This window comes from Choloepus didactylus, chromosome 1 (assembly GCF_015220235.1).
Source record: "Choloepus didactylus isolate mChoDid1 chromosome 1, mChoDid1.pri, whole genome shotgun sequence".
Classification (NCBI taxonomy): domain Eukaryota; kingdom Metazoa; phylum Chordata; class Mammalia; order Pilosa; family Megalonychidae; genus Choloepus; species Choloepus didactylus.
Genome location: NC_051307.1, coordinates 149,021,198 through 149,081,790, shown reverse-complemented (window position 1 = coordinate 149,081,790; position 60,593 = coordinate 149,021,198). Strand labels below are relative to the sequence as shown.

General features: G+C 35.0%; 1 protein-coding gene and 1 non-coding gene across 5 annotated transcripts; both read right to left on the bottom strand.

The window, feature by feature from the left end:
- Positions 1-15,883: 15,883 nt before the first annotated feature.
- On the bottom strand, positions 15,884-15,990 carry LOC119510908. Its single transcript, XR_005212065.1, has one exon. It is a non-coding gene; the product is annotated as a U6 spliceosomal RNA (small nuclear RNA).
- A 7,047-nt stretch (positions 15,991-23,037) lies between these two features.
- On the bottom strand, positions 23,038-56,846 carry PLSCR5 (phospholipid scramblase family member 5). 4 transcript variants are annotated; one of them, XR_005217887.1, is made up of 9 exons: positions 56,663-56,846; positions 48,748-48,929; positions 44,321-44,363; positions 43,173-43,393; positions 41,918-42,079; positions 39,873-40,034; positions 36,874-36,953; positions 36,749-36,783; positions 23,038-23,256 (listed from the first exon to the last, which is right to left on the bottom strand). XR_005217887.1 is itself a non-coding variant. In XM_037843086.1 (8 exons), the coding sequence occupies exons 1-7, from the start codon at positions 56,673-56,675 to the stop codon at positions 36,915-36,917; spliced, it is 822 nt and encodes a 273-aa protein (XP_037699014.1). In that variant the 5' UTR covers positions 56,676-56,846; the 3' UTR covers positions 36,219-36,783; positions 36,874-36,914. The 4 variants fall into 4 exon arrangements, 2 of the variants coding, with proteins under 2 accessions (XP_037699014.1, XP_037699005.1); XR_005217886.1 differs by lacking the exon at positions 23,038-23,256 and adding an exon at positions 29,697-30,953; XM_037843086.1 differs by lacking the exon at positions 23,038-23,256 and having other exon boundaries at positions 36,219-36,783.
- Between the last annotated feature and the right edge of the window lie 3,747 nt (positions 56,847-60,593).

The following is a 60,593-nucleotide window of genomic DNA, read 5'->3' as shown; positions in this document are numbered from 1 at the left end:
CTCCATTAAATTGTTAACAGACTAATAATTTACTAAGACATGGGTTGAGAGAGGGAAAAAAGAAGGGGATTGGAGAGCAGAATGGACTGAGAAATTGAGAAAATAAAATGGAAGAAGGAGGGAGGAGTACCAAGCCACCTGGGTTTGAATCCTTTCTCTTCTACTTACTAGCTTTGTGATGTTGGGAAAATTACCTGACATTTCTGTGCCTCTTTTAAAAAGTTGTAAACTGAAGACAGTATTAGTATTTACCTCACAGGATTTTTATGAGGATTGTGATGTTTTGGAACTGTATGTACTCTAGAAAAACTTGTTCTTAAAGTAGATCCATTCCTGTGGGTGTGAACTTGTAAGTAGAAACTCTTTCGATGAGGCTACTTCAGTTAAGGTGTGAAACACTTCAATCAGAATGGGTCCTAATCCTTTACTGTTAATCCTATTAATCCAAGAGGCCAGAATTTTCTAGTTATCTTTTTATTTATAATTGCATTGTGATCCAAGAATATACCCTGTTTGGTTTCAATAACTTGATTTTTTTTTTTTTTTTTTTTTTTTTTGAGACTTGCTTTATAGCTCTTTGGGTCACAGCTTATTTTTTAAAGCAGTTTTATTGAATATATTCACATTCCATACAATCCATCTAAAGTGTAAAAACAGTGGCTTTTAGTACAATCACAGACTAGTGCATTCTGCACCACAATCAATTTGAGAACATTTTCATCACTCTACAAAGAAAAATCCCATACCATTTAGCAGTCACCTCTCAATCCCTCCATCCTACCCCAACCCTACATAATCACTAATTTAATTTGCTCTATATAAATTTAATTATATTTACATTTTATATAAATGGAATAATACAATATGTAATAATTTGTGTCTGGTTTCTTTCACTCAGCATAATGATTTTTTTTAAAACTACTCATTTTTTTTTTTAATTAGAGAAGTTATAGGTTTACAGAAAAGTCACCTAAAAAAATAAAACACTCCCATATACTCCTTTGCATTAGTGTGGTACCTTTGTTACAACTGATGAAAAAATATTAAAATATTACTGTTAAATATAGTTCATAGTTTATATTAGCTGTATTTTCCCCCATATACAACTCTATTACTATCACCTTGTAATAGTGTCATTCATTTGTTATAATTCATGAAAGAACATTCTTGTGTTTGTACTGTTAACCACAGTCCATGGTCCACAAGAGGGATGACTGTGTTATACAGTCTCATGTTTTATCCCCTAACTTTCCTTCTTGTAACATACATAACCCAAAACTTTGACTTTCAATCACATTCACAAGCATAATTTAGCACTCATAAACTTAAAATAATGTGCTACCCCACTACACATTTCCAAGCATTTACAATGAATCTAATAGAAATTCTGCACAGATTAAGCATCAGTTCCTCCATTCTATATTTTAGATACTAACTCAATGAGTTTGCTTATTATAATTAGTTCATATCAGTGAAATCATCCAGTATTTCTTCTTTTGTATCTCGTTTACATCACTTAACATAATGTACTCAGCATTCATCCATGCTGTTGCATGCATCAGGACTTTATTCTTTCTTACAGTTGAATAATATTCAATCATATTTATATACCACATTTTTTTGATCCATTCACTGGTTGATGGGCATTTGGGTCACTTCCATTTTTTTGGCAATTCTGAATAATGCTGCTATGAACATTGGTGTGCAAATGACTGTTCCAGTCTCTGCTTTCAGTTCTTCTGGGTATATACCTAGTAGCAGGATTGCCAGATCATGTAGCAATTCTATACTTAGTTTCCTGAGAAACTGCCAATCTGTCTTCCATTCTACATTCTTACCAGCAGAGAATGAGTGTTCCTGCTACTCCACATCCTTTCCAAAACTTGAAGTTTTCTTTCTTTTTTTTTAATAATCACCATTCTTGCATGTGTGAAATATCTCACTGTGGTTTTGATATGCAGTTCCCCAATAGCTAATGATGTTGAGCAATTTCATGTGCTTTTTAGCCACTTGTATTTACTATTGGAAAAATGCCAACTATTGGGTTTTTTTTTTTATTGTTATGTTTTAGGATGTCTTTATAAATTCTGAATATTAAACCCTTATTGTATACGTGTTTTCCAAATATTTTCTCCCATTGAATAAATTGTATTTTCACTTTAGTGGGGAAATTCTTTGAGGCACAAAAGTATTTAATTTTGAGGTGGTCCCATTTATCTAGTTTTTCTTTCATTGCTTGGGCTTTGGGTGTAAAGCCTAAAAATCCTTTACCTACCATAAGATCTTGAAGATACTTCCACACATTTATTTCTAGGAGTTTTATAGTCTCGGTTCTTATATTTAGGTCTTTGATCTATTTTGAGTTAATTTTTTAATCAGGTGTAAGATAGGGGTCCACTTTGATTCTTTTGCATGTGGGAAAACCCACAACTGACAATGTACTCAGTGATGAAAGATTGAAAACTTTCCCTATAAAGATCTGGGAAAAAACAAGATTGCCTACTTTCATCACTGTTATTCAACATTGTACTGGAACTTCTAGCTAGAGCAGTTGGGCAAGAAAAAGAAATAGAAGGCATTCAAATGTTTGTGCTTTGGGTGTAAAGTCTAAGAAACAATTGCCTAGCCCAAGATCCTGAGGATGCCTGCCTATGTTTTCTCCTAATTTTATACTCCTGGTTATTATATTTAAGCAATCAATCCATTTTGTGATAATTTTTGTACATGATGTAAGATAGAGGTTGTTCTAGTTTGCTAATGCTGCCAGAATACAAAACACCAGGGACGGATTGGCTTTTATAAAAGGGGGTTTATTTGGATACACAGAGTGGTAAGGCTATAAAGTGTCCAAGGTAACAAATCAGCAATCGGGTACCTTCACTGGAGGATGGCTAATGGTGTCTGGAAAACCTCTGTTAGCTGAGAAGGCATGTGGCTGGCGTCTGCTCCAAAGTTCTAGTTTCAAAATGGCTTTCTCCCAGGACGTTCCTCTCTAGGCTGCAGATCCTCAAAAATGTCACTTTTAGTTGCACTTGGGATATTTGTCCTCTCTCAACTTCTCTGGAGCAAGAGTCTGCTTTCAACGGCTGTCTTCAAACTATCTCTCATCTGCAGCTCCTGTGCTTTCTTCAAACTGTCCCTCTTGGCTGTAGCTCCTCTTCAAAAGATCACTCACAGCTGTACTGAGTTTCCTCTGCCTGTCAGCTCATTTATATGGCTCCACTGATTAAGGCCCACCCTGAATGGGTGGGGCCACGTCTCCATGGAAATATCTCATCAGTTATCACCCACAGTTGGGTGGGGTGCATTTCCATGCAAACAACCTAATCCAAGCATTCCAACTTAATCCCCACTAATATGTCTGCCCCACAAGATTGCCTCAAAGAATATGGCTTTTTCTGGGGGACATAATACGTACAAACCAGCACAGAGGTCCTCTTTCATTCTTTTGCATATGGATATCCAATTCTCCAGCACCATTTGATAAATAGACTTTTCTTCCCAATTGAGCAGACTTGTCAAGTGGTCTGTCTCCCTCCCTCCTTTGTTTACTAGGGATGTAAAAATAAAAAGTCAAGTATATATCCAGAAGATTTGAAAGTAGGGACTAGAACAGATATTTGCACACTGATGTTCATAGCAGGATTATTCAAAATCACCAAAAGATGGAGACAACCCAAGTGTCCAAGTTGACAAATGCATAAACAAAATGTGGTATGTACATACAATGGAATATTATTCAGCTGTAAAAACAAATGAAGTCCTAATGTACGTAACAATATGGATGAGCACTGAGGACATTGTGTTGAGTGAAATAAGCCAGACACAAAAGGACAAACATTGTATGATCTCAGTAATATGATCTAATTATATTAAACAAATTCATAGAGTTAGGATCTAGATTATAGTTTACCAGGGATAATCTGGGTTTTGAGAATGGGGAATTGATGCTCTTTTGTACAGGATTTCTATTTGGGTTGATTGTAAAGGTTTGGAAATGAATAGTTGTGATGGTAGCACAATATTGGGAGTGTAATTAACAACGCTGAATTATATAGGTGACTGTGGTTAAAAGGGGAAACTTTAGAGTCATGTATGTTACTAGAAGAAAAATTAAAAGATAAAACAGAAGAATGTATACCACAGTAAACCTTATTATAGACAATGAACTATATATAGTTAATAGTGCAAGAATAAGAATGTGCTTTAATGGATTATAATATTATAACAAATGTATGATACTAATGCAAGGTGTCAGTAATAGTGTAGCATATTGGAAAAATATGCCTAATGTATAGTTAAATACATACAATAATAAATACAAATAAACATATTAACATAGTTAATAGTACCATTTTAATAATTTTTCATCAATTATAACAGTGATTACTACTGTTAAAAAAAGTACAATCACAATTGTAACAAATGTTTCATACCATTGCAAGGTGTTATTGGTGGGGTGGTGAATGGGAATCCTGTTTTGCATGCATGATTGTTTTGTAAACCCAACTTTTCTAATAAAAAGAAGAAAAATTACAAAATGAGGACCCAGAAGTCACAAAAGCCAGAATACTACAGATTTGGGGGAGAGAGTAGAGGACAACCACCAGGTGATGGGTTCCGAGATATAACTCCAGGAACCCCAAGGATTGCCAGCAGCCAGCTCCAGAACATTCAGACTCTGGGACAAAGCAAGTCTTGCCAATGTCTTGATTTTGGATTTCCTAGAGCCTTAAAACTATGAGTCAATAAATTCTCATTGTTAAAGTCAAAACAAACAATAGCGAAAGAAAAAAAAGAAGTGTGGTGTTTTTGGAAATCAAGTGGGAGTGACTTTCAATGAGGAAGTGCCCAACAGTGTTGCAGTTGCAGGGGTGGGTGGTAAAATAAGTTTTGGCTGTGGTGTCCAAGTACTGCTGTTTAGGTCACAGAATTTTGTCCTTTTGTTTGTGCCTAGTAAGAAGGAAAGAGTGCTCATACATACCTTCAGGTTAAATACAATACCTAAAGTACTATGCCTTCTGTGTCCCTAGTACCAGAAAGGAAGAGATATGGTTAGTCAGAAGATAGCCCACAATCTCATGCCATAATTTGAAGCATTGTGGGTGGGTATTAGAGAAGAAAGAAATAGGACCTCATTGTGGCTTGCAGGTCCCTCTAAGATACTAGCTGTCATTGTTTCCTCAGGCATAAGAGGGAGAGAGTATGTGCTCCAGTTTGTAGGGTTGAAATGGGCAAGCTGCTATATGAGTTTACCCCAGGAGGAGGCAAAGGACTCAATCTTTTTATGAAGTTAACTAATTACAGTTTTGGTGTTTTCTGTCACTATCTGTTTTAGTCTCCTAGCCACTAAAACAAATAACATACAATGGTTTGGCTTAACTATAGGAATTTATTGGCTTATAGTTCTGAAGCTAGGAAAAGTCCAAAATTGGGCATTGGATAAGCAATGCTTTCTCTCCAAAGACTGGTGCTCTGAGTCTGGTTGCTGGTGATACTTGGTCTTTGACTTTTCTGTCACATGGCAGTGCACATGATGGTGCTTTCTCATTTCTCTTGTGGGTTCCGTACACTGCCAGATTTTGGCAGCTCCCCATGACTTTCCTCTCCATCTCACCTTCACTTTGCTTATAAAGGACACCTGTAATCCAGATTAAACCACAGCTTGATTTACTTGGGCCACATCTTAACTGAAGTAACATCTTGAAGAGATTCTATTTACGATGAGTCTATACCCACCAGAGTGTTGACCAAGACCAAGAACGTGTCCAAATTGGGATACACAGTTCAATCCACATCACCATCTGATGAACATAGCTGCTTCAGTTCTTCATTTCTCACAAGTCAAAGCATTTTCACTTATTCAAAATCCAAATCAACACAACATCATACCAAAATGCTTACATTTGTGGTCTAAAGCTTTCTATTTCTTATAGCTAACAGTCAAATGACCACATAAAGAAATAATCATTAAAAGATTTTACAAGAAAAAGCAGAAAAGCACAAAATGAATCTTTCTCAAATTTCTCTGACGTCATCAAAGATTTAATAATTTCCATCATGTCTAATAATTAAAAGGCTGATAATGATCTTAGGAAGCACAATTTCCCTGGAAAGATGTGGGTGGAAATTTTATTTCAGTGGTTTCCAGAATAAAAGGGAAGGCAATAAAACACAATGAATTTAGGATAAAAATTTACTACAAGTAATGCCAATCAAGCTTACTTTTGAAAGTAATTATAAGCAAATATCAAGATAAATAACCATGAGGATGAGCAAAAACCAAGAGTGATCGCTTCATCACATACCCATTGGATGAAACATTTGTTAATTGGTCAAAAAACTTTTTTTGGCAATAACACAAGCAAAAATAAGAGAAGGAACATGTTAAGAAAATTCTAAAAACAATTTGAAACCCTGTGATCTGAAGAACTTAATATTCAGATTATAATGGGTCATGCTTCTGAATTATAAACATTTGGTTATTCAGTCAGATGCTGAGGCTTGAGTATCATTCTCCTTCATGAATGCCAAATTTAAACAGAACAAAATTAAAAAAAAAACCCACAAACATAAAATGCCCTACAAAGTTGCAATAATGCCTTCAGCTCTTCAATAAGTCATTATAATCACATCACATGTAAATCCAATCTGAATTCAACATAGGTAATACATAAATAAGGTCAATAAATATAAATCTTAATTACTTAATTACACTGTATCTTGGTTGCCTTTGCCTGGTCTCTTCACTGATCACTCCACTTCATTTTTGTATGACCGACCCTCAAGTCACCGGAACCCACACTGGAAATGAACAGCGACATTTGGCAACTGTATAGCATGGTTTTGTTAGATATTGACTATGCGCTCACCAGTTCAAAAAAGGGTAGTTCAGCATTTTATCTACATTTTATAAAGAACATTTTAATCTTGAACTTCTCAGTAATTAGATGATATTAAGGTTATGTCTTCTAAGAGAAAGAAATTTCTTGGCAATGATATTAAATGCAGGGGTGCAAGTTTAGATGATAAACTGAATTCATTTACAAAGTACTATCATTTAAATTCATACCAGAGCAAGAATTGTATTTATTTATTTGGTCATTTATTCATCTGTAAATAGGTAATAGTGAAGAAGAAATTTTTATAGCCAAGTGTGCTAAATTCAGTTATTTCAAGTAATGTAATTTGTACTTCTTATTATCCTGGCAAATATTCCAAATCATTTCTTCAGTGAGTGCTGAATTTCTAATTCATTCCTTCAGACCTGAAGGGTTAATGCAAATTGGAGCATTAACATGTTAGGTTTAATTTGGGTTGTGTAGATGAGCAAACCAGACTATTCAGGAACAGATATTTAAAGATTTTCTTAAAGCTTATAACCTTAAGAAAATAGGAAAAATGGAAAAAAATCCATCATTTTTCTGCTTTCTTCTGAATTATTTCATTGGGATAAATTTGCAGAAGAATTTTGTGTCTAAAGTGCTTGAACATTGTAATGCTCTTTACATATCTTGCCAAAACACTTTCCAAAAAGAATTGTGCCAAATTAGGCTTCCACCTGAATGTTTGTTTATACTGCAACCGCATTTATTTATGCTTCTGTTTCTAGAATGAAATACTTGGAAAATAGGACATATTTTATTCATGAAAACTGATATGTCCAAATAATTTATGTAGATACTCCACACTTAAGGAGGTGGAGCATAATTCTCCATTTGTTGAGTGTGGGCAGAGCACAGTGATTTCCTTCCAGAGTACAATAAGCAAAGAGGGGATTACTTAGTGTAGGAACCTGATGGACGCTCCTTCAGCCAGATGATCAAGGTCAACATCAACAGTCATAAATCATGTTGATCATATGTACACTTGAAATGTGATGAAAATGGCACTTTACCTCCGATCTTCCTTCTAGTCTAATCATGAGAAAAGTGTCAAATTCTAATAGAGGGGCAGCCTACAATGTTACCTGACAAGTACTCAAGCCATCAAGGTCATCAAAACAAAGAAAATCTGAAAAATGTCACAGCCAAGAGGAGCCTAAGGAGGCATGACTAACAAATGTAATGTGGTATCCTGGCTGGGACTCTGGAACAGGAAAGAACAATAGGTAAGACTTAAAGAAACCTGAATAAACTATGGACCTTTGGTAACAATAATGTATGTAAAAATGTAAAACAAAACAATGATGTATGATAATAATAAACCAATATTGGTTAATTAATTGTAACAAATGTACCACTCTACTGTAAGATATTAATAGGAGAAACTGTATATGGGGAGTTAGGGAGTAAATAGGAACTCTGAACAAACTGCTTAATCCTGTAAAACTAAGCTGTTTTAAAAAATATGTGCAGACTGAGTTAAATGAGTAAAATTTTAATAATACAAGAGTTTTGATAAATGTAGTCTATTGCCATATATCTATCAATATCTATATATATAATTTTACAAATAATGAACTTAATTTTAAATTCTTCCTTACAAAAGTATAAACACATACATATGAACATTATTTTTTCAAAGGAAGTATTTGGTATGCCAAATATTAAGATAACGCAATGATAAAGACAAATAATTTGAAATGGAAAGTCACAAATAAGATACTATTTGATGTGCCTGTCATTTTACATATGAACATTACTTAAAATAGTCTAAAGGAAATTAAGGTAGCAATTTCCCAATAGTTTGTGTTCTTGTTTTTAGTGTATTAACTATCTTCAAAAATTTTGTAGTGATACGATGAAAAACAAAGAGATTGTTGGTTTATTACAATTTAGTGAAGGTTCATGTTCAGTGCTCAGAAACATTAATGATCATAAGGAACCAATGGAACAGTGATATAAGAGAAGAAATGTCAAATTGTAAGATCCAAGTGTAGTTATAGGGAGATGTTATAGACCTAGGGCTTTTGTGACACTCCTATATTCAGATATTTCTAGAACTTTTGTGTTCAAAGAGACATTAAGCACTTGAGGTCAATTTAATTTTGAAGATGAGGATGCCAAGATACTAAAAGAATAATTTGGCCAAAGTAATATATAGAGTTAGTGGCATATGGATACAGGGTAAACTGATTCTACAAGATTAGAATTTAGTGTTGTTTTTTAATGTCTGTTGCTTAATTAAAAAATGATTCTATATAGGAACTTTGTAAAATATGTAAATAATAAAAAGTACATAGAAATTTCTAGTAGCCCTGTCACATATTAATAGTCACTATAACTAATGTGTTTATTTCCTATCTCCTCTACGTGTGCATGTATGTATTTGTATTTTCAGTAAAATTAGGCTCAGACTGTTGATACAATTTTGTATACTGTCTTCAATTAGTATGCAGCAATTACTTATTTGAGAAACTTATTTTCAAGCATTGCATAATATTTTATCTAATAATTATACCATAATTTATTTAAACACCACAATTATGTTATTATACATAATAATGTTAGTCTCAAACATCAAAACATGTATGCCTCCACAACTGTTTTTTTTTTTTTTTTTTGAGGGGTAGAGTCCAAAATATGAAATTATTAGGTCAATCAATGCTATTTGTCCTTACCACCAAGCATTTGTACATGATGGGACTAGTCTACATAAAGAATGAATATTCTGGTATTTAATTTATGCATTATTGTTTTTAGACAAATGTGGGAGGAAATATTCAGCAAATAAGCTTTCTGTATTTTAGCAATTAGTTTGGCAGTAACACTAGTTTCAGGTAAAATATTACATTGCATAACCAGGTTTGATATTTAGCTATTAGGTGCCTGTATAGCCATTCAAATTATACTGATTGGTTCAACAATCAGTGTTCTGATGCTGCCATAATAAATTATTTCAAATTTAGTAGTTTATAACAACACAAAGTGGCTATATTACTATTCTGTGGGTCAGAAGTCTGGGTTTTCTCAACTGGGTCTCTGCTCTTGGTTCTACAAAGCTGGAATCAAGATGTTGGCCAACTGTCCTCTTACTGGGAGGCTCTCGAAGAATCTGCTTCCAGCATTCAGGATATATGAAGAACCCAGTTCCTTGCTGGCTATCAGCTAGGGGCTACCCTTAGCTCCATGGACCCCTGCAAGTCAGAGCAACTTTTTGACAAATACTTTTCATGCTCAGAATCTCTCAGCCCTCCCCCTCTGCCACATCTCTCTGATTGCCTTTTCTGCCTTTTTCTGCTGTTTAAGGGCTCATGTGGCCTCATTGGATCTACCTAGGTAATTCAAGATAACATCTTTATCATAAATTCAGCTGATTAGTAACCTTAATTACATCCACAGAGTCCCTTCCCAGCAGTACCTAGAATAATGCTTGATTAAATAATCAGGGGCCAGGAAACTTCGGGGAAATCTTTAGAATTCTGTCCACACAGCATCTATTACGATTTCTCTGTTTGCATGCCACATCAGTATAACTTTTAATTATCATCCCAGAATATAATCTAATGCTGCTGACAACCTTTAGGGAACTCAATTTGGCATCACATGTCAAGTGCTGTACAATAGTCAAAAGTTTGACCCAGCATATTGTGTTTTGAGTATTCTGCTGTGAGTAGATTATTCTTTAAGAAATCATGTTGTGCATAGACAACTATGAATAAAAGCTTTATTCTCCCAGCATTATTTATAAAAATAAAAATTAGAAATAACTTGAATGAGTGTCAGTCATAAAATAGACAGTGGTTTACATATGCTTACTCTAATGTTACTAAACCATTATATATTGTAGTTAAGAAGCGCATACAACACCATGGAAAAAAAGGTTTTTTATGTTAAATGATGAAAACAACAAAATCTATCAAGTGATCCTAGGTCAACAGCAGAGACAAGACAACAGGCAATGAATTTTGTTGATTAAGTTCAGACATTGGGGCTAGATGCTTGGGTTTGGATCCTGCCTTAGCCATGTGATACTGGACCAGCTGTATAAGCCCTCCAAGACCTAGCTGCTGCTTCTGTAAATGGAGATAAAATAGTACCTACTGCTTAGAGTTGGTATGAAGAACATATGAACTGGAATATTTTACTTATCCATGCAAACTTTTCCTGTCTAATCAGATTTAACTCTTGTTTTTACCCTCTGTATAGTCATGACTAATTCTTTAAAGTCTTTGTTGCTGTTCTAAAATTAAAGCAGTTCAGCTTATCTTGCTATTTTATTTGTCAAAATGTATCCTCATGGGTTGATGTCGTGTACTATTAAATGTAAGAATAAGGGGGCAAAAATGGATCCAAAATGAAAAAAGAAATCTGTTCCAGGATAGAAACCTGGGGCCCTGTGACAGTCTGTGGTACTTTGTTACAGCAGCACTGGCAAACTAAGACAAAATCTTTTGTAATTGACTATTCAAGTTAGTTATTGTGCTGGTTTATAGGACAATAATTAATATTTCTTGATAACTTATTGAACATTTTATTGTATTTCAGTTGTTTGTTATTTTCTAAAAATAAAATATCTGCAAACACTGACAAATTTCATCTTTTCTCACCAATATTCATTAGTTTATTCATTTTTCTTGTCTTTTTTATTGGTTAGAACTTCCAAAACATTGTTAAATAGTATCAGCAATTAGAGGTACAACTATATTTTATTCTTAATTTTAAGAGGCATGTGTGATTCCAGTGTTGTACAATTACGTATGATGTTTCCTGTAGATTTTTATAGTATTCTAAAGTAATACTTCTTTAGAAACATTATCTAGCAGAGAGGATCTTGGATATAATTCTCTGAAATAGTAAAATGGGAGCTGATTATTATTTACATTAATAATGGAAAATTCAAATTATTTCCAAATATAGGCCCACTTTTATTTCTTCAGAGGAAATAAAGCTTGGCTTCAGCAGATGCTACTGTGTACTAAGGAATCTGAGGAGGGCACAATTGGACTTTTCTTGTTCCTGTAAAACTCTTGTTGCATGGTTGGAAAGATAAACTGTTTTCCTCTTCTAGGTAATACTTTCTCCATCCACATAAATACAATAGCAAAATATATTTTAACCCAAACATACCAAGTTGTCAGTTATTACCAATTCTATTTAGAAAGAAGAGTTTTCTCTTTATGATAAGGAATTCATCCCTATAGAAGGAAGAGTTTTCTCTTTATGATAAGGAATTCATCCCTATTTTCATCAAACATCAGAAGGCAAGTAAGAGTTTTTATTTCTAATGGAAGAATACAGAAACTTAAGATTTTAATTGTCTCCCCAAACTGATTTACTCTTTTTCTTTAAATAGCTTCTGTTGGAAATGGTCAGATAATTTGGAAACTGATAGTGGAAGAAAATAATATGACTTCCCTTGTCTTTTGGTGTCATATGTAAGAAAGGAGGATTAGTTCTGTGTTGCCTCTTTTATGTATAAGCCATAATATTTGTGCATTTACTTAGCCTGGTCCTAAAAGTTTCCTGTGAGGTCATGGCAGTGTTTCAGATACAATGACACAAGAATTCTACAGTCTCTATGTAGGTTGGATCATATACTCCAATAAAAACCATAACTCAACCCTAACAAATGTACGTTGTGCTCACAGTCATCCCTAAATCTGGATTGAAATGAAATTTGAAGTCTTCAGACCCTATCATAGCATAGCTATGTGTGCATTCTTAAAGCTGTGAATTTTCTTTCTAATTTGCTTTCACTGTTTCATTTTCACACTTGGTTTCCAACTTAAATTATTCCCTGTATTGGTTAGGGTTCTCTAGGGAAACAGAACCAACAGGAGATGTCTGTTAATATGAGATTTTATAAAAGTGTCTCACACAACTGTGGGTATGCATGAGTCCAAATTCTGTAGGGCAGGCAGCAACCTGGCAACTCTGGTGGTGTTCAATGAACTCCCAGGAGAGGCTGGCTAGCCAAAGAAGAAGTAAGGTTCTCTCTCTTCTCCCTTAAAATTCTTCAACTGATTGGACTAAATCCAGCTGATTGAATTCTCTCATTGCAGAAGGCACACCCTTCATTGATGTAATCAACCACAGATGCAGCCAATTGACTGATGATTTAGTAAACTAGCCTTTTGGTTTATTAACCAGCCACAAATGTCCTTGCAGTAACAGTTAGGTCAGTGCTTGCTCTACTAGACACCTGGGCACCATCACCTGGCCAAGCTGACACATGAACCTAACCATCACATTCCCCAACTCATCAACACTATCAGTTGTTTGTGAATGAAAGGACAAAAATTAGTAATGGCTTGCCTTTTCCATGACATTGATGCCTCAGTCTTCCCATGTGCAAATAACCAGTTAACTTTAGACAGTAGACTTCAGGGTACGCTTTAGTGTAACTACTGAGCCTACTTATTTCATGAAAATTTTTTCTGGCTCAAATTCTTAGTGTTATATGGAGTCCTACATTCTCTTAATATTTCCTTTTAATATACAATAAGTACTTTAATTTGGAAAATGAACATATTTTCTGCACAGTTATTTACAAACCAAATAGATACATGTAAAATGACATACAAAAGCATATAGCTAGTCGTAAACATACGTGTATGGATTTTTGAGGTGGAAATAAACATGATTAGGCTATTCTAGCTACTTTATTCTATGAACAATCATAATATTCCAGGAAGATTAGAGACATCATGATTTCAGTGACATAGTGACTACACACTGCCTTTGTTTAGCCTCTAGGAATGAGGTATATTTAGGCAAAGATGTAAATTTGTTGGCTTGTCAATGCCTGACATTTTTTCCTATGGCCTTCTCCCAGATTAGTGCATTTATTGTTATATATGTATAAAGAACCTAATTTTAGTGTTCTGTACATATGGTCATAAATACCATTATGTGTACATATTCACCAAAATGAAGACATTACTGACAGTAAATGCCTGAGTAATCTAGCTCAGCAGCATGGGAGGGGAACAAAGAATGCTCCTGACCATCTTGCAGACATGTGTGGAGAGCTCTGTCAACACTGGTGCCCTCCAGGGCACTTAGTCATTTCTGTTTACAGCCATTTCCAGCAGATCAGCATTTCCTGACTCAGGGCCTGGGAGGTCTTGTAGTCTGACTTCTTCCCAAGACCAGAATCCTCTCCATAACTTCCTGACTGAGAGGCAGCTGAGTTGAAACTTGAAATTTTCCACTGTTTTGAGGAGCAAGAAAATACTAATTATCATGAAACTCCTTCTTATACACAGTGAAAAATCAGTCTATGTGCATCACTGGCTCTTGTTCAACACTTTAGAGGAAAAATAATGGTATCAACTGCTAACTTATTTAGGACTTACTATATGCCAGGACCTGCTCTGAGTGTTTAACATGCAGTGACTCATGTAATCCTCATAACCCTGTGAGTAATATACAATCATTATCATCTCAGTTTTTCAGGTGAGAAGTCTGAGGCAATTCAGAATAAGCTGACCCTCACTGCCATATTTCAGCACCCACACTTTCCCTTCTTGGGGCTACATACCACCAGTCATTCTTCATGGAGTGTAGTTTCAAGACTCTATTCCAGATGTCCTCTAGTTTTCCAATATTTTTCTTAATGTTTAGAATCTATTACTATATCATTGATAACACCCAGGATGGGGGATTTTTGACACATATAGTGCCATACTTACCATTCTTGCTATAGACATTATATTTTTGCTAAGGCATCTTAATAAAACTCTGACTTTTTAAGTAGTTATTGCTGAACCTGTAGTTAACTAAGATTCCTGTGTGTTTGTTTTTTGACATGAACTGTTGATACACCCTCCATTTTCAATTTTCAAAGATGATTTTAAAACCTGCCTGATTCACTGGCTCCACAACAAGACAATATTTTTGTTGAAATTAACTATATGCAAGACACAGTGTTCTTGGCATCTGGGGGATAAATACAAAAATGGTTCAGATCCAGAACATGCCTAGAAGGAGCTCACAGGTGAGTAAAGAAGATGAATCATAAACAAAGATAAATATATGGTAGAACATGCCCATTTCTTTAATAAGGTGACCATTATATTTTGTAAACAAGAAGAGAGAATGGAGAAAGTAATACAGACTGAAAAAAGTTAGAGAAGAATTTTTAGGCAGAAAAAAAATTTTAAGCAGGCAGAATATTTATTAAGTATGCATGCAGAGAAGGAACATGCCAGCAGTCTTGCAAAAAAGAGGTGAGGGGCAAGAGGCCCCAACACTGTGGTGCAATCTGCTTTTACAGATTTTTTCCATTTTGTAATTTTTATCAACCATTTTACTACTCTCCCCTTTTTCCTCCTTCATTGATGCTTGGTCATAGATGACTCACTGAGGTGGGGTGAGTTGCCCCCCAGGTGCTATTTACTGCTGTCCTCCTTGGAGATATCTTTCTCCTTGCCTGACCACTTCTTGGAATTTCCCTTTGCTCATCAGCCAGCCACTGCCCTAATTCTAGTCCTGCCTCAGTTTCCCCCTCAGAGATTTCTATCTCCCTTAAACCTAAGGGAATTTGGGTCTGTTGTCCCTCTTCTGTAGCTGTTCCAAGCTGTCAGTGGGTTGCAGGCCCTGCTTGAGGGAGCTTAGAAGTTTCTGGTTATGCTATTGAGGGTGGCTGGTTGAGCTTGGGGCCTCTGGAGAGGAGAATTTTGTTGTGAAAGGCTTCTAATGTGGAAGAAACAGAGTGAGAAATGGTGTACATGGTCTGAACAGAAGCAGGAGCAAGATGGAGCTCAGGGTATTCTTTATAGTTTTTAGGAACACTGTTGGTTGGGGCTTGGCATACTGTGGCCGTTTGTGACAGCTGGCTGAAATTTGCTTAAGAGTAATTTCTAGAATGACCTCTCAACTCTATTTGAAATTTCTTAGCCACTGAAATTTAATTTCCATTTTTTGTTAACTAATCTTACAAGGCAGGGGCCTGGCTCATTATTGGGAGTCATGTCTCATGTTACTAGGGAGACTTAAAAAATATGGAATGCTTCAAGAATTTGCATGTCATCCTTGCACAGGGGCCATGCTAATTTTCTCTGCATCGTTCCAATTTTAGTATATGTGCTGCCAAAGCGAGGACAACAATTTTGGCCTTAAAAGATGAAGAGAGTTTGGACAGGCTGAAAAGAAGAAAAATGTAGTAGGGGAAGGGAAAAGCATAAATAAATCCAAGGACATGGGAGTTCCTGGAGCATAATTGAATTTAAAGAAAGCACATAAGTCTAAGATAAATTAGAACACAAATATTGTCTTTTTCTTTGCTTCAGGATTAAATTTCAAAAGTTTTGTTTTAATTTTTTAAAAGTGAGGTGTCACTGTCTTCCTCCCTTGTGAAATTATTATAGTGCAGTTTTTTGTTTGTTTGTTTGTTTTTAATGTTCATGACTATAGGAAGGGCAGCAATCAAAGTCTGGAAGCTGTATGGTGGTTCTTGGTGACTCTTTCGCCCTCTTCACTGTCCTATTTGCTGTTTGAATAGTGGAAATAGTCTATGCTGCAAAGGGTTTACATTTGGCATTCTCTGAAAGCGACAATCAGGTATTAAACAGTGAGAGATACACCTATATAATTACTTTTTGCATTCATAAGTGCATATGGTGGAGCCTATTTTATTGGCATAAAGAGGACTATTATATGCCTGTCAAGAATAGAAATGCTGGACTCGGGCAAGATGGCGGCATAGAGAGGAGTGGAAGCTAAGTAGTCCCCCTGGAACAACTACAAAAAAACAGAAACAACTAGTAAATAATCCAGAATAACTGCGGGGGGACAAACGAGACCATACACTCATCATACACCAACCTGAATTGGGAGGAATGCCTGAGAACACAGCATAAAATCTGTAAGTAAAACCGGCAGATCCAAGTCGCGAGACTCCATCCCCCATAGCCCGAGCTGCAAAGCCTCGTGGTGCCAGAGAGAAGCTCTCTCCCAGCAAGCGAATACAGCTCAGCTGAGCTCCAACTGGGGTTTTAAGTAGCGAGTGTGAACTGCTCACTACAGGTACGCATCCCCAAAAAACAGACAGAGGCTTTGGGTGACCACTGACCTGGGAGAGCCGGAGGGTTGCCTCAGACTGGGTCTGAAGGGGACTATCTGTTTCTTTTTTGGCTCAGTGGAGAAAGCCCCAGTCATTTTCAGTTTCCAGGGCCATGACTCTGGGAAGGGTGGAGACACCACAAGCAGAGAGCAGGACCACTGAAATGCTAATGACCTCCACCTGGGGGGTCTGTCTTCTCTAGGAGGAAAGGGGTGGGGCCCTTTCCATTCAGAACCAGACCCCAGAGCCTGAGGGAACATACCTCCTCACACCAGTCAAGAATTATAGGCTACCAGGCATCACCTGCTGGGCAGAAAAGCACAGTGACCCAAGGCATCAAAGGGTGGAGCAATTTTCTAAGACACACCCTCAGGGGAACCAGATACTGAATATTTCTTCCCTCTGGGACCAGAGCCTGTTCTGGTCTGGGAAAACCTGATTTGGATAACCAAGGAAACCATGCCTAGACAACAGAAAATTACAATCTACACTAAGAAAAACAAAGTTATGGCCCAGTCAAGGGAACAAATGTACACTTCAACTGAGATACAGGAATTTAAACAACTAATGCTAAATCAATTCAGAAAGTTTAGAGAAGATATTGCAAAAGAGACAGAGGCTGTAAAGGAAGCACTGGACATGTATACGGCAGAAATCAAAAGTTCAAAAAAACAACTAGTAGAATCTATGGAAATGAAAGGCACAACACAAGAGATAAAAGACACAATGGAAACATACAACAGCAGATCTCAAGAGGCAGAAGAAAACACTCAGGAACTGGAGAACAAAACACCTGAAAGCCTACACGCAAAGGAGCAGATGGAGAAAAGAATGAAAAAATATGAGCAATGTCTCCGGGAACTCAAGGATGAAACAAAGTACAATAATGTATGTATCATTGGTGTCCCAGAAGGAAAAGAGAAGGGAAAGGGGACAGAAGCAATAATAGAGGAAATAATTAATGAAAATTTCCCATCTCTTATGAAAGACATAAGATCGCAGATCCAAGAAGCTCAACGTACTCCAAACAGAAGAGATATGAATAGGCCTATGCCAAGACACTTAATAATCAGATTATCAAATGTCAAAGACAAAGAGAGAATCCTGAAAGCAGCAAAAGAAAAGCGATCCATTACATACAAAGGAAGCTTAATAAGACTATGTGCGGATCTCTCAGCAGAAACCATGGATGCCAGAAGGAAGTGGTGTGATATATTTAAGATACTGAAAGAGAAAAACTGCCAACCAAGAATCCTGTATCCAGCAAAGCTGTCCTTCAAATTTGAAGGAGAGCTCAAAATATTTTCTGACAAACAGACAATGAGAGACTTTGTGCATAAGACACCTGCCCTACAGGAAATACTAAAGGGAGCACTACAGGGTGATAGAAGACAGGAGTGCGTGGTTTGGAACACAATTTTGGGAGATGGTAGCACAACAATGTAAGTACACTGAACAAAGGTAATTATGAATACGGTTGAGAGAGGAAGGTGGGGAGCATGTGAGACACCACAAGAAAGGAGGAAAGATAAAGACTGGGACTGTGTAACTTGGTGAAATCTAGAGTATTCAACAATTGTGATAAAATGTACAAATATGTTCTTTTACGAGGGAGAACAAGCAAATGTCAACCTTGCAAGGTGTTAAAAATGCGGAGGCATTGGGGGATGGATGTAATCAGCATAAACTAGAGACTGTAACTAATAGAATCATTGTATTATGCTTCCTTTAATGTAACAAAGGTGATATACCAAGGTGAATGCAGATAAGAGGGGGGGATAGGGGAGGCATGTTAGACACTTGACATTGGTGGTATTGTCTGATTCTTTATTCTACTTTGATTTAAGGTTATTTTTCCTTTTGCTGCTTCCTAGCTGTCATTTTTTTTTCCTCTTTCTTTTGCCTCTCTACCTTCTTTGACTCTCCCTCCTGCCTTGTGGAAGAAATGTAGATGCCCTTATATAGATAGTGGTGAAGGTGGTGAACACATAAATGTATGACCATGCAGAAAACCATCGATTATTTACTTGGGATGGAATGTATGGTGAGTGAACAAAACCATATTAAAAAAAAATGGGTTGATGACAAAACCTCGAGGGCAATATACTGAGTGAAATAAGCCAGACACATTAGGACAATTATTGCAGGGTCTCACTGATAGGAACTAATTATAATATGTAAACTCATAGACATGAAATATAAGGTACCAAGATATAGGATGAGGCTTAAGAATGGGGAGTGGTTGCTTAGTATGAGCAGAATGTTCAATTAGGATGAACTTAAATGTTTGGAAATGAACAGGGGTGTTGGTAGCAAGATGTGAGAATAACTAACAGCACTGAATGGTGTGTGAGTGAGGTGGAAAGGGGAAGCTCAGAGTCATATATGTCACCAGAAGGAAAGTTGGATGTCAAAAGATGGGAATGTATAAAACTGAATCGTATGGTGGGCAATGTCCATGATCAACTGTACAAATACTAGAAATCGCTTCCATGAACCAGAACAAATGTATGACAATACAATTAGAAGTTAATAATAGAGGGGCATATAGGGAAGAACTATATACCTATTACAAACTATATATTACAGTTAGTAGCATTTCAACATTTTTTCATAAACAGTAACAAATGTACTGTATCAATACTATGAGTCAACAATTGAGGGGGGTTGGTTAGGGATGGGGAGGATTAGAGTTTCCTTTTCTTTTTTTCTTTTTTCATCTTTCACTTTATTTCTTGTCTGGAGTAATGAAAAGTTTCTAAAAATTGAACAAAAATTAAGTGTGATGGATGCACAGCTGTATGAGGGTACCCAGGGGCAAGTGATTGTACACTTTGGATCTTTGGATAATTGTATGGTATCTGAACAATCTGAATAAAAATGAGAACAAAAAAAAAAAAAAGAATAGAAATGCTTTACTTCTCCAAATGGAGTCGTAAGACTTTGTAGTAGTGTTTAGTTTGAAAATCAATCACCATATCTCTTTCTATAATATGGATTACACAATTTCTAATCCAATTGCCTTTGGTTTTGGCATTCATTTTTGAAAAATGTATATTATTTTACTATAAAGCAATTATAATGTAAAGCAATAATATAAAGCAAGATATAAAGCAATAAAATACAATGTTTTCACACATTTGACTCATTTAATAGTTGCATAATTTATACATAATGATTATTAAAGGACTGAAGGTAAGAAGGAAAGAACAAACTATTGTTTTATGGACTGTAAATGCTTTATAGTGTTATTTTTTTAGAATTTTGCATTATTTCAGAAATAGTGCTATTAAAATCTAAGAAGAGAATTAGCCATTTGCCAATTATTTATGTTGATTATTTGTGTGGATTACACATTTTAATTGTCCTAGTTTATAATGTTATGAAAAAAAACTGCAAATGAAAGATGTCTTTGGTTTTACTTTTTTTATATACAAATCTGACTCTTAATTCTTCTGACAAAGTGTGCAGCAGAATTATTAACCATATGTAAACCAAACAGTTATTCAAGTATATACTTTGTTTATGTATACTATACGTTGCTTTGCTCACTTTTTCACCTTTTTGTTAATGGTATTCTTATTGCTGATATTTGCCTTCATTTAAGAATTGAATGATTTAATATTTAGAACCTGATAACTATGCTATCTATTAATACTTCTAATAAAATATTCCTGGAAAGGAAGCTAAAACTCTTAGTGCAAATAGAAATTTTAGATTTCCTTTGGATAATAAAAATAAATCATAAGGATCCAAGACACATAGGAATATGTTTTCTTTCCATAAGTTCTTCCTTTTATTCCTTTTTCATAGTCTCTTGTTCTTTAATGGATGTATTGTTTTTTTCAGATTCTTCAATATTTATTAGAGCTTTGTTTTTGAAGTTTTTTGTTTCCTGGTTTACATTTGTTTCCTTTTTGGTCACTTGTTTTTTTGTTGTTGTTTGTTTGTTTTAACTTATCATGACTTATCCATTTCTTCTCATATCTGCTGGTTGTTTCTTCACTTATATTTAAAAACAGAAGACAGGCAACTGGTATCATTTCTTCCCTGCTGCTGTATTCCCATTTTTCTACTAGGTCTCTCCACCATTAGGGCTTAAACTGGAAGCTCACGTGTGAGCAATGCTCCTTCATAGTTAAGGTGAACGGATGCGAAAATCTGTCTTTGGATGCTAAATTTGGAGAACTTTACTCTGTAGCTTTTTTGGAAGCCATTCCAGCAACTTGAGAAACGTTAATTCTCCCAATGCAGTTAATTAAAAAAATTTAAGAGTTCTATTTATAATGCCTGATAGTATAATGCTGGGCTGTTTATGCTCATTTTATATAGGGAAAGGGAGGTGGGTGAGGGGCACTTGACTAGCATAATTTTTCAGCAGATTCACTTTCAATTAACTCTCTGCTTTTAGACAGTCTTCATTTTCTGACTTTACCTATCATTGTTGTCTATAAGCCAGTAAATTCCTTGGGATAAGGGCTTTTTTCCATTGCAGATTTTACATACGTGTATGGGTCTGCCTTTTCTGGTTGTTTTATTTATCAGCATCTTTATTTGCTGTAATTTTACTGGGGACTCAGGAGAGGAGGAGACAAGTTCTTATTTCCAGTGTGCTGTTTTGAACTGGAAGAGACATGTTCAGACACTTGTTTTAAAAAGATAAATCTAGAGATAATGTGGAGAAGGGAATGCAGGGAGAAGAAGGCTGGTTTTGGGAGATGAGTGAGCAGGTTCAGAAATACAGTAGTTATAGTAGAAATAGGAAGAAGAGAGAGAAGTAAGAGGTCATAAGAAGATAGAATTTATAGCATTTAGTGGCTAATTAAATATGAGGGATGGATTAAAGCAGAGGCAATTATCAAGAATAGCATCCCAGGTTTCTGGCTTGTGTAATTATTAATGAATTCACCAAAAAGAAATGCAGTAAGAAGAGAGGTTGGGAGCAGGAGTTCATTTCTTAATGAAATGTTTATTTCTTAATATTGGAGTGAAGATAATTGTCAGGTACCTGTCAGGAGAAAGAGCTAACTTGAAGTTTTGATTTGAAAATTGAAGCCATGAGTGCATGAGTTAACCCACTGAAACTATGTAGAATTAAAAAAAAAGAGAGAGAGGGTCAAAAGTAGAAGGAAGCCTTAGAATATAAAGGCTTAACAGTGGGAAAGAGGAAAAAAAGTCTACAAGGGAGAGAGTAGAACTGCTTAGAGAGCCAAGAAAAATAATAGTGGTTTTTTAGTTTGCTAAAGATGACAAAATGCAATATACCAGAACTGGGTTGGCTTTTACAATGGGGATTTATTAACTCACAAGCTCACAATTCTTAGACCTTGAAAATGTCCAAATGAAGACATTAACAGGTGATGCTTGCTCTCTGAAGACCAGCTGCCAATGATCCTCATCTCCTCTGTCACATGGCCAGGCACATGGTGATGTCTGCAGGTCTCTCCCTCCTGGGTTTCCTGGCTTTCAGCTTCTGACTGCTCTGTCTGTGGCTTTCTCTCTGAGCTTCCATGTTTTTCCCTCTTTTAGCTACTGTCTCTCTTAGCTTCTCTGACTTTTTTCTCTTTGTCTTCTCTCTGCCTTTTATCCTCTTATAGAGGATTCCAATAAGAGGATTAAGACCCACCCTGAATGAGGTGGGTCAGGTTTCAATTAAATTCAGATTTTATTCACCAAAAGATTGTTCTTGTAATGGGTCCACACCCACAGGAATGGATTAAATTCAAGAACATCATCATTTCTGGGTTATCCACAGCTTCAAACTACCACAAGTGTGATGCCATAGAAATTAGGAGATGAGAAAATTCTAAAATTTTGACTAAATACTTAATGACGCTAAATGCTAGTCAGTTAAAAGATATATGATTAATTTTTATTCCTTGGATTTAAGTTTTCAGATAGTATTATACCTTGAAGAGGGCAGTTTAAAGAGATTTTGTTGAGGGTTCTAATTTAGTGCATTTGAGTATGATAGAAAACAAGGAAGCAGATAAAACGAGGGGAGAATTTTTTTAATGTAGCAAATGTAACGAGTTAATATAAATAGATAGCTAATATCAGCAAACATGAGGATCTAGGGTGTAAAATGAAAGAGGTAGCAGCAGAAGGATTTAATTCAGCAGGTTGTACTTTAGTTTGCTGCAGAGACTTGTTGAATGGATCATAAGCAAAATCAATATAATAAAACTAATCCACCAAAATGGGTTGATACACTCGTAAGTCTGATGAGTAGCAGTTCTTCTAGAATCATAATCATGGACATTTGATTAACATGAGTTGAAATGTTAAGCCTCGTGTATTATTTTTCTGGAGTGATAGAAAAAGACAAAGAAAAAGTAAGGAATTATATGTAGGATATAGTTCCAACTTTTCAATGAATTGTCTTATATTGCTTACATGTAAATCCAGACATCATGGCTCCTTAGTAATTTCAGAAAATATGATGTACCAACTAAGGTCAGCAAATCAAATTTTAATTATTGAGAACCTAATTATAAAATTGGAGAATGATTCATAAGACAGCTGTATCCTGAGTTTTACATATTGCATTTATTTAAAATTATGTCTTTTGATCATGCTAAGAGTAGAAATTGTTTCTACTTGTGTGTTTCTAATTGGAGATGGTGAACTAAATATATTATCATTTCTGTAAGGTAATTTTAATTCAGATAAGCATTAGGAATGTCACATATCTATTTAGCGATACATTTATTTAAAATGCAATGATAGGCTTGGATCCTTGGAAAATATCCTAGTAATATAAATATTATATTATTAGATACCAATTGATTTCAGAATATAAATTTTGCTCTATTTATTATCTTGACAAAAAGATATTTTTCTCACCTTGGGTACTAATGCCCTATTGACATCATTCCTAGTCAGACTTCTACTGAATTATGTGAGTAGAATATTATTGGGCTGAAATTTAACCTTTGTTGGTTGTCATAATAAACCTCAGCAAACCTGGTATATCTTTTGCTGAAAGGTTGGCTATTATGACAAATCAATCAATGAAACCAAATGGAAATAGATATGTGTCATATATGAACTCGTTTAGAAAATAATAAAAGAAAATGTTAGAATTAGTCATAATGAAAAAGAGAGGGGGCTTGTTAATTTATCTTTAAATTTTTTTCCTGTGAAAAAAATTATTCCTTAGAAAAATCTGAATAATTTGTTTTTAAAAATAGCTACACTTAAAATATTATTTGTATTGTATAAAATGGACTTGTACCAATATTTATAAAGTATAGAAATAAATAGAGTACTAATCAATTCCCATTATTGCTGTCCTTACTCTGAAATAACCACTATTACAATTTTGGTATCTATTTCCTAGATTTTTATATTTAAGAACACCCTTTCTTGATTATTTTTGTTTTTACAAAAGTGAATCATACTTCTGCAAAGTCACTTGTTCTTACTCTATCTACTATATTATAGATATTTTCCACTCTCTCTTTCTACTCTCTCTCAAAAATATATTAATCTATCTCATTTTAAGGAAAGAGAATTCCATTCTATGTATGAACCATCAGTTATTAACCAGTTCACCATCAGTAAGCATTTAGGATGTCTCCATTCATGTTATTATTGAATATTAAAACAATGTAGCAATAAGCACCCTGGTACATATATATCTTTGAAGACTTTGGAAATTATTTAATACATCTATGGGATAAATTCCAAGAAAACAAAATTGCTTTTCCAACTAATACATACATTTAAAATTTTACACTTGATGCCAAAATCTTCTCTTATTAATTATACTGATTCACACTCTCACAAAGAGTGTATAAACAGGGCTGCTTTCTTGACCCTTTGATAGCAATTGATAATTCAAAAACTTGGATCTTTTCTAGTCTGATTCATTCCTTTAACTGACAATTTTAACATAATTTCATTTTTACTGGCCATTAATATTTGTTTTTAGTGATTTTTATGTTTTGTGTTATGCTTATTTTTTTAAAAGTCTTTCCTTATTATGAGGAAAGTACTTTAGTACTTTTTACTAAAAAAGTACTTTGACTTTTTCATGTTGCAATCTTTTTCTTTTCCTTTTTCTAAATTCATGTTGCATTTTGCACAACAGAAAATTTTAATCTTCTTTAATTTTATGGCTTTAATTTTATATCTAGATTCATGTTTGTATGTGGTCTAAAATAATACTTTGATTTTTCTAAATGGTTTTATCAGTTAGCAATATTTTCAGCTTCATGTTTCAGTCCACCTAAATACTTGTAGATTAAGCAATAAAATCATTAATGATCCTACTTAAGAATCTGGGAATAAGTCAAGGACAGAAACATAAGCTTCATTATGGTATTCAAGACCCATGCCATTCTATTTTTTGGGTTCTCTTCCTTAGAGTATTAGCTTGTTGACTAATCATAAGATTGTTGTTATATGTCTAGACACCATATCATGTTCCAAGGAGGAAGACTCAGGCAGAAAAATAAAGCCTGCCACATCTGCCCCTTTTAACAGAAAAGCAAGTGCTTTACTGGAAGTCCTCTTGACTTGTTTCATTGACAAGATTTGTGTTTCAAGGGCATCTTTAGATACAAGGAAGCTGAGAAAGTAATTAGTTTTAGAGTAGACCTAGGTCTATAGAAGGAAGACCTAAATACTGACTGCCATCCTTTTAAATATATATCTAGAAAACACTGATATGGCTTTTAGATGATTGCATAGCTGCACAGCCACTATAGGAAATAGGAAATTTAACCTTTACATTTTCTTTCCTGTCTCTCTCAAACACATGCCACACACACATTGTCTCCATAGCTGAAACTGGCAAGAAAGAGGTGAGTTGGAAGTGAACTAGTCAGCCAAGATTGGCTTCATATTGGCTAATTTGATATCCTTAGTAGAATTTATTGAATGATTATTCAATAAATAAACATCCTAACCTCTTGCTTTGAAAAACCTCCTTTATTGTATATTAACTTCCCATACAGAGTAAACATCAGTCTATGCCTGGACATACTCCAGAGATTTTGTTTTTCATTTTAATTCTTACCTGAGGATGCAACTGTTCAAATATCTCTAGTTCTACTCTGAGAAAAAGTCCTGAAAACCAATAATATTCCTGTGGTTCTGTGACTTGGTTGATAAGGAATTATGCAGACACATATATATACTCCCATTTATGAATGCAAGCCTCTTTCTCCCAACTGTTTGGTAGACCAGAACTCTCCCTAGCCAGAACAGATAGGGTAACCCAACTCAATAGAGCATCCAACTAACATAATCCAGAAACCTATTCAGGGAAGAATTTTGCCACAGGGAATGAATAAATGCTGCTGGGTTTTGATCATGATCATATGGTTTCCTTAGACTTCTACCTAGGAGCTTAAAATTTCTCTCAAATCTTTATAATTCCACTGTTGGATCAGAAGATTTAGCACATGCTTGTGAAGGAGTGAATTACAAATTTAAAATACCTTAGAGCAGACCTATGTCCTTCTGTCATTATTTTAAACACATATCTAAAAAATTGTAAGGCTTTGTGTGATTTGTATACCTGTGCTTCTGCTACAGAAAATAGGAAATTTAACCTTTTCCATTTCTCTCTGTCTTTCTGTTTCTTTCTCTGCATCTGTCTCATACTTGCACACACACGTCGCCTGTAATGAGTTTTGATTTTACATAAAGTGAGTCACAGTTCTGTATACTTTTGCAGAATAACTTTTTTTCTCTAGCTACAATATTACAGATTTTTTTTATCCTATCTACCTCTCTATTCTACCTATCATCTATCTGATTAGTACTCTCATTTAAAGAAAAGAGAATTCCATTCTATCTGTGAATCCTCATTTATTAAACAGTTCACCACTGTTGAGCATTTTACATATTTATTTATAGTCTTTTTTATATATATTCTGGTATGGTAAAAATATCTGTGGGCATAAAGTAAAAGAAAATGATTTAATTTTTCTACTTCTCAGTTTCTAAGTCTTCAAAACATGGAACCTATACTCCAATGTTCTCTGCAAATTTTCTTTGAGTCCCTACTCAGATCATATGTCTGGAAGTACTTTGAGAAACTCTAAAGAATTCTACAAATATACACTGGTACCACTATTTTATTGTTATCTCACATTTAGTATATTTGAAACAGGGATTAAAGAAAATAGACTGGGGATCTCCTTCGGGATGCCAAAGGGTCATGATTGTACTACAAAGGGTTCAGGCCAAAGGGGAGTATGTGTAGGTGACATAGAACCAGATTACTGAAGCTTTTGAGTAGTTGAATATTTGGGATTTGGACTTTAAAATAAAATTTGTACTACTTTGTCAGGATAAGATAGGAAGTTGTTTATGACACTGGCTGCACATTAGAATTACCTGTGTAAATTTTTTAAAAACAAATACACTGGCCAGAAGAAACTGCTAGGGATTTTGACTTAATCGATCTGGAATGAGGCTTGGATACTGGTATTAAAAAAAAAAAAAAAATCCCCAATATGATTTAAACCTGCAGCCTGGGTTGTAAATAGCTCATACAGAATAAAGTTGATTTCTCTTTATTTTGTATTGCTTTTTTCCTGCTTCTATCTCCACCCCATTTCTAGATAGAATATTTATTGTGGTTTTTGTGTTCCTGTGACTTCATTATCTTAAAAACAGATTTAGAAATAGTGAGGCATTTGCATCCATAGTCAGACCTACTCACCGTTGCTTGCTGACCTTGAATCACCAAACCAGGAAGAGCAGGGCTTCATTATTTTTCTTGCATCTGCCTATAAATTTCATGTGAAGATGATTAAGAGGCAACATGCAAATGATCAAAATGAAGAGATTTCCTGCAGAATTTTAAGTAATCTCAGATTGTGTGTAATGATTGTTTAGCTCTTAAGTGGGGAACAGATCATCACATTGGGAATCTACTTTCAATTATGGACTTCCTCCTTACGGTTGCCTTTATTGAAATATTTGATAAATCAATGCTACTTAGTTTCCTTGGAAAAAACTAGGAATGTATGCATTCACTAAATTGCATGAAACTGTATTCAGTACTGTTCATCAGAAATAGTATTTACTAAACTCTTGTGGCGTGCTTTACGCATCAATCAACTTGGTCTCTTTCTCATTTGATAAGAAAAATAACACTAGCGTTCACCCTCTCACACCCAAATCAGTCTGTTTTGTTTCCCAAATTATAGAAAAGACAAAGTCAAAACTCAATCGAAATTTGTATTTTCATGATTCTGCTGGTGTAGCTAAACCGAGAGCTGTAATAATTAATGTGAACTGTTGCTGCCACCTGCAGCATGAAAGACTTATTAAAAAGTATGTATTACATACACGCATATAACTGGATATGAAACAGTATGCTTGTTTTTAAAAAGGAAGAACTTTTTATTTCTCTATTTGCCTTTCTATGTATTTTCCGTTGCTAGCCTTCAACATACTTAATAAAAGAATGTATTTGAAAACATTCAGTGTACTTGAGAATATGGTATATGTGCCAAAATGAATACTGAGATTATATTAATTAATTATTTGCTTACGCTAAATGAAAGTTGAAAAACAATCATGTGAGAGACAAATATTTACAATTTAGTGAAAACAGGAAATATTTATAAATCTATATTTTCAAAGTTTGATTTTTAATTACTCCAATATCACTTAAACCTTTTCCCAAAAAGATTTTTTTCAAGTTTGCACACTGACTGTATAATCTTTTATATGTATAGGAGAGTGTCCACAGAGATATCTATAAAAATACCAACACAGACATACTGTCAGTGGCTGAAAGATTTTCAGTTGTTGTTTATACATTGCTACTCTCATAGCATATACTATTGGTGAGAATGAAAGAGCTTAGAGGACCTCTCTCCTAGATTACCAAGTTCTTTCTCAGTCTATGTATTTTAAAAGTTCTTCTGCTATCTCTTATTTACTGACATTCTCACCATAGGAAGTAAACAAGATGCTAGCAGCTTTGTAAATCTGGCAAGTTATTTCTCTTTTTTGAGCATCAATTTCTTCATCTGTGTATCTGGGCTTATAATAATGATTTTGCTGGCTGTATTGAAATTAGATGAAGAAATGTATGTTAGAAGTCTAGCGTAGTGCCCAACACATGCCCTTTAATGCTAGGTTTTATGTATTCAAGAAAAGTGCAACATATTTTAGCTTTGTTTCAGGCAAAATCCTAAAGTTTCATAATATTTGAAATATCAACTTGATGTGTAAAATCATATATTTATTATTAAAAAAGAAATGCCTTGAAAACACATTTTCAGTTATTTTGGTAATAATACCTGGCAGATATTTATAAAATATCAACTCAGAAAAATCTACTAGGGCTTTCTTCTTTTATTTTCCAAGTTTTCAATTACTTTATATTTTCTTTTTAAAATAAATAATTATTTTTAATTATTTAATTTAAATTATTTTAATTTGTGATTTCTAAATTTTTATACCCGAGCATTTATGGTAAGCCATGAAATGTATCATTAAGTACAATACTGACCTTTTTTTGTCATTCTTTAAATTTATTTATAAATCAGCTGTTTGGACCACAGAACATTGTCTCATAGAAACAGTGCTGCAACAGTCATTGGAGACTGGAAACAGATCACAAATATTTGTTAAACTCACCAAAATACTGTTTTTTTTCTTTATCTCTTCTCTTTTTACTTTTCAGTTCTCATAAGAAACTGTTTTTATTTACTATCATCAACCAGAAGACACAAAATAAAACAACATTAAAATAGAAATAGAAAATCAACATGATGAAAAAGAAAAACACATTGATTGAAGGGTCACTATGGTAAATCAAGTTCTATACTTTTTTAAAAGGTTATTGTTCTGTTATTCTTGAGATAGGTGGTGGTATTGTTGAACTAGTAAGTGTTTAACATCTGTGCACTTTGGATCATCTTAAGCCAGCTGGCTCCTTTATGGCAAAAATCTCATAGTGTAAGAAAATCCATTTGCATTTAGAGAATTTTTATTCAAAAGACTTTTCCTTCTAAGATAATTCACATATTTCAAAGCATAAATATAAGGAGAGATTAAAAAACAAAATTAAATTTTTTAAATTTATTTCTGAGTATGAGAATGTCAAAATATCATAAACAATATTTTCCTCTTCCCGTAATTAACAATTAGAGAGATTATGACGTAGAACAAAAAACACAAGAATAAGAGGAAATTGTGGTCTTGAAAGTTTATTTCCTTTTCTGTTTTTTCTCTTCCTGATAATAAAAAATTATTATATGTGTATATAAACTTCTATTTAAGGCTCAAATGCATCAGAATTTCATTGAAGTGCTATCTACATTGTTTAGGCTGTAACCTGAGTCTTCAAATCATGTACCAAAATGTCTGTTTTGTAGAGGAGTATGGGTGCTTTATGTAATCAGTTTTAGTCTTCTTTGTTCAGGATATTATGGAGTGGGAAGGATACCTCCCCTCTAAAGTTTCTATCCACCCACCATAAATGGCGTTGAAGTCTTACTCTTTCATGCCTTCATGTACATTCTTTTATCATGGCATCTGTAATTCTGAATTGCACGTGTTTTGGTGTTGCCATACTTTCAGATTCCTGCAACAGACACTGGCACTAGACAGAAACTGAGGAGTTATTCTTGAGTTCTTAATACACCTTAATGTCCATGTCCAATCAAGTGCCAGATTTTAATTCCCCTTCCTTGCCATGACTTACAAAACGCTGTATGGTCTAGTCACTAGCCACCTTCCTCTTGCAACTTATACCCTTCTCCCTCTTGCTCACTATAATCCTGTCACACAGACTTCCTGTGTTCCCTAAATTTGCCCAGCCTGCTCTTTACTCAGAGACTTTGCACTTGTTTTTCCATCTTCTTAGAATTCTCAGTAAATGTTCTTTGACTTGCTTCCTTATTTGGTGGTGGTGGTGGTGGTGGGGTCTCTGCTCAAATGTAAAAACACCTCCAATTTCTTTCTGTTTCTTTATCCTGAATTATTTTTCTTCATAGTGTTGAGAATATAAAGTTCCCACCCTCCTAGGAAAGAGATGATTGTTATCACCATGCAATGAGTTATAATCAGAAGTAGTATTAAACATGTTTAATCATTTAATGACAGTTTCACAGCAGTACACACGCTTCTAAAGTGTATCAACCAGTGGCATCCCCTCCATCTCACTTCTGAGAGTCAGCTAATCAGAGCTTCACTCCAGTGAACAAATTTCTGAAAGTCAGCCAGTCAGCAACAGTCTTATTCTGGTAAACATGTTTCCATGGCATGTAAATCAACACACCAGCTTCTAACAGCCATACTTCCCAAAGCCCTATAAGCCTATAAGATAAGCTTTCTTCTTTGCTTTGAAACTGTTTTTCACAAGCACATTTCTCCCCTTATTTAAGCAAACAGCAAATACAGCTTCGTGTTTTAGATAGAGTGTTAGACTCTTCACTGTTGTTTATCATCACATATGATTACATTTTTTGTTATCTGTTGGTTTATTATCTGCCTCTATTCGAATGCAAGCTCCACAAAGGCAGGTACCCTGTTCCTTTTGTTTACTGCTGTACCTTAATGATGACATCAGTGCCTCTGGACCTAGTATGCACTCAAAAAATATTTGCTGAACGAATCTTTAAAGTAGAGGCAATGTGCTATTTGACATAATATCCTCAGGCCAAATCTTATACATAGTTCCGTAAAATATAACTTGAATGAATGAATGAACTCATTCATTCATTCATTGTTTTTGCATGTTTTAAAATATTTCTTAGGGACATTCTTGAAATAAACCAGAGATCAGTCATCTCTCTGTTCAGAAATATATTAGATGAAAAGATGCCACCTGCCCATTTGACATCTCCTTTTGGAAGAATTAAAGACAATATGAATTCAACATGCCTAAAACTGAATCCATGCTCTTTTCCTCAAAACTAGGTCCTCTTCTTATGTTCCCTCTGTAAGAAGATGTCAGAAGCCAAAAATTGCTTTTCTCCCTCAAATCCCCATTTTCAACCCAACATATACCTTCAACCTACATATACCTTGAACCTGCTCATTTCTCTCCCTTTGTAGGACTTCCATGTTAATCCAAGCCACCATCACCTGTCACCTAACCTACTACAGTAACCTACTAACTGGCCCATGAGCATCCTCTCTGGCCCTCTCACCAATCTAAACTTTACTCTGCATCATCAACTCTCACCTTAGAAACTTTCACCAGATGCTTTTGCTAATAGGACAGATTCTGAAATCTTTAACATGGCCTACAGGATCTTTTTATCCTCTTCTTGCACCACATTCCACTTCACCGTCTGAACTCAGTCACACTGCCCTTCTCGTTTTAGATATTGAGTGTTAGACTATTCATTGGTGTTTATCATCACATATGATTATATTTTTGTATTCTGCCTCTATTAGTTCCAACAGGAACTTGAAATTGTCTTGTCCTGCTCTTCCCCCATCACAGTGCCTTTGTGAATGTTAGAACCTCAGCCTAAAATATTCTTTTTTCTCCTCTTTATTTATCTCTTTTCTATTCTTCACATATTAAACCCACCATCGTTCCCTCATTCCCTGACCAGGTTAAACACCCCTTCCTTAGCCTCTTGTCCATCTCCTTTAAACACTTCCCATGTTTGAAATCTAACCTTTGTTTGTATCTTTATTAGATTAATTGCAATGTCTTCAACAAATTTTTGTTTTGCTTCATAGGAGAAGGGAATGTATCTATTTCTGGCATATAAGAGGGAGTCAGTAATTATTTATTAAATGAATGAATTAAACTATGAATGGGAGGCATTTGAACCTTGTCAAATCTTTCCTGATACATCTTGGAGGACACAGAGATGGAGTCTGCCCTCCAACTGCCTAATGGAGCCCAGGAAAGGCAGTTAACCAGGAAAGTGATGCAGGCAAGACCTGCGTCATTCCAGAGCCTTAGAATTTCACTGAAAATCAAAGGTCTTGTTAGTCTCTCAGGGACTTATGTTTGGTGAAAAAGAGAAAAGCAGAGCATAGAAGAGATAGAAAGAATAATTTCACTTTAATAAGATGGGCAGATAGGATGGGTCCTAGTTTGTTGTGGTATGGGTATGCCCCTTCAGGAACAAAGCATGGTAGCAGGTTTTTATAAAAATGAGGTCAAACCAAAAGGGGGAAGCAAAATGAGACGAAATAGTTTCAGTGGCTGAGAGATTCCAAATGGAGTCGAGAGGTCACTCTGGTGGACATTCTTATGCACTATATAGATAACACCTCTTAGGCTTTAATGTATTGGAATAGCTAGAAGTAAATACTGAAACTACCAAACTCCAACCCAGCAGTCTGGACTCCTGAAGACAATTATATAATAATGTAGATTTCAAGGGGTGACAGCGTGATTGTGAAGACCTTGTGGATCACACCCCCTTTATCTAGTGTATGGATGAGTGGAGGAATGGGGATAAAAACTAAAGGACAAATGGGGTGGGATGGGGGGATGATTTGGGTGTTCTTTTTTCACTTTTATTTTTTATTCTTGTTCTGGTTCTTTCTGATGTAAGGAAAATGTTCAGAGATAGATTGTGGTGATGAACACATAACTATGTTATCATACTGTGGACAGTGGATTGTATATCATGGATGATTGTATGGTGTGTGAATGTATTTCAATAAAACTGAATTTAATTAAAAAAAATGAGGTCAAATTAAAATTTTTTTATCTTTAGTGGTTCTCCAGTATATGTAGACATGAACTAGCTCTTTCCACTATTTTTAGGATTTGCTTAAATATCTTTAAAAAATTAGAAGCTATTTTTCATATAAAAATACAGTATTTACAAGTGGCTTTTTCTTTTTCCTATTCCTGCCCTATTATGAAAGTCAACTGATACTGTTGTGAAAACCTATTATAAAAACTTTTCATTTTAGAAATCCAAAGTAAAGGACAAGAAGAAGATCATCTTTAGGAAGCAAATTTGGGGCATGGGACAGGAGTATAGGGTAAGGAGGGGGAAAAACAAATTCTCAGACATAACCTTTAATACACTGCCTGATATATTGCTTTGTTTCCATTTCATTTTGTTACCCCAACAGGAATTCATGTAAAGTGTGGTGCCTGGCATGTAATAAGTCCTCGGAAAATGTTAGCTATTGTTCTCTATATTATTAGTTAATTAGGCATCAGCTTTAAAAATACAATTTCCTTCAGTTGGTTATAAATGACCATAAATCATACACACCTTCATTGAAAAAGTTTAAGGGAAAAGAGAAGAATTTCTAAGTTCCCCTGAACCATCACCATAACTCTGCAAGGTAGCAGGTGGGAAGAAACCACTGTTCAGAAAGGCTAAGTGCTAAGTTTAAGGCTGCACAGCTAGCAAACAGTAGAGCTAAATTCAGAGTGACGGCTTTCACACAGCAGGACTCCCTCTTCCCCTCATGAACACCTTGCCTCCAACATGTGGGTAATACCAGCTACACTGGAGGAATGGAAGGTATGACTGGAAGAAAGTTGAGTGTTGTTTTGAAGCTTGGTGATTTTTGATGGATGGGGTATAGACTGCTCTGCCCCATGAGAAGACCTCTTATGGTTGACTGAGGCAATATATATTTTCTGCATGCCAAGGGAAGGGATTGTCAGAAAAGGTGTAAAGTAAGGACAAAGAATGCTAAAGGAAACTTAACCAGAAAATGGTGGTGGACACTTTTCCTTTCCATCATACAAGAAACTGTTATGGACCCCAGAAGAGCCATGATCTTGTAATCCAATCTTATTACTTTTGATTGAGTGCTTCCATTGAAATGTGAATCACCCAACAGTGGATGAGAACTTTGATTAAATTATTTCCATGAAGATGTTACCCTGCCCATCCAGGGTAGATCCTAATTAGATTGCTGGAGTCCTTTCCTCTGGAGGAGGAATTCAGAGAAGCTGAGAAGGACATTTTGGAGAGAAGTTAAGATATGTAATCCAGAGTTTGCTCCCAGGAGAAACTAAGAGCCGACAGACACAGACACAGACACAGACACTTGGGGACACTGGAAGATGCAGACAGTAGGATGTTTGGAGATGCTAAGCTTGGAGATGAAGCCCAGAGTTTGCCCCACAGAAGCTAGGTGAGGAACCACAGATGCTTAAAGAGAAAGCCACTGGAATCAGAAGCTGAAGCAATGCAACCCAGAAGCAAAAGACCAGCAGACACCAGCCACATGACCTCCCAGCTGACAGAGGTTTTCTGGGTGCCATTGGCCTTACTTTAGTGAAGGCATCCTCTTGTTGATGCCTTAGTTTGGACAATTTTATGGCCTTAGTACTGTAACTTTGTAACCTAATAAATCCCCTTTTGTAAAGGCCAATCCATTTCTGGTATTTTGCATAATAGCAGCGTTAGCAAACCGGAACAACCACCTTGCCTCCAACATGTGGATAATACCAGCTACCCTGGAGGAATAGCAGGTATGACTGGAAGAAGGTTGAGTGTTGTTTTGAAGCTTGGTTATTTTTGATGGATGGGTTCTACACTGCTCTGCCCCACAAGAAGAACTCTTATGGTTAACTGAGGCAATATATATTTCCTGCATGCCAAGAAAATGGATTATCAGAAAAGGTATAAAGTGAGGACAAAGAATGCTAAATGAAACTGAACCAGAAAATGGTGAAGAGACACTTTTCCTTTCAATCTTACAACATAAAGCCCCTACTATCCCCAGAATCTGGAACTAAATTGATATTTGTAGGCTATTTTGGGAACTTAACTACCATATATGTTATTTCTAGATTCTTCCTTTCAAACAGCCAATTTAGTGACAGCTGCTTGGAACCCACTCCCTCTTCTAAGTGGGAAACTGCCTGGAGTTTCTCTAACACCTTTATATGTGGAGCGATATTTAGGTAGTATTTTTATAATTTCTAAAGTAGAGCCTGAAAGTCTACATGGCACCTTGCTTAAAACAAATCCATTCCTCCTTTCTGGAAAGGGGAGAAAACTTATCATTATTCATTGAGAAAGAAATTTTCCTTTCATGTGGGCTTTGGAAATACTTGGATAACTAGGGCATATTAACCTGGAGGACTCCAAAAATATTAATATGGGAGGTATTCATTAATTAAATTTACTGTACTCCCTGACTTCTGCATTTGTCTCATGGATTAAGTTTTGTTTGTTCTTGTTTTTTTTTTCCCCCAATGTCTAGAGTTTCTCCATTGTTCAGTCTTAGATCCTTTTATTGACTGAACTTTCACTGCAACTAAATATAATTCCTGATATATGCCTCTGCATTTACTAAAGTAGAAGTCTGTTTATATGCTTATTTAAGTCTCTGGCATGGGTAGGTATTTAAACCATACTTTTATTTGTAAATATTAGCTTCTCTGTGGAATGTATATGAGCCTCTTGCCCCTAGAATGAATTGCTTTTGTCTATCTTTGTCCTCATCTTTACACATAATATTTACCAAACACTTAACTTTTCCAATGTAAACATATCTCACTACGATAAGAAAACTGAAAAACAAAGTCAAAAGAGAAAACTTTTGAAAACGTATCTTTAAAATCCAGTCCTTTTGATTAGTAATTACCCTTACTACCAGACAAACTTCAAAGTGTTCTCTAAACATTGAATTTTCATCAGTGATGCTGAAAGCCTCAGTTCTCATCTTTCATGCTTACCCATGCAAGAACTTCAAAAGGATACAAAGAAAGAATGATAATCTCTCAAAGCAACTTTGTGCTCAAGCCAATAATTGTGTGTTTAGCTATCATGAATTCACAACTAGATAATTACCTCATCAGATTATGTTTTAATAAATATCACAATTAAAATTTTGTTACAAAAAAAAACAAATACTTAACCCATTCAGAAATGAAATCCTGAGCCCAAGGGATTTCTAGAAGAAAATGAAAAAGAATTATTAGATAACATCAAATATAGACATCTTCAAAGGGAAAGAGATCATTTAAACTTGCCTTTTACTTACTGAAATAAGTTCCGCATATTTTATTTTCGTCATCTTGCTTGTTATAATCCAGCCAGTGAATGTTCAAAGAACATAAAATCCTACAAATAAGTAAACTGTGAATATGAGTGAATTTACAAAAAGGCAACAATTAAGATAAAAAGCCTGAATGCAAGCTTTGATTATGTAAAGCAATTATATTTCTCAGTGGTGTCCCAGCAACATGTGATTTATCAGTAGGAAAAAAATCAAAAAGTTCTAAGCTTCATGATAATTATACATCTAATTTTCAGAATACAAGTAATTTGGGAACCTCATCTGAATCAGTATGATATCACCAGTCAAATTTTGGGTGATCAAGACTGCAGAATTAGATAGTAGAGCATTCTGGGTCAGTGCCAGGAGTTGTAATAAGCACCAGCCTTTCACAGGAATTAGATATATCATCATGGACTATGTGGTCAGTAATTAGGTAGTCATCTGAGGAAGTACTGAAAACTGTATCAGAGGGAACTCGCTGTAGGGAGGGGTATGTATGAAGTAGTAGCGTAGAACCAGAGGAGACCAAAAATTAGATTGCACTTGTGAATTTTCTTCTTTGGATAAGGGAGTATCTTCACACCAGCAGTTTTTCTCTCGCCACAAGCTAATGAAATGGAGACAGTTTTTAAAAATTAAAGACATAATTCTTCTTATCAAATTACATAAGGAGATAAGTAACTTTTCTTGGGTACTACATGTGAGAAATTGTTTTAAAACCCATATTTGGAAAAGAATGCAAGTCCCTCATAATATTATGGTAAGAAGAAAACAGAAAAAAAAATGATGGGAGTTGTTAGATATTCTGGGTGAATATATTTCTCCCTCAGACACTGGAGTTAAAAATTAGCTGCTGGTGTTATCTTTATCAGTATTTCTCAAATTTATAGTACATGGAGGAGTCACCTGGAGATCTTCTTAAAAATGCACTATAATGTACTAGGTCTGGAGTGGGGTCTAACAGCCTGTATTTCCAAAAAGCTCCCAGTTGTGCACATGATATATTTTGGGTCATACATTAAGTAGCAAGGACCAAGATTCACCTTTATTAATTCTACAACCCATCAATCTCTCAAATATGGGCCAATAACAGAGAAAAAGTAATTTTTCAAGAGGAAGATATGTTTAGGGGGAATTAAGGGTTGAATTGTATCCCACCAAAATACATATTCAAGTCCTAACACTTGGTCCCATGAAAGTGACTTTATTTGAAAATAGGGTATTTGAGGATGAGATTAGTTATGAGGAGGTCAAAATGGATTAACATGTCCCCTAAGCCAGTATGACTGGTGTCCTTAAAGGAAGATGGACTGTGGACCCAGACACACACACAGATACAGAAGACAGAGGACCAGAGATTGCAGGGAAGATACACTGACAAGCCCAGAAAGGCCAAGGATTGTCAGCAAACACCAGCAGCTAGGAGAAGCAAGAAGGATTCTGCCCTACAGGTTTCAGATGGAGCATGGCCCTGCTGACACCTTGATTTTTCCAGCCTCCAGAACTATGAGACGATGAATTTCTGTTGTTTTAAGCCATTCAGTTGTGGTTACAACGGTCCTAGAAAACTAAAACAAAGGGTTTCTGAAAATTATTAATAAAAAATAATGATGTTTAAGAAACAGAAAATTGTAGTTCTATTGTTGGCAGTACATTTTTGTTATCATGTCACATAAAAGAGGTGCATATGGCAGAGTGAAGTTTATCCGTATTTTAGTATAAATATCAAGTGTGGGACTTAATTAGAAAGGCTTAATTAAGGTCTTGAAAGAAGGTTATGTGTGTAGTGTGTCTGTGTATGTGTGTGTTTGGAAGGGTTGGTATTTCAAGCATAAAATAAACACAAATTGGAAGGGTAAGCAGGAAGTGGCCAATTAAAAGCATTGTCAAGCGGGTAAGAGAGAATACAGAACATAAGAAATATTAGATGACCGGAAAGGTTGACTGGAATTGATAAGATTTGTATAAGAAAATGGGGGTTGAGAATGTGACTACTTAGTGAGTATAAAATTCAGCCCTCTACATGTGCTCATTCTACTTTGTACCAATGTTAGGGAACCAGTAAGCTAAATTAATTCCTTGAAAACTTGTGGAGAAATAATCCTTCTTTTGCTTTGCTGTATTAAATTCTAAGTGTCCTGCTAGTGAATTATTTTTAGTTAATGCTTCCGTAAGTGTCTTCAGAAGAGTAGAAAGGGACAGTTTTACTCCACTACAAGTGCACATTAATAAAACTGTAAGATTTAGAATATTAAAACACTGAAGAACAACAAAATACAAGAGGAAGAATTCAGCTTTCTCTGAGAAATTTCATGAGTTTTTGTGAGTGCTTTGAAAATGGTAGAAAATAAGGGAGATATTGAAGGGAAAGTTAGCAACAGGAGATGGACAATCATTTTGGCACAGGCATTCTATGACTTCTGTTCTCTCATCCTCAATCTCCACACCAAAGAAGAAAATGTTTTCAATGAAATTGTATGTTGGAAAGGAAGGACGCAGACATAATAACTTTGTAATAATGGAAACTGGTACGTTAGCTCATTCATGCCATTTCATGCATTGTGTACATGTTGGGAGGGCATGAAAACTGCCCTGTTTACATTCTGAATATCCCCTAGCTTAATGTTAAACAGTGAATCAGTTCTGAAGTTTACTTGGGACAAATAATGAGATATTTATGTTTACATGATTTTATTTTTCAGTTAGAAAGGCAAATAAGCCTAAAATCTAAACTGAAGTCGAAAAGAGAATGGTTGCTCAGTTTCTGAGGACGTATAAGTGGAGGACACAATGGAGAGGTCTAATAGAAATGCAGGCCCCTAAATTGTGATTTCTGAAGAACGTTGGTCCCAAACTAGCCATCCATACATAAAAGTTACTCTTTGGGGATTAAAAGCCATATAAAACGAGACTGGGTATATAGTAATTGACAAGTGAGAAGGAGAAAAATAATCACCCACACCCTCAACGAACATACGTACAAAGAGGAAACAAGCACCAATCATTGCTGCTTTGACTGTCGCATCTAGATCAGCAGGAACGTGAATTCCAAAGTTGTCAGCATTTGTGAAGACGTCGTTCACAAATCCTGACCAGTACTTTGAAATCTTCCCAATTGTAAGCTTTTCATTAATGGTTTTCACCTTTGAAAAAAAATAAGAGGTACTGAATTTGAATATGAAAAGAGACAGTTTTATATTTCTTAGAATATTTATTTCACAAGAGATACAAATTATTTTATCACAATCCCTGAGTGATAATTTGGTGTTATTCATTCCTTTATATAAGCATAGATTTGTAGATTTGACTTCCTAATTTACTTTTCAGCAATTTAGCTCTTCAACAGCTTTGTAATCCATCTTAATTTTTTCTTTTTCTTTTTTTTTTTTTTTTTTTGTGAGCAAGTGGGGGAGAATATAATAGCAATAAATAATTAAGACCAGGCTACCACAAGATGGCAGCAAATACATAGACTCAATTACACTGTCCAAACATGAAGCTAATTCCTTTACTTGAGGTCTCTATTTTAAACCTGAATTTCCAATTAAAAAAATAAATAAAAGAATAAGAAAGAAGATATATTTGAGAAAGATTTTAATAGCAACTAAATTAATTTCTAGGTACAATTTGTAAACTTTTTATTTCTAAGATTTTATAATCACTGATAATTAAATAGTATCAGCCATTGCATTTTCAAAAAATTCTCAAATATTTACTAGGACATTCCTTTCTAACTAACCCTGAATACTAATTTTATGGTTAAAAAAAAACAAAACACAACAACCTCTATGGGACCACTGTACTGCACAGAACTTCAATCAGTCCTTCTCAGCCTGGAGTCTAAAATTCAACTTTATCAACCATTTACTTGCTTGCTCTCTTTCCCATTCTGATGCTGAAGGTGATTCAAAATAAACCTTCACTTTCTATATGGTGGTAGGGAATAGAGAAAGCTATTTGGGGCATTTTTATACCATGAATACCAAAATTCTGAAGTTTAAGTTCTCCTCAATCATAGAGCACATTTTTATAATTTACTCTTAAGAATACAACGTCAAATCCTTTTGTAATGGGGTGGAGTTAGGACAGCTCACTGTTCAAAATATGCATTGTATTCTATGTGAATAGTGTACCCTGAAGTCCCACAAACTGAATGTCCTAGGTGGGATATGTATTACTGAATGAATAAAAAATCAATATACACTTTAAAAGTAAAATAGACTATTTCCTCTGCCTAAGAGATATTTTAAGAGAAGCTGTTAAAATAGTCCCTACTGCAACAGATTGTATTTGCAAATGCCTATCAATTTTTAACATTCAAATTACAAATATGTTTATATGAGAAGAAACAATTTTACAAAGCTAATTTAGCAAGGTTCATGAATATGGCTTTTAAATCAGTGCCATTTTAAGGTAGGGTGCTTCTGAAATGAGAGCTGAACTGGGATATGCTACCACTAGAGAAAGAAAGATGAAAGTTAGGAGCTTCTAAACTATATATGCATATATTTGTGTGCTGTAAGTCCACATAAATATAAAGCACCAAAAACTGGATGCTCTGCAATTTTTCAAAATCTAGAAAATGATGCTCATCTTAAAAAGACAAAACTATATGCACCTATACAACTTGGTATTTAAAGACTTGGCCACATTTAAAATAAGGAGACATTTACTACCTTATGTGGGAACAAATTGTAGCTTGGTTCATAAAACACACAAAACTGTATTTAGCCAAACATGTTTTTAGGAAAATATTTTATAACCATCAATATGGTCCATGCAAGACATCTCTAACAAGGAAGTAAATTTTTGTAGCATGATTTCTTTTAATTCTTTGAATTGGTATGTCTGCAATTATAAGTTCTTATTATTGGCATGTACATTATGGGTCTATTACATTATTTCAAAAATATGTTATTTTAAAATTTATTTCAGAGACATTTCATGATTTGAATATTTTACAATAACATTATGTTGCAAAATATCAGAACTCAAGTAACAACTTCCTTCATTTTATCAGTCCTACCTCAAAGTCCACATCACCAAAACAGCCACATGTTGCACAAGGACCAACAATTTTCAAAATATCTTCTTTGTTTGCATTTTGGATTGCAAATTTAGGCAGGAATGGATCCCACTTCTGTGCAACATAACCAACTATAGTGCCAGGAGGGGCTTGGATTTCTAACTGTAAGAGGAGATAATAATAAGATTTTCTAAACTTACAATATTTTAATTTTACTATAATGTTAATTTGCCTCTAAATAGTATGCTATAACAAAATCATTTTTGTGTTCTGTAAGTCTGTAAGTCATTCTAAATATCCCCTTCTAAGAAAATGAAACATTTTTTTTTTCATAATTTGTAGAACCAAAGGAATTCACTGTACAGATATATGTTTGGCGCTATGCCAAGTGAACGTCTTTTATCTTATGTCCCCCAAGAGTACATGCACCTTAACAGTCTCCTGTGCCGGGGACTCTGGCTTCTTTGCGTTTTTGCTCCAAGTGTAACAGTAGGTTAATCACCGAAGCAGCCTCAGTTGTCGTACTTCATGTCTAACCTCACACACATCTATTTAAAGCCTTATCTACTAATTGCTAAATGTTCATGAATTCTTTTTCCTTCATATTGTCAAATTCCAGTTTCTCTGCCTTTAATAAAAAAACAAATGCTTCTTGCAGAATTATAATTACTAAACACCATTCCAATGGCTGTTTGTCTTCTTCCCAAGAGTTAAAAACTAACAGTTGCTTTTTCAGGTTTTTTTTTGTTTTGTTTTGTTTTTTGTGTGTGTTTTTTTTTGTTTTTTTTTTTTTAGTATTTGATCATCATTTGTCTAATTTATTTTCCATCATATTGTATTTCAACATATGCATGTAAACCAAATAAAATCCATTGTAAGATAAGTTGGGCATAGATGCAAATGATGAAAACATTTTCAAAGCAAACCAGCTGCCGCCACCTGATCTCATTTTGTCTTTTCTTCTTACTAAGTTCATACTCTTCTGAGTATTTCTGCTCCTAAGAGCTGTCTTCACCGATTAACATCATGGAAGCTACTGTGATTGTTTTTCTTTATTATGTTGGAAAGGAAAACATCTCAGTGAATCACCAAATCCTCAAGCTGCTCAGATCTTTAAGGAGTATCACACTAGTTCAAAACTACTGAAAGGTTAACTGAGACTTGGCTCCAAATGAATGCCATTTACAGAAATAACTCCTAATATTGTCAAATGTGTGTGTGTGGAGGGGGAGACATCCTGGAGTCAATGACTAACCTCTTGTAGGTAGCAAGGGCACCAGCATGTGTTACACCTCAAGGGCCTGTTTACTGTCATCACCTCTCGACCTGAGTTATCCGCGATCCTCAGGGTGCAAGATCGCAGTGTGGAACAGAAAGTACGATTGAAGCAGATGCTTTCCTCCACTGCAAAGTAAATTCTTTGTCCCAAGCTGTTTTTAATCTCGTATTTGTTGGAGGTCTCAGTGCCAAGTATCACTAATGGAGCAAAACAATTTCATCAAAATATTGCTGTTGCAGAGTATTAACATCTTTTAATAACTAAAGGTTGTGTTATCAAAAGAAATAAGTGACTGATTAATTATTAAGTATATGGTATCTTCTTCACACAAATTTACTTGTGTGCTCTAAACTTTGGGGACTTAGCCAGTGAAATCAGGTAAATGCTGAGACCAAATCTATGCAATTAATTAATTAATTTTGATTCCATATATATGATGGACTCAGAGACTTTTCTATTAAAAAAGCAAAATTGTAAAGAATCTATTAGGCCAAGTAATAATTCTATCATGGAACTTAATGGGACAACTTACAGTTACAGCAATGATGTTGTCTAAAAACCTATAATAACTATAGCTGCATGGTGATTTGCCATCTATTTATTTCAATTTTGACATATATTAGGAATAATATAGAATATTAAGGACAAGAAGTACTCAAGTAACTTGCAATTGTTAGTAATCCTTTTGTAAATTTGTTTATTGTTAGTTTGCCTGTTTGGTGAATCACTGATTAAACAAAAAAAAAACAGTGGAATTCTGTTTTGATGGATTCACTGCCTAACTTCAACTTTGATTTCCATTTCTGAGGTTAAGAAAATATAAATTATTAGCATTCATGGGACTGATAAAATACCTTAAATCCTTTTAAGATTACTTATATTGTTATAATTTTAATGGCAATATCACCAAAGACTTAGAGAGTTTTATGCTTTTAGGTTTCTCTAATGTAGACTAAAAATTTTATTTTCAACTTTTATTTCAAAAAAATATACCTAGTACTCTTTTGATTTAACTCTGTATACATATTTAACTTTATTCTTTATAAAATATTTAGATGTAAAAACACTTCTGAAAACTAAGATATTATTTTCAACAGTTTTAATAAGTGCAAAATAGTACTTACTTCCAAGAAGTTCCACCTGCTGGTGTATAATTATCAGGTCTAACTGTTAAAGGATGACATAAAGTGAATAAATATTATTATATCAAACATTTTGAAAATTTAGGAGATTCTCCTACTAACCTATTTTCTAGACTACATTATAGTAAGTGATTTTCTTGTTCTCTATTATGGAGAAGGGTGAAATAGAATGCAAAGGGTAGTAAAATGTTTTTTATTCAAGCAAAAATACACACGAATATTGAAAATTCTAAGGCAGAATTGCTAAAAATATGAATAGGAACTATGGTTAACTCTTGAGTGTCTGTGCTAATGGGAAGTAAGAGTAGCTCTTGGAAATACTACTTTGAGAGTTTTAAACAAGCTCTGCATACTAATGCTTAAGAGGTTTTAAAACTCTCAATTATTATTTTTTTAAGGTACTGATGATCTGACTGCCTGGTCTCTCCTCTCAACCCCTGCCTGACTCTACTTTACTCTTGGTCATGCTACAACATATTCCTCACATGCGATGTCTTTGGTAAAGCTTAACTAGGTTATTCTATAATATTTCTCATTCACACCTTCCTTTGAGCTAAAAACCTCAGAAATCCTGCTTGTGCCAATGAAGTACCAATTTAAGCAGAATAAATTATGCTACTAAATATACAACATAATAAATTTTGCTGTATATAATTAGAAATGAAGTTACAGAGATAAAGTACCCATCAGTAGTTGAGAAATGATATTAAAAAGAATTTACGACAAATACGTGTTCAAAGGAAATATAAAAAATGTGTACTTAGAATGTACTTTATTTGCATATATTTTAAATTTGATATTCAGTACTTGAAGAACCATAAGGCAAGATTGTGAATACTGCATACAGTGCTGACATTATATTTTCTAACACACCATTTTTCTACTTTGCCATAAAATTTTCTTGCATTCACTCTTTTTCCCGTCATATTAGTAAGCTCACTGGTAACTGGTAAACTGAAGAATTTATTACCAATATTTGGTCTAGATTAGGCACTACAAACCCGAAAATTTTTCCTTCATTCTCCCTGTTGTCCTTTTGAGGCAGTGGTAACCAATACATTTCTTTGACTTAAATCTCATTTTTGGTGAAAGAGTGCATGTGGCCTCTTTTTTAAGATTAGCAAAAAAATAGTTTTCAAAAAATAATTTATGATTTGAAATTATTCTAAAACCCATTTAACAATTATGAAAAAAGCTTTTTTTTTCTTTCAGTTAGAATTCGTTTTTTGTAGTGTACTGAAAATAGATCTCTCCTTTTTCGAGGGAAATGGGGGATTGTGAGAGGAGAATGGGTAATTCTCAAAAAGTATATACATGCTTGTGTAGCAGTGGATCTATGTAGGGGTCATTTAGGCATGGAGAAGGTTTGAGTTTAGGAACTTTGAATATAATGTCATTGATCAAGTTTGGGCCTTGAAATTTAGGAACCATAAATTTAGATCCACTCCACAATGAGAAGGGAAGCTGTAACTGTCTGATAGCCAATAACAGTAGCTCACTGAATTGACTACCTTGTGGTAAACACTGTTCTAGGTCTTTTGACATAGTATCTAATTTAGTCCTCACAATAACTCTCAAAGATAGATATCATTATGCTCATTTTATATGTGTGCTCATTTTATATATGAGAAACATTGCCAGAGAGAGTAAGTGATTTGCCCAAGATCGCAGAGTTTATAAATGGTTGGGCTAGGATTTGAACCCAGATATGTTGCCACTAATGCTGCTGATGAACTTTCTACTCTGTTACTCTGTCTGCATTACTCATTTTAGGTATTTGGGTAAACAATTTGTAAAGGACACTAGGGAACTTGAGTGCCTTTCCTCCTGATATCCTCTACTCTTATCTCACCCCATCTTCTGTAATAACATTTGTACTTATCTCTGTCTGTGGGTGTACCTCTTGGATTTGAGGACCTTGGTTTGTCGTTTTTATAGTTTCCTTTAAGTAGCCCTGGTCTACTCCCTAACTGTGGTTCAAATGAGCCCTTTCCAATGGTTCGCTATTGGTTGATGGATTAGAAACTGTTGGAAACTTAAAACAGATTGAATCCTATGTTCAGGTGTTAGGGCAAGTAAAGTGCTCCTTGAGTCTGAAAGCTATAGATGTAAAACTATAATCACAACCTTGGATATATAGTCTAAGAATTAATTTTTGTGTATATCTTATCAGATTTACAGGTACCAGTAATTCCATTTAATATATATTTCAAAATAAATTGGATATATTACATTTAAAGGGAAATACTATAGAATTTAACTTGTGCTGCTCTTACCTATAGATGGGGGTAGAATTTATAATAATTATTTTTTGACACTATGGGGTAAAATGTTTATGTTGACTATTATGAACATGTTAACCCAATCTGAACAGAGAAACTTAATTTTATGCTTAGATTTAACTTACATAAGAAAAAAGAAAATATGGTTAATTGCACTAAACTTACTGGTTAATGCATAATAATATCACCACATATAGTCTCTTCACACATCATGCCATATGGTTTCAAAATACATAACTAAGAAATTGTATTCCTATAGTCCTATGAATTTTTATTGTGTTAAAAATTTCTGTAATAGTTTTGGGAATTGCTTCACATTATTTATGGAAAAAAAGATGTTCAATAATCATTGGATAGAATTGATTAAAGCAAATATACAATTTCACATTTTTTATTTAGAAGATTTTTTACATCTTTTCCTGATCATTTGTTGAAAATGTGATTTTTCCAAGTGTTCATAATTTAATTCTGTGGCTTTTAGATGAAAGTTAACATATGAAAATTCATTTTGTTTTGTGTTTCTTAGAAAATAATGGAATAAAACTTTAAAAAATGTTCATTTATTCTAATATATGCACACTGCTTGAAAGCAAATGCAATGTGTTCTTTTAAAATGGAGTGAATAAATTAGTTTTCCTCTAGAAGTAAAATATTCACCAATTTGTGACATACGTCTGATTTCTGAAAAAAGATTTCCAAATGTATATTTTTGGAAAATTCATTCCATTTTAAAACAGAAGCCAATGGGCTCATATCTCTATTCATTGAATGTGAAAAAAAAATGTATTCATGTCAAGCATCTGGCTCCGTGTGTGTCATCATTCATGGATGGAAGAAGAATATGTGATGACCATATGTGATCATCAAACCCTAGCCCTCTGGCACTGGTATATCACTTTTATACTTGGCAAAACCTTGTCTGACAACATTCCCAAACAGCTTGCAGCAGTTAATCAACTCTAGTCAGCTATTACAGCTGATCCTTTCTGCAGATGGAAGATGGTAGGTTAGCTTTTCCAGCTCTTTTACATATCTCCCTGTGCTCTCCAGTCTCTAAAGTACATTTGTCTGCCAGTGGGTTTCTGGATAAGGCAGCTGCAATTATAAACATTTTCCCAGGAACATATGCTGCATGCAGCTTAAACCCTATCAGGCATAACAGAAATCTCTTGTACCTTAAGGGAATTAACACAGAGATTTGATTTTGATAAAGGAGATAGACTTTATAGTTTGAAAGAATGCCAAACAAGCTGAAAATTGCAGCAGATGTGCTGACATCTCAATATTAGTGTAAATGTATTTCTAATCTTTTATTGGATAAAATACAAAAGCAACAATAATATATGTGCCGTATAATTCAGATGATGATATTTGTTGATTGATTTAATATAAGGCTCAAATCACTGCTTTCCCTCCAATGACTAGAGTACCTAATAAGAATAAGAGCTTCCAAGTAAATTGGCCTGGAAATGCAGCAGTATCAGAAGACAGTAATGTTAACTTGAAACTCAACATAAAATTTAGAGATTTAGTTGAAGACTGAACTACTAGCTTCTCGTGGAAATTTCTGCTGTGTACCTTGATCTTTTTGTCCTCTGAACACCTGCACACATTACAATTGTGGATTTATCTGACATTAATATATAGCCTTGAAAAGTGCATCAACATATTTTTGTCCTGCGAATTAAGTTGTAGACTATTCAGGGTAAGAGGGGCTAGGTTTTATACTTCTCATATACCTTGAATATGTCCTCAATAAATATTCTTAAATTAAATAGTTGTTGGTGACTAGACATATTAAACAATTCCTTGAGGATAAATTTGCTGACACTTTGAGCAATGAGCAGAAGGAGGACAAATGTGCTAAACAGCTCAATGAAAAGTATTTAGTCTTGTCACTATATCAAATAAATAAGGAAAAGAGTTATAGCATAAAAAGAAACATGAATTTCTTCCCAAATAATAGAAATAAAATTAATATTTTATAATTTCTTGATTTATGATAATTTTCTTATTTCAGTACGTTATTGGTTGAAGTTCTTTGAGATCTACCTTGAAAAACAAGAAAACAAAGTTTGTATTCATTTTAAGGGGAGCATATTTGTAGAAGTAGAAAGATAAAAATACCTGGCTTAAATACTCCAGACCAGGAGGGAGACTCACTGTTGGCACGAAAGTGCCTGGTGGAGAGAGACCTGGCTGCCATACTTGGTTCCCTGGATTGGAAGTTGACGTATGAAGGCTTTGATCTGGTTCTAGAGCACCGGGAAGAAAGCCAGGCAGACTTCTACCTCTCTGATTCTGTGCATCTGCAAGAGAATGGCAATTTCAAGTTTTATTTCCCTTGAGGTCATTTGATTTAGTCTTTTGTCTAATATTTGTTACTTCTTGATTCAGAGGATAGATGATCTGCTGCTGCCTCTCATTTTATTGGCCTTTCCTTTGTTTACACAACTCACTGCCATCACCCTTTGACTTCCAAGGCAGAGGAAGAAGAATGTGGAAGTCTGTGAATAATTTGCCCAACATAAATGAGATTAGAAAGCTTGTGTTTTTCAAGTATGTAAAACATCTGTTCAAAAAAATGAATTATAAACCACAAAGTGAAAATAAATGGTAAAGGAACTAGATAGTCTTGCCCATAAGGGAATAATCTTGGATTCCAGGGTCTAATCTAAATTATGACTTTCATCCAAGGAATGTTCTCCCTTCTGCAAATATTTTGTGAGTGCCCCACAATAGCAAAGATATTTTGTCTTATCTCATCCATCACACTGTTACGGTTAGGTTTAATTCAATGATTCTCATTCTTTAGCTTGCATCAGAATCACCTGGAGGGCTTGTGAAAACATAGACTGCCGGATCCTGCTCTAGAGTTTCTGATTCCTGTAATTGGATTGTGGAGGTGTTTAGAATTTTCATGTCTAACAAGTTCCCAGGTGAAGCTGATACTGTTGATCTGAGGACACACTCTGAGAACCAATGGGTTAATTCCATATACTACAAAAATATTCTTAACTTAAGAAGTTGTAAGTTTCTTAAAGGCTGTATAATATCTAGTTTAGCTCTGATGTCAAATTGATGTTAGCTGGTGTTTTGTATAAAAATGTTCAATAATGTTTTGGCAATATGAATTCCTTTGTAATTCACCCAATATTACAAAAGATAAAATAGAGTTCTTTAATGTTTGACTTTGATTTTTGGAGAAATCACCAGTTTTCTATAACATTATAAAAATTTTGCTATTCAATCAACTCTCAGTAATTTAGACTGCTCTAAAGGGCAGAACTAAGACATAAGACATGTGTTCGATTCCAGAACACTGCAAATAAAGCAAATATTGCAAAAAAGTGAGTCACATGAAATTTGATTTTCCAGTACACATAAAAGTTATGTTTATACTAAACTACAGTCTATTAAGTGTGCAATAGCATTATGTCTAAAAACAATTTCATACCTTAATCAAAAAATACTTTATTGCTAAAAACTGCTAACCATCACCTAAGCCTAAAAAAAGACATAATCTTTTTGCTGATGGAGGGTCTTGCCTTGATGTTGACAGCTACTGACTGATTGGTGCAGTGGTTGCTGAAGGTGGGTGGCTGTGGCGACTTCTTAAGATAAGACAATGAAGTTTGCCATGTAGATTGACTCTTCCTTTCACAAAAGATTTCTCTGTAGCATACAGCGCTATTTGGTAGCATTTACCCATAATAGAACTTCTTTCAAAATTGGAGTCAATCTTCTGAAACCCTGCTGCTGCTTTGCCAATTAAGTTCATGCAGTATTCTGAATCCTTCATTGTTATTTCAACAACGTTCACAGCATCTTCACTAGGAGTAGATTCTATTTCAAGAAACCACTTTCTTTTCTCATCCATAAGAAGTTACTCTTCATCTTTTCAAGTTTTATCATGAGATTGCAGCAATTCAGTCATGTCCTCTGGCTCCATTTCTAATTATAGCTCTCTTGCTATTTCCACCATATCTGCAATTACTTCCACCACTAAAATCTTGAACCCCTCAGTATCATCCATAGGGGTTGGAAACAACTTCTTCCAAACTCCTGTTAATGTTGATATTTTGATCTCCTCCCATGAATCATGAATGTGCTTAATGACATCTAGAATGGTGAATCTTTTCCAGAAGGTTTAAAATGGACTTTGCCCAGATTCATCAGAGGAATCACTATTTATGGAGGCTATAGCCCTTATGAAATGTATTTCTAAAGAAAATAAGACTTGAAAGACAAAATAACCCCTGGAACCATGGGCTGCAGAATTGATGTTGCATTAGCAGGCATAAAAACAACATTGATCTTATTGTACATGTCCATCAGAGCTCTTGGGTGACCAGGTGAATGGTCAATGAGCGGTAATATTTTGAAAGGAATCTTTTTTCTGAGCCATAAAGTATTAAAATATTCATTAAGCCCTGTTATAAACAGACGTACTGACATCCATGCTTTGTTGTTCATTTATAAAGCATAGGTAAAGTAGATTTAGCATAATTCTTAAGGGCTCTAGGTTTTTCAGAATGATAAGTGAACTTTGGCTTCAAATTAAAGTCACCAGCTGCAGTAACCCATAACAAGAGAGTCAGCCTGTACTTTGAAGCTTTGAAGTCAAGCACTGACTTCTCTAGCTATGAAAATCCTAGATGGCATCTTCTTCCAATAGAAGGTTATTTCTTCTACATTGAAAATCTATTGTTTATGTAGCCACCTTCATCAATTACCTTTGCTAGATCTTCTGGATAACTTGCTTCAGCTTCTACATCAGTCTTTCTTTTTCACCTTGTGCTTTTATGTTAGGGAGAGAGCTGCTTTCCTTAAACCTCATGAACCAACCTCTGCCAGCTTCTAACTATTCTTCTGCAGCTTTCTCACTTCCCTCAGTCTTCACAGAATTGAAGAGAGTTAAGGCTTTGTTCTGGACTAGGCTTTGGCTTAAGGAAATATTGTGGCTGCTTTGGGCTTCTATCCAGACCACTAGAACTTGCTCCATATCAGTAATAAGCATGTTTTGCTTTTTATCATTTATGTGTTCACTGGAGTAGCACTTTTAATTTCCTCAAGAACTTTTCCTTTGCATTCGCAGCTCCTCTACTTGTTTTGCACAAGTGGCCCAGCTTTTAGCCTATCTCAGCTTTTGACATGCCATCCTCACTAAGCTTAATTATTTCTAGCTTTTGATTTAAAGTGAGAGAGTTGTGGGACTCTTCCTTTCACTTGAATACTTAGAGGCTATTGTAGGGTTATTAATTGGCCTAATTTCAATATTGTTGCATCTCAAGGAATAGGAAGGCCCAAGGAGAGAGAGTCAAGGGAATGACCAGTAGGCAGAGCAGTCGGAACACACAACTCTTATCAGGTTTGCTGTCTTATATGGGCACAGTTCGTGGCACCCCCCAAAAAACACAATAGTAACATCAAAGAACACAGAGCACATATCACAACTGATACAAAAGTAAGGAAAAAGTTTGAAATATTGTGAGAATTACCAAAGTGTGACACAGAGACACAAAGTGAACACATACTATCAGAAAAATGGTGAGGACAGACTTTGCTCAATGCTTCAATTTGTAAAAAATTCATTATCTGTGAAACGTAATCAATCGAAGCACAATAAAATGAGGCATGCTTGTACAAGAAAAGTGGTCCTAGATTAATATAAGGACAAAATCTATGACGCTACACAAAGATTTGAATACATACTCTCATAGCATATATGCTAAAATTGGAATGACATCTATTTCATTAATAATAGAATAAAACAGCCTATTTTCAATGACACCTAAATTCATTGTTGAATTGAAAGTTATCTGGGGGGTATTTTCTGTATTAAATAAGTCTCTAAAAATAAATTTTTTAGAAAACAACCAAACAGTGGATTGAGCTTCTTTTGGAGATAGTAAGTTCCCCGTCATTAAGAAAATTGAAGCATAGCCTGGATTAATACCCTGGTAAGGAACTGAAAAACTGGTGAAGGAACATGGGTATCAAGGAAATGACCCTTTGGACATGGAGATAAACTGATTGTAGTAATGACAGGCTTGTTAAGATTGTGTGTCCCTGTAGCAGTAGTGAGGGATAATTACCAGGTGATTCACTTACTTATTTAACCCTACAGTTCCAGAAATAGATCAGCATGGATCACTAAGTTTGTACTGGTTGGTCTGAGACACTCAGAATTTGGACGTGCCTTATAGTTACTACCAAATGGAAACAAACTTGTCGTTTGACCCCAGTACCAAAGAGCTCCCTACTAATAATGCAATTTGCTTCCCATGAGGACCCCTTCCTGATCTTCTCCCAGATCTGTGGTAGACCCAAAAGATAGAACTTTAGAACTTCCCTAGCTCTTGGGAAGAGGGCCTGAATGGACCCTGTTCTGGTTTGTTAATGCTGCCTTTTTGCAGAACACCAGAAATGGATTGGCTTTTATAAAGGGGTTTCATTTGGTTACAAAGTTACAGTTTTAAGGCCATAAAGTGTCCAAACTAAGGCATCAACAATTGGGTACCTTCACTGGAGGATGGCCAATGGCATCCAGAAGATCTCTGTTAGCTGGGAAGGCACGTGGCTGGCATCTGCTCCAGAGTTCTGGTTTCAAACTGGCTTTCTCCCAGGATGTTCCTCCCTAGGCTGCAGCTCTTCAAAAATGTCACTCTTAGTTGCTCTTGGAGTATTTTTCCTCTCTTAGATTCTCCAGAGCAAAAGTCTGCTTTCAAAGGCCATCTCCAAAATGTCTCTGTAAGCTGCAGCTCCTCTCTCAGCTCCTGTGCATTCTTCATCGTGTCCCTCTTTGCTGTAGCAAGCTCACTCCTTCTGTTTGAGCTTATATAGTGCTCTAGTAAACTAATCAAGGCCCACACTGAATGAGCAGGGCCACACCTCCATGGAAATTATCTAACCAGAGTTATCACCTACAGTTGGGTGGGTCACATCTCCATGAAAACACTCAAAGAATTAAAATCTAATCAACTCTAATACATCTGCCCACATAAGATTTCATCCAAGATGATGGCATTCTGGGGGACATAATATATCCAAACTGGCACAGACCCCAAGCCATAGACCAAGACAAAACTATGTAACCCTATGTCAGATTTGGGAAGTGAGCTAATGACTGGTTTAGCAAAAATTTAACTGGAAAATATTAAAAGGCAGCATCCTTTCTTCAGCATTAGCACCAAAAGCACTAATTGACTTTCAGAGAAACACGAAGGCGTAGTCATGCTCCAGGCAAAACTAGGTCATGATGATGAAATTCAGAATAATGGCTTATCTAAGGGATGGCCTTACATGGCTATTGACCACAAAAGGAACATATGAGGCACTAAAACGTTCTATAAATTGATATGGATGGTGGTTTCACTACTATTTTGAAAGCAGGGAGCTAACATTTGTTGCTCTTTATGCATTTTACTACACAAATGTTCTCCCTCAATTAAAAATATTACATATACAGTGGTCAATTTTTTACAATAGTTTGGAAAATGTTATTCGTTTCCCCCTCATTGTCGGTTGTAATTGTTTAAAAAAATTGTGAAATGACCCTAATTTTATCATGTAAACTACCTTTGCTGTAACAAAACGCAGTAGGTTATTGAGTGTCTGGCAAGTGGCTTTACATCCCTAGCCCACGTCTTTAGGTCCTTAGACCTCACGGCAGGTCCAGAGGCATTAAGGCACTTGGGGCCCCACGAAGTCCGCCCCCAAAGCCTTTATTCAGGATGTAGTGCGGGTTCATCTCAGTCTGAGACTGTTGGGCTCACCAGTCTGAAATCACTTGCTTCCTCTCCTGGGATTTTAGTTCACTTTAGAACAGCTTTTGGGGAGATCCTGTTCAGTTGAGATCATCCAGGAAACTCCTGTTTTTCTTGAACCTGTTCTTAATTGTGTTCCTTTATACTAAACTAGGGGCATCCAGACAACACAGACCTTTCTTCAGTTCCAGTGACACCCAACATTCACACTGTCCTTTGGTTTAGCAGTGCTATTGACGTGCCTACCAAGTGTGTAAAGTACCAATCAGCCTGTATTCCCTGGAAAATGCTGATTACCAAAACCGTTTCATGGGCCAAGGAGCATCATGATGTTTTAAATAATGTGCTGAAATACATTTTTAGGGAATAAAAATACATTCCACAAAAAAATCACCAGAATGCCTAAACATTTAAAATTTCATTGTAAATAGTTTATGGGTATTGAATCCATCAACTTTTTTCAGCATTAATGTCTACAATCCATTCAGTCTATATAAGAATATTAGATTATATTTAACTCCTGCTATTGAGAAAACTGTCCACAAAAAAAAACTGTAGGTAAACAATGATGATAAAATAATTTGCCCTCTCAAGCAAGAAATTTTAATTCAGAAGGAAGCTTTGAGTTTCACTTCAATTCTTTTGAGTAGTGCAAGGGTCTTTAATAGATATTTTATCACCTTTCTGTATTAAATATTTGGACTAGGTCACAGAACGAGTGTTAGGTTTCCACCTGCAGTTTTGTCTTTCAGTTTAGTCTTGAGTCCAGGTTCTTATCATTACTGAACATCATTGTTTAGTTTGTTTTTTTTTTTGGTAGATTAATCATATTTGGATCATAATATTGCTTTCTAGTCACCAGTTTCTTCAAAGACTCAGACCACCAAACGAAGAAAAAATTCTTTGAATTTCTACCTGGCTTTTAATTTCTTTATACTCTTTTAAAAATGTATAACTAGCTTATAAATATTTTATGTACTCTGCAACTCTTTACCTCACAGGCTGCAGTTGTTGCTGTAACTCTTATTTTATAAAGTGATGAAGTGTTTTGGACTATGCTACTGTCAGTCTTCAATGAAAGAAAAGACTTGTCAAGATCTTTTTTGGCTGTCTTCAAACATAAAGAATGAAGCACATAGGTATTGAAATTCATGATTTTCCTGTTTCAGGTTTATATTTTATAATTTGTTTGAGCTTTCCCAATGATACTCAGGAACCAGTCTACATTAAATGTTGATGAAAAATGTCAAGATTACCTTGTTTGTTCCATATTAATTGTTCAAAGTGGATTTTGATAAAGGAATCAAGTAAACATATATTTATTTTAATGGATCAAAAATTTCATTTAGTATATTATAAATTAGTGGATTCTATTATCCTTTTTGTGGTTAGGTTAAAAGGTTTTCACCAATAATACTGGGAGCAATTCTTCATGTTAAATTTTTTTTTCATACCTTAGTGTTTAATGGTTTGTTCTGATAATGGAATAAAAAGATAATTTCTTTCTTATACAAATTCAAGAACTATTTTAGTGACATTGCAATACTGTATCTAAAAAAAAAAAAACTATATCCTTTATCCTTTGAGAACTTCTTTGAAGTAAGACATGACTAATGATATTTCTACCATTTTAGACATTTGAGGCAAAACTTGCTAGTTCCCCCAAAAGACCCCAATTAATCTGCTTGATTAAAAACAGATATTTCTGCCTGATTTTGACATTAAATTTACTATCAAAGGAATTTTGAAAGACTTTTGCTTTGTAGTTCTGAAATATTTACTTGTTTATCAAATTCATTGGGATGCAACAATAAATTGTTGAATTCTTTATAATAAATGGCTGCATCATATATTTTAAACAACAAGTGGGACAGTAAAAGCTATTGGACTCTAACACTTTCTACCTTATGGTGAAGTGAAAAGTTTTCTTCAATTTTCTTTAAACCTGGAATATCAACCCATCCTTGTGTTTAACATTCAATATTCCCATTTTAAATATTGCTATGTAGCTTTTCTTATTAATCACTATGTTTATATTCAGGATAGCTAAAGCATTTTTTACATCTTAACTTTTACATTTTATCAGATACAATTTTTTTTTGATGCAGCATGCTCCTTGGAGTTAAAATTTTTAAATTTCAATATTCAAAAGCAATAAATGACAGTGTTTAAAGTGTCAATCATTCTCACAAATTCTAAACACCTCTAAGACTATATAATTTCAAAGACATAATACAAGGAAAAATTTATTAGTTGGCTATATTTACTCTTACCTTTAGAGGCCATGAAGATGAGTCAGTTCTTCAAAGGCAGCCAGGTTAAAAGAAAGGGCTTTTCTTGTTGCAGCAAGGAGAGGAAACACAGTATGCATAAAACTTCAGAAGGTGTTCGTCTATCTCATGTCAGCTTACAAATAACAGAGGAAGGGAATGCCTTGCTGTTTCTAGAATGCTGTGTTTTGTCAGGGTGGACAGCAGAGGGGGATGAAGATATCACCAAGGGTAAATACTATTCTGAAACTATCAAATAACTTGGTGACTGAAGGAACAACTAAAAGATAATACAAATGAGAAAGGAAAATACACAACACTCATTTTGAGAGTCTTATTTACTCTTAGCTTTTTCTTTATTTCTTGGAATATACAGTTGTGAATGCACTATTCTATCATACATATTCTATATTTCTAATTTCTAGAAGCGCGCTGTGCCAGGTGTTGTGATAAAGCATTCTCTTAAGTGTTTATTTCTGCCAATTCTAAATACAATTCTTTACACTGTGAAAATGTTGGAATGTAATTATTCTTATTTTTCTCTTAGGACTTCTTCCCACCCCTCCCCCTAAAACAAACAAGCAAAAAACAAGGATGTATTCCCTACTATTTACATATGTAAATGAATCTTTATCTATTTTAAACAAGTTTAAAATGGTTCATCAGATGCATTTAAAACAGAAATCTTCAACAACCTCACAAGGTTAATTGAATTATACAGGTGATAATTAACTGTATTGCACACCGATGGGGGGGGGAACACTGTAACCCAGATTAGACAATTCATATGTCTAAATGCAGCTGACCAGGTGACCATGGAAATTTTGCTCACTAAGTCTGTTGACTCACCAATTCAATTGTGGTGGATGGCATGATTTATAAAGGTTGAACTTGTAGAACATGCTAAAATATCAGCAAAATTATTTACTTCTAAAAATAGTTAAGCAGCCTGAAAAGAAGGCATAGATAGTCATGAAAAATGATAAAAATAAATTCAGTCTCATAGGTTGTAGATATTCAAAACTTTTGGTCCTTTTTACATGGCAGACTTTTTTTTTTTTAATATTCATTTTATTGAGATATATTCACATACCACACAGTCATATAAAACAAATCATACATTCGATTGTTCACAGTACTGTTACATAGTTGTACATTCATCACCAAAATCAATCCCCAACACCCTCATTACCACACGCACAAAAATAACCAGAATAATAATTAAAGTGAAAAAGTGTGCTTCAGGTTTTAAAGCAGGGAAGGATAGTGAGGCATTTGCCTTGGGCTCCAAATTTAAGGGGCACCAAAAAACTCAGGAAATAGTATTTGAATGCAAGGTTTTAAAAAATCAAAAGTAATGCAAAAAGTCCATGGTGAACAAAATATCAAAATTTCAAATACAGATAACATTGGTAATGATGCCATGCCAAGCCATTTAAGAGCATGATGCAAAGGTAGAATATCAACAATACTAATTTTTTTTTTTTTTTTAGAGATAACAGTAAAAATAATGTTTATTGTTTATTTTCTGATTACAACACAAATATATGCTCCTTGAATAAAATTTGGAAAACATATAAAAGTTTCAATGAGAAAAAGTAAAAATTACATATAACCCAACTTTTTAAAGTAACCAAATTTCTTATTATATTTCACTGAGTTTTTTTTTATCTTCATTTTATTGAGATATATTCACATACCACGCAGTCATACAAAACAAATTGTACTTTCGATTGTTTACAGTACCATTACATAGTTGTACATTCTTCACCTAAATCAATCCTTGACACCTTCATTAGCACACACACAAAAATAACAAGAATAATAATTAAAGTGAAAAAGAACAATTGAAGTAAAAAAGAACACTGGGTACCTTTGTCTGTTTGTTTCCTTCCCCTATTTTTCTACTCATCTATCCTAGTTTGCTAATGCTGCAGAATGCAAAACACCAGAGATGGATTGGCTTTTATAAAACGGGGATTTATTTCGCTACACAGTTACAGTCTTAAGGCCACAAAGCGTCCAAGGCAACACATCAGCAATCGGGTACCCTCACCGGAGGATGGCCAATGGCCTCCGGAAAACCTCTGTTAGCTAGGAAGGCAGCTGGCATCTGCTCCAAAGCTCCGGCCTCAAAACGGCTTTCTCCCAGGACGTTCCTCTCTAGCAAGCTTGCTCCTCTTCAAAACATCACTCCCAGCTGCACTCTCTTCCTCCCCCCAGTCAGCTCATTTATGTAACTCCACCGATCAAGGCCCACCCCGAATGGGTGGGGCCACGCCTCCATGAGAACATCTCATCAGAATCATTGCCCACAGCTGGGTGGGGCACATTCCAAGCAAATCCAGCCATCACCAAAACGCCTGCCCCACACAAAACCACAAAGATAATGGCATTTGGGGGACACAATACACTCAAACCGGCACATCATCCATCCATAAACTAGACAAAGTGGAGTGTGGTCCTTATGGCTTTCCCAATCCCATTGTCACCCCTCATAAGCTACATTTTTATACAACTGTCTTCGAGATTCATGGGTTCTGGGTTGTAGTTTGATAGTTTCAGGTATCCACCACCAGCTACCCCAATTCTTTGGAACCTAAAAAGAGTTGTCTAAAGTGTACGTAAGAGTGCCAGAGTGACCTCTCGGCTCCTTTTGGAATCTCTCTGCCACTGAAGCTTATTTCATTTCCTTTCACATCCCCCTTTTGGTCAAGAAGATGTTCTCCGTCCCACAATGCCAGGTCTACATTCCTCCCTGGGAGTCATATTCCACATTGCCAGGGAGATTCACTCCCCTGGGTGTCTGATCCCACGTAGCGGGGAGGGCTACATGGCAGACTTTTGATTTTTTTTCTGACATGGTAGTTGAAAAAAAAAAAAACTACCATTATTTGATTTGTCATTGTACAGAAAAGTTGTATAAAAATGATCAGTAATTTTAATTAAATTATGTTTTCTAAATTTTTTAATGCATGTCATGGGCATTTGGAAACATTGCAATCTGAAGAAACTGTTGTTATTAACACTATCAAACAAGATCTTTTACATTACTGACCAGTTAATTTTGTCTGGTCTACAAAGCACCAAATTTTGAAATAAACAATAAAAATCCAACTGTATCAGGATTTGGGTTTATACGAGGCTGACCATTTATGTATTTGGACATGGCCATATGTCTGAGTTATGGGATCTTTCCATTGTTAACCTACAATAGAGATTTTCCAGGCCACCTAACTAAGTAAGGCAATTAATGGTGCTACCTATTTCTTCCTTCATTTGTTTTCCCTCTGTCCTGCCAAAGACAGCCCAGACATTAATTTTTCCTTTTGAACACATAGCAAATACTAGCCTGAAGTCTTCCCTTTCCTCCGTATTTTGTTTCCCAGCCTTTCACAAATAGAGTACTACAAACCCTCCCTAATGCAACTCAGCATTACAAGTGTCCTTTTACTAGCAACTCTGCCTGCTGACTTCACCTCCTGTACTGTCACTCTAATCCACCTTCTCCTAGCTCTTAGCGCTCCTCTCCTAAAACCAGCCATTTTCATGGAAGAACCAGGAGCAACCATTTATTAGTCAGAATGGTCACACCATCTTCTCAGTTCTGTGCTGTGAAGCCCTATACTTTTCCAGCAGTAGCTGCTTCACTTTGCCATCAGGCTGCAGTTTCTCCGGTCCCCTCATTGATTCCACAAGACAGAGCCAATAAAAGGCAACTGCGTTTAACAAATAATCCAAGGCTTGAAGATAACATAATGGGATTGCAGTGCAAAAACAGGAAGCTCAAAAATGGATATTAGTAAACCTAAGGTCTAGGAGCCCTGCCCCTTCAAAGTAAACTTCCTACTGGCCATTTCTCTATTAGTCTCTGGTTTGATGCTCTGGGCTTGGGCTTGCTCATCTAATTAGGATGTTCTGTTTTACCTCTCCT

Coding starts and splice junctions, on each gene's coding strand:
- PLSCR5 (XM_037843077.1), bottom strand. Junction 44,364..48,747: donor GTCTGGAGTATTTAAGCCAG/GTATTTTTATCT, acceptor ATCCTTTAACAG/TTAGACCTGATAATTATACA. Junction 40,035..41,917: donor TTGGTGATGTGGACTTTGAG/GTAGGACTGATA, acceptor TTTTTTTCAAAG/GTGAAAACCATTAATGAAAA.